Genomic DNA, 57547 nt, shown 5'->3' with positions numbered 1-57547 from the left:
GAGGTGACCTTTTGGCCCTGGTCCAGGGACTACACCACCCGAGTGCACTATTCTCTCTCCCCTACCCTCCTAAATGAAGAAAGCCTGGTGTCACGCCAACTGGTGGGCGCAGTTTTCCTTTAAGGTGGCCTTTGACTTCGCACGGGTTCCAGAAGGTTCTCCAGGGATTCGAGCGCTGGCCGGTACCTCCCACCTTCCCAAACCGGAGATTGGACTAATGTAGTTGCCCCCCGGCTCGAGTCTGAGTCCCACAGACGAACCAATAAAATCAAAGGGCGAGCGTAGTAGCTGCCCTCTGTCCGTTTCACCAATGGCACAACGAGAAGGCGAAGAGGTGTGGTTGATTGATCCCGGAGGACACCAATCAGATCCACACCAATCACTGCCCGGAATGTGTGCGCGTGTGGCCGGGTGACAGGGGCGGAGAATGGAAGGCTATCACAGAGTCGCTCGTTGAAGGCTGCCCAATCGCAGCAGAGGCTGAGCTGAGTGACGGGCAGACGGCGCAATGGGTGGCGCGGAGGCGGAGCCGTAGGGGCGGGCTTTCGGTCCCGCTGTCGGCGGCCGGCGGGCAAGCGATTCCTGTCCCGGGTGGAGGCGGCAGAGCCGGAGCCGGGGGAGGGGGCAGCGTCTGTCTGACCGACCGCGGCGGTGCCCGCAGCTCCTCACCGGTGAGGGCGCCGAGCCAGGACTCCCGGGAGCGGGGCGTCGCGGAGCCAGGGGTCCCGGGAGCGGGGTGTCGCGAAGCTAGGGGCCCTGGTGTCGGGGGTTGGGACACTGAAGGCCCATCGGCTCTTCTGCCGTGGGGGTGCGGGAACTGGGGGTCTGCAAGGTGCTCGGTGTCCGCGACCCGGACTTGGCTCTCACACGGGGCAGCCAGCGTCTGAGCCGGGGGAAGGCCGGGTCGGGTGGGATTGGGTTCCGTGGGGCGGAGGCGTTTCTGAGCAGGCAGCCCGCCAGCGCCGGTGACATCACCGACCACCCTCCCCCGCCCGAGCCCCCTTCCCTCTCTCGCCCTCCCCTCGTCTCCACCGCGCCTTTTGTCCCGGCCGACCGAGCTCTGCTCTGCCCCGCCCCTCCCCGCCCCTCTGCGAGGGAGGGGACCCCGTCAGTGACTTCATTGAGTAGGTTTTTGGGGATTGGGGTCGGGTCCTCCGCAGAGGGAGGCGAGAGGAGCTCACTGCCTCTCCGGCCCTCACAAGCAATCACACCTGTCACAGGTACACACACTGCCATTCACAAGCGCCCGCTCGCACTCCCAGCCTCACTCTCACACGGCCATACAGCCACTCACAATCACCCAGACACTGCTGCACCTGCGAGCAGGTGGCCGCTGGACCCTCTCCTTTCACTCTCCACGCCTGGGGATCAGGGCCGGCTCCTGCTGCACCAGACAGGCCTTGCTGGGCAAGCTCCTCTGAGAGTCGAGCAGGTGGCTTCCAGAGCGGCCGCGCTCAAGCGAGCTCGGTGGAGCGATCAGAGGCGAGGGGCTTGGCTGGGCATGTTTAAGCGCACAGCGCTGTCCTGCCCACCCCCAGCAGCACCCCCACTACAGGCCCGAGGAGCTTTCCGGAGCTTCCCACACTTCTGGGGAGAAGACTTCTTAGCCAGCTTGATGTTTAAAATTCAGCTGGAGCCCTTAAAACTTCGAGCGTGGACGCTGAATGGGTTTGTAAAGTTTCGGTAAGTCCCTCCAGAGAAGGGCACTCATCCCCATATCAAGTCAAATACTCCACATCGGCTACCCCTCCATTGCCTACCTGCTGCCTCCACCTCTTCCTCATGTCACCCCATTACATGCAAGAACCCCCTTCCACCTCACCCTTACATTGAATGAACTGCCCCCCTTATCATTCATCTCTTATCTCAAACCCTTCAGGCATTATTTTCCACAAACCTCTCCTCCAATATTTTAACTCTCCACATCTCTCCCTTTCAACCCATCAGTAACCCATTTTCCACCTCAGCTGTTTTCATTTGTCTTCCCCAGTCCCCTCCATCACTACCTCATTTTCTATATCAACCATCCCCCCTCCCTATACCTCAACAGGCCCCCTCCCCATGTTTCATTCTTGCCTCTCCATTAACATCCTCCTCATTTTTCTCCATCAAAGGCAGTACCATGCCATGGGGCTCCTTTGTCATTTCAACACATGGCTTGTGGGTAGCGGGTGGGAAGGAGGGAGGAAAGGACAAGGGGGAAAAGGAAGCAGGTCCTGAAAGAGCTTGCCCTGTGTCTGTGGAGGCAAGAGAATTATGGGTCTGGAGCAGCCAGCAGGTGGGTACCAGGGAGGAAGCTAGCCAGGTGAAGAGGTAACACAGGGACAGCAAAAGGAGGGGGTGGGCCGGTGAACCGTTCCACTGGCCCTCTGCCTAGAGGCTGCCATAGTTCTCTGGGACACCCTCTTGGTGTGCTAGGGTTCCTTTCCAGACTCAGGGGAGAGAAAGTGTGGGCTGAGGCAGAGATGGCAGACCACCCCCAGTCCCTCTCAAACAGCTTTTATTGCCGCTTCCGAAAATGGCTGCACTCCCCCAGATGCTCTTTCTCTGCCTCCCCCATCCCCAGTCTCCCCCACAGGCGTGACATGCTGGTGGGGGGATATGGGGGTGTACCTGCCTTTACGGAGCCTTCTCTTCGTCAAAGTGAGGTGACTCCCAGAACCATGAGTCAATCCAGCCACCTGCAGCAGGCCTTGTGGGGGCAGGCACTAGGGCCATTGTCCCTGCCTACCTGGGGCCTTGGAGGCCTCCCCCTTACCCACTCACAGCCCTCACTCCTGCTAGGACACGCTGTACACCTCCCTGCTGTGAAGCAGTCAGAGGCAGAAAAGCAGGCCTCAGCTGTGGCTGCCAGCCCAGGACATTGCTAGAAAGACTCTGGTTCTCCCAGCTTTGGCAGGGGTTGGCCAAGTATCAGAAGGGCTTCTGGCCGCTCCCCCAAATAGCTCAAGCTACAGGAAAGTCCCCTTCTCTTCATATCCACCACAGACACATCAATGAAGGGAGATTAGCATGGAAGAATTAGAGCCCTGTGTTTCTGCCTCACATAACGAATGCTCTTGCACCCAGCTTAGAAGGGACTATCAGAGGAGTATGGGTCTGACAGTGGGCCAGATTCTAAACCACAGAGGCAGGTGAGAGGGAGGGACTTGTAGGGAAGGTATTGAGTAAATGGTCCAGTTGCCTCCTGACAGCTAGGGTTAAAAAAGGTCTTATCCCAAGATGCTTTTGTTCACTAACACTAGTGCTTAGGCAGCGCAGACAAGTCTTCACACACAGCTTAGTGTGTAGACACTGGGAAATGAGTAAAAGGAACTGTTGTCCTTGTTGGGGGAAGGACAGTGTCACTCCCTGCTAATGAGAGAGTTGGAAACAGCAGTTTCCAAAGGCTGTGAGTCACCCTCTGATCTGAGTCACACGTGAGGCTTAGCATAGTCTCGGAGGCGGGGGCAGGGAGGCCAGGGGTCTCCAATGACAGAGAGGACTTCAGACACCTATACCCTGACTCAGCCTGGTTGGCCAGGACAGCTGGCTGAAGACCCAGGCCTGTCCCCAATTCTGGGCCACAGCCCCAGCTGCCCTCAGCCCAGGCACTATGCCTGAGGTGTGGCGTAGGGAAACCATGATGCTCAGGTGACCTCACCCAGAACAGTGATCTTCACCAGCATCTGTACGTGGGTCTGTCAGTCCATGGTGCCACCTCACTCAGTAGCGCCTCTCTCAGAGGTCTTCAGTCTTGCCCAAGGACCTGGGCATCAGCCTAGCCCCAAGAAGTAGGCCACAACCTTCAGCTTCAGGCTGGGAAAACCTAGGAGCTGAGGAAGGAATCATGGAATTCTAGAATGTCAGAGTTGGAAGAGATCATCCAGTCCAAACCTTTCATTTTACAGATGGGAGGACAGATGCCCACAGAATAGGCATGACCTGCTGAAGGTCACACAGTGAGTCATTTAGGGATTTTAGGATCATCAGGAGCAGGGCTGGAGCAGAAGAGGATAGGGGCATCAAGAGTCGGTCCTGGGTTTCTTTCAGAAACAAGGAGACCAGTGCTGGTCCAGTGGCTGTGATGGGAAAAGATTATTACAAGATTCTTGGGATCCCATCGGGGGCCAATGAGGATGAGATCAAGAAAGCCTATCGGAAGATGGCCTTGAAGTACCACCCAGACAAGAACAAAGAACCCAGTGCTGAGGAGAAGTTTAAGGAGATCGCAGAGGCCTATGATGTGCTGAGCGACCCTAAGAAACGGAGCCTATATGACCAGTATGGGGAGGAAGGTAAGAGGGCAGCACTCCAGCCCAATCCTGGGCCCCTGTGCTTGGCAGGGTCCCAGGTGAACCAATTCTCCTAGCAGGGAACTGGAGGCTGAGGAGGGGTGAGGGAGGCAAGTGTTCCCAGCACTGACACCCAGAGGAGAGAGATCACCCACTACCCGGCCTCAGCTTACCATAGTTCTCCCTGTCTCTCTCTGCCCCTCTCCCTCCTCAAGTCCAGGCCTTAGAGAGGTCTGAAGCTACAGCCAGAGGCCTTTCCCCTCCCTTCTTTCCTTCCCAACCTTATTAGTCCTGCCTGAAGTCCCTGCCATTTATTGGCTGATGGGGAAGGGTGGGGAGAAGGAGTGTGTGACTCTTGGAGGACAGTGCATTTACATTCATCAGCATAAAAGTCTGGCTCTTAGCAACCTGGGAATTAACCACTGGAGCTCTGAGCAGAAACATTTGTCCCTTCCCTGTATCTCCCCACCCACTTCAGGCCAGCAGAACAGGGGTGGAGCTTTGCCTCTCAGAGGAAGTGGCAGGGACCCAAGGATGGAGCGGGAACTGCTGCTGGCATCTTACCCCCTCCCTGGAGTAGCTGGTGGCCACGCACAAGGCAGGCGGCAGGAAAGGCCCAAATAAAGCCTGTGAGAGGGTGGCCCCTCCCAGCACATCCCACGGGCATGATGTAGCTGCTAATTCTGGGCCGGCCCCTCAGGGCCGCCTGCCACCCGCCAGCCACAGGCACCTGTCAGGCTATATTAAGAGACATTGTCACAGCTGAGGACTCTCCTTCCTGGGAGGAACTATCCCTCCTCCCCAGTGGCATCCACCTTTCTTTCACATTCTCTTCCTCTTTGCCCTCCCCACCTTATCCTCAAAACTAAATGGGCTAATGACATGTACTGTACCTGATTTAAAGCAGGTGCTCAGAAGAATGTTCTTTTCTTCCCCACCTCCTCACTCTGTGTTCCATGCCCCTCTGCCCCTATCCTCTGTGCACCCCAGTCCTCCCAACCCCTTCTTCTTATTCTCCATGCTGCTAGTTCCTGTTCACCTTCTAGACTTGCCAACTCCCAGACCACCAGGCACCTGCTGGAATCCCCAGTATTCTCCCAACAAAGAAACTGTTCTCTCTGGAATGGAGGGATGGGAGTGGTAGGGGTGGGGAAGAGGGAAGCAGTGCAAACAACACGCCACCCTGTGACCTGCCTCCGAACTGCACCATTCCTCCACTCTGTTTAGGAAGAAGGTGGCAGCTGGGAGAGCTACCTGGAAACTTCACCCCTCCTGCATGACCATGCCTAAGTAAAGGGCAATGCTCAGTCCCTCGGCCCAGGCATCAGGTTCTGATGCGGATCCCCATCCCAGGAGGGTCCCTGAGGATGCAGCATGGCCTTCAGAGGACCTCCAAGGCCTGGGAAGGGAGAAGCAGACTTGGAAATGTTGATTATATTTCTGTCCACCCTGCCCACCACCCCACCCCCACCCCCATCCCCCGCCAACAGGCAGCCAGAACAGTTGCGCAGACTTGGTGTGCAACTCTGGCTGGGGACAAGTTGTTCCCAGCTTGAAAAGGAGTGGTAGTGGTAGAGGAGGAATCCCTACAGAGAGAATTATCCCCTCCTATCATCATCAGTCCAACCTCCCTCCCTCTCTCACTAAGCTCTGCCAAGCTTCCTGAACTTGCTTGATAGACAGCCCCTCAACAGAAGGAAAGAACAGACCCTAAGTCTTGGAGGAGAGGTGAAAAGGTAGCTGCCACAGGTCCCTGAACTGCCCGCCACTTGGCCTCTCTAATGAAACCCAAATCTGCCCTTCTGGTCCCAGGAAATAAGAGGCTAATTTAGGCTCAGGCTTTCTACGGCCAATTGAAATACTAGAAAAAAGGCCAGAGAGAAGTGTCCCTTCCCGTAGCCTGGGCCCCACCCCTGAGTCTATATATTCTGGATCAGTTCTCAGTGTTAATCCCATCTGCTCACCCCCCACTACCCTCATCCCACCACCACCCCCATGAAAGTTGTCTTCAGGAATCTGAGCCCCTTAGACAGGACCTGACTGCAGAGAGAGCAGCTGGGGTTACCACCTGCAATGTGCCAGCCCATTCATGCATTTAGGTTGCTCAGCATTAGGTATGGGGCGTAGAGGGCTTGGTGTTGTATAACTCCAGGGCGCGCCATTCCCATTGTAGTCTATGTCTTACAATGTGTGAATGACACTCCCTGGAGCTGTGCAACACTGTGAGCACAGTGTGGGAACAAACTACTTGAAAATCTTTTCCGCAAAAATAGCTCTTCATCTCCAAGTTAGTGAGCTTTGCTGCTTTTGGGGGGCCCTCCTGATTTCTCTTTTGGGCAGGAGTCAGGGAAAGAGGAAACACTGCTTGAAGCAGAGTGAAATTAGGCTTCCTCCTGGACTGTATCCCCACCTCATTTGGGACAGGTCACTTACTAGCCCCCAGTGTAGTCAAATCCTGTATGACTGCCTCTTACCCTGTGTGTCTTTGGAGATAAGCAAAGATTTGGGAGCCAGGTATGACTTGCAGTGTGACATAAGGCCAGCCGCTTAAGGCTTTGTGAAACATTTTCAGGCCATGAGTATCTAGAAAAGATTACAGGACTGGAAGTCACGTCCTCTGAGTCATCTAGACCTGGCTTTTCCACCTATTGGGCAACCCAGCCTCTTTGAACTTCAACTTGTGTATTATTACTAAATGTATAATTTACAGTGGAAATTAATCTTGCTGGAAGCTTTTCTTACTCTGTTAGCGTGGCCCTCTCTGCGGGAGCTCAAGTTTGCTTCCTTGTCTAGGCCCATGAGCTGGGAGCTAGAGGGCAGGGGGAAGAGACTGGGTGGGGCTGGGACGAGCCACACTACCCCTAACTTCTCCTCCCCTCTAGGCCTGAAGACCGGCGGTGGGACATCAGGTGGCTCCAGTGGCTCCTTTCACTACACCTTTCATGGGGACCCCCACGCCACCTTTGCCTCCTTCTTTGGTGGCTCCAACCCCTTCGATATCTTCTTTGCCAGCAGCCGCTCCACTCGGCCCTTCAGTGGCTTTGACCCAGACGACATGGACGTGGATGAAGATGAGGACCCATTTGGCGCCTTTGGTCGCTTTGGCTTCAATGGGCTGAGCAGGGGTCCGAGGCGAGCCCCAGAGCCGCTGTACCCTCGGCGCAAGGTGCAGGACCCACCCGTGGTGCACGAGCTGCGGGTGTCGCTGGAGGAGATCTACCACGGCTCCACCAAGCGCATGAAGATCACCCGGCGGCGCCTCAACCCCGACGGGCGGACCGTGCGCACCGAGGACAAGATCCTGCACATCGTCATCAAGCGCGGCTGGAAGGAAGGCACCAAGATCACCTTCCCCAAAGAGGGCGACGCCACGCCTGACAACATCCCCGCCGACATCGTCTTCGTGCTCAAGGACAAGCCCCACGCGCACTTCCGCCGAGATGGCACCAACGTGCTCTACAGCGCCCTGATCAGCCTCAAGGAGGTGGGCCCAGTCAGGCTGTGTGCTCGTGCTGGGAGGGGGACAGGGACGTTCCCTTCCCTGCCACCAGCTGGCGCATTCTTCCCGGCTTCAATCGTCCTCCTCCCTTCCCGCTCACTCTATCCCACCTTCTCACTCTCTGCCTCGTTTTCCCCAGGCGCTGTGTGGCTGCACCGTGAACATTCCCACCATTGACGGCCGAGTGATCCCTTTGCCCTGCAATGATGTCATCAAGCCAGGCACCGTGAAGAGACTCCGTGGGGAGGGCCTTCCCTTCCCCAAGGTGCCCACCCAGCGGGGAGACCTCATTGTCGAGTTCAAAGTTCGCTTCCCAGACAGATTAACCCCACAGACACGACAGATCCTTAGGCAGCACCTACCCTGTTCCTAGGCTCTGCCCCAGCCAGTCCAGAGTCTACCACAGCAATACCCACCACACTCGCCCCACCCAATGTGCACCCAGCTTGATGTCCACTGGACACTGGCAACTTTTTCTAAAATGCAAAAAAGCCACTGGTTTTCAGGAAAACTTTCCTGTCCCTGACCCCTTTCAGAGCTGGGCTGCCTTGGGGAAGTGGGAGGGTGGTGGGGAGAGCTAGCCCAGGCCAGGGGTCAAATTCCATGTCACTAATTTTGAATCCAGTTCCCACTCCAGTGGCTGGAGAGTGACCTGAGTGCTACTTGAAGATATAGAGATTCCTTGTCCACGCCTGTAAATAGCATGTCCTCCTTGCCCTCTCAGCTTTACTAATACCTTTCTTCTCCTTTCCCTTTGGCTTCCTCCTGTTGGGGGAGGAAGAGGATAGAAAGTACACTGCTTTCCCACCCCACCCCGAGGTCCACAGTGTCCAAGGTTATCGCACACATATTCATGCACATGAAGCACTCATCTAACGCTGTCTGTGCAGCTCTCTGGGAGATGAGAGGAGAGGAGATAGGGAAGGTCCACAACCTGTGAACAGGACCATTGAGCACAAGACACTTTTCATTTGGGGCAGTGAGGTGAACTAACCCTCAGCAGCCCCCTGACAGCTGCCCTGCCTATACCCTGCAGAGCTGGAGGTTCTGCCCTCCCTGCTGCTCTCAGGAGCCTTCAGGGATGGAGTGAGGGGAGGAGGACCTGAAGTATTAAGGTTAAGAGGTGTGCGGGGGAGCATCTCCCAGCCTTCATCAGGAAGGGAAAGGGCTTTGGGGTCAGGTGGCAGCTATTCCGCACCAAGAGATTCAGGGTCACAGGTTTCTCCCCACACTTCTGAACTCAGGGCCTAGCCACCCCCAAACTTGCAAATCCCACTTTTGTGATATGTGAAGCTACTTATTTCTTACCCTTTTTGGAGGCTGCGTGGGGAATTTCCAGCCCGTTTATGCCTGTGTGACCCCACCCCACTCCCACAGTTGTATAAAGGTCAAATAGGGAAGGAGCTGGGGAAGACTGCTTCAGCGAGGTCCTGGGGTAGGGTCTTTAGGTTTTCTCACTTTGACAAAGCCCCTGAATGTTTTTATAGTAGGTTTTTTGTATTTTTTTTGTAATGGCAGTATTATGAAAAAAATAAAGTATTTTAAAAATACAGCATCTGAGCAGGAGCAACGAACTTGGGACGGGGGTGGGTGAGCAGTGCCACTGTTGACCTCCCTTCATGGCCCTGGTCACCTTTGAGAAGCCCCAGCAGGCCTTCAGTATAAGCTAGAGCTGACACCTTCCTTCCTCTAAGCTCAGATTCCTGGGATTCTCTAACCTTATGCCACAAACACAGCACAGAGATAGCACTCAGCTATTAGAAGAAACATCTGTTTGGGAAGGAAAAATATCTCTGGTTAGGGGAAACAGAGGCCATCTTCTTCAGAAGATGTGCTAGCATGAGAACCGATAGTTTTTCTCTTCCTGTCTAAATTTTCTGTATGAGTCAGAGAAGTTTTTCTCCTTGGAGGGGATGGAGGAGGACTTTTCAGCTAACTAGAAGGGACACATTTCCAAAGACAGAGCCTGGAAAGTAGAGAGGGTACCTGCCATCCTTGGCCCATGCTGGTGGGGCCTTGCTAGGACACAGGCTTCCTGGGAAGCACTGAACACAGTTGCTGATCCTTGAATCTCACGATTTGCTGGGGATGTGTCCTGGTCTCTGACCCACCTGTCCCTGCTGAGACAACTCTGGCCCTCAGGGCCTGTGTGATGGCTACACGATGGGGTGCTTGTCCCTTTCCTTAGCTCTTAGAACTACAGGGAGCCCTGTAGTTGCAGAAATGCCCATCTGTGGACTCTGCCTGGGCCTGGAGTTTCTTCTGGGGCTGACTTTCTTCTGAGCATGAAGTCAACATCTTCTCCAGGATCAGACCCATGACAGTCATGCCCTCTTAAGCCCAATGTCTCCTGTGCCATGAAGACAGCATTGCCTTCAGGTAGGCCTGGGCTCCAAACAGAGGCTGACACTGATTAGGCTCTTACAGAGACCTTCTTGCCCTTGCCTTTTTGCCCAGGACAAACACACTAAGAAAAAGCCATCCCTGAAACATGGTGGTTGAGAGAAAAAGATGAACTGAGGAAGGGGCCATGATTGGACCTCTGTCACCTTAATGGTTTTATGGGTTCAAGGACCTTGAGAGGGAGGTAAGCTGTATCTCTGCCACACTCAAAACATACCACTGGGGCTTCTAATGCCTGTTTAATGCCTGAATCAAGGGAAAAAAGCTTCCAATAGGTATTTGGGCAGTTCCTAATTCACTGAGGATGCTGAATTTCCAGTTTCCAAGCAGCTGCTGGGCTTCCCAGGAGGGGACAATGAATAGTTGTCAGCAAACTATGAGCAATACACATCTATAGGGACCCTAGTCTAATAGATCTACCCAACTTCCTGCCCAAGTAAATCTTTAGGGTGTTTTCCAGTTGCTTCCTGTCTAGGTTCTCTCTTGAACATATTGATAAGTCACTTCCTAACCTGTCCCCCAAGTGACTCAAGTCATTTTTGTCTCTTCTGAAGAATCAGTTCCCAAAGCCTTCACTGGATAGCTTTCTAAACTCCTTGATAGGTTACCTTTGGGGCCCTCAGATCCTTCACTAGGTCATTCCCCAGCTGGGACTTTTCTGGGTCCTTCACATGGAAGCTTCTTGAGTGCCCGATCAAATCTTCCTTAGATTCTTTCTGCTTTGACCCGTAAATACCTAGAGGGCTGTGAGAATCTATGATTGTTCCTTAGTTGAGATGTGTCTGTTAGCTTCCTTGAGGCTGCATCAGTGCCAGAGACTCTTGGATCCTGCAGGCCAGGACCCACCGGTGTTACATGAGGCTCTTTCAAAGGTGGTGCTCTAGTTGGTTCCAAATATAATTGCTTACAGGAAATTTTTTAGGAATAATGGAAAATGGCATATAGGCCTAGGAGACCAGGCTGTACTGAAAAAGGCTGGGAGCTGGAAGACTAAATGCTTCCTAAGATCTTTGGATCACAGAGAGTAAAACCCAGAAATTCTCAATCTGCTTCTGCAACAGAGGTTGAATTTCATTTGGGGTAAGAGACTGTACCTCGTTATGGATCCTAGGAAAGGATACTCCAGAAGCCTTAATCTGGGTGGAAGAGAAGGTAATAGGAGTAGGAATGAGGATCGAAGGTGGGCCCAAGGTAGGAGCTAAGAATGAAACAGAGTTTGGGGCTGGGGAAGCAGTAGGGAATATTTAGTCTGCATTTAAACTGGGGGGTGGGGTGGGCATTAGACATTAGACTGAATAAAACAAAGGGAGACTATAGTGCAGAATAATCACCAGAAAACAGGACAGTAGCCACTAGTGAATCACTGTGCAAAGAGGAGAGACCCTAGAAGAGTTTATTACATTCCTGCTGCAAATGATCTTCCCAGGTTTGGGGATTTGGGAGCTGCTGAGCACTGTGCAGCTGCTCTGATTTATCTTTGGTGTCTTACAGTGGTTGGGAACCTGTGGTGTCCTTCATGTCAGCAAGTGACTCTAAAATAGTCCCAGAAGAATATATGTATATATCCCTTCAGTGAGGATTGGGAGACTCATTGAGTCCAATCATTTAATGAAACTTCGGTTTAGTTACTGGCTGGCCACTAAGCTAAGAGGCAGACACTTCAGTGGCCAGACACAATAAAGAATTTAGACTTTACAGAATTAGTTCATCAAATTCACTACACAAACAACAACAATGACAACAAATAGCAACAACAACAAACTGTGAAAAGAGGGGAGAATTTGATTTCCATACATCCCATATTATATAATTTAAAATGTCCAGTTTTCAATAAAAAGTATAAGACATGCAAAGAAACAAAAAAATATGACCCATACACATACATGATGGGTGGGGAGGGGAGCAATCAACAAAAAGTGACCCTGAGGAAGTCCAGACATTGAACTAACTAGACAAAGACTATAAATCACCTACTTAAAACGTATTCAAAGAACTGAAGACAACTATGTCTATAGATTTAAAGGAAAGTGTGAAAACAATGGTTTACCAATTAGATTTTATCAATAAAGAGATAAAAATTATTTAAAAAAAAATAACCAAGGGCCGGCCCATGGCTCACTCGGGAGAGTGCGGTGCTGATAACACCAAGGCCACGGGTTCGGATCCCATATAGGGATGGCCGGTTAGCTCACTGGGTAAGCATGGTGCTGACAACAGCAAGTCAAGGGTTAAGATCCCCTTACCAGTCATCTTTTAAAAAAAATAAAATAAAATAAAAAAATAACCAAGTAAAAACTCTGTAGTTGAAAAGCATAATGACTGAAATTTAAAAAAAAAAAAAAAAAAAAAAAAAAATCAATAAGGGCCGAGCCCGTGGCGCACTTGGTAGAGTGCTGCGCTGGCAGCGCGGCGACGCTCCCGCCGCAGGTTCGGATCCTATATAGGACTGACCGGTGCACTCACTGGCTGAGTGCCGGTCACGAAAAAACGAAAAAAAAAAAAAAAAATCAATAAGAGCTCAAGAGCATATTTGAGAAGGCAGAACAAAAATCAGTGAACTTGAAGATGAGTCAATTGAGATTATCCAATATGAAGAAAAGAAATAAAAAAGAATGAAGAAAAATGAACAGAGTCTATGAGGCCTGTGGGACACCATCAAACATAACAATATATAAATCATGGAAGTTCCAGAAAGAGAGGAGAGAGAGAAGGGACAGAACTATTTGAAGAAATAATGGCTGAAAACTTCCCAAGCTGGATGAAAGCCATCAGCCTACACACCCAAGAAGCTCAATGAACTCCAAGTAGATTAAGCAGAAAGAGATCCACACCTAGACAGATCATGATTAAACAGTCAAAAAACAAAGACAAAGAGAGAATCTTGAAAGAGGAAGAGAAAAATGACTTATCACATAGAAGGGATCCTCAATATGATTAGCAGTTGATTTGTCATCTAAAGCCATGGAAATCAGAAGGCATACTCAAAGTGCTAGGGGGAAAATTCTATACCCAGCAAAACCATTGTACTAGTCCATTTTGTGTTGCTATAACAGAATTACCTGAGACTGGGTAATTTATAAAGAACAGAGGTTTATTTGGCTTACGATCTGGGACAGCTGCATCTGGCATGGGCCTCAGGCTGCTTCTACTCATGGCAGAAAGTGGCAGGCAGCCAGAAGGTATAACCAGATCACATGGCAAGAGGAAGCAAGAGAGAGAGAGGAGGTGCCAGGGTCTTTTAAACAGCAAGCTCTCGCGGGAACTAATAGAGTGAGAACTCACTCATTAATCCCCCCTCCCCCAGGGAGAGCATTAATCCATTCATGAGGGATCCACCCCCCATGACTCAATCACTTTCCAACACTGACACATTGGGGGTCAGATTTCCACTTGAGTTTTGGTGGGGACAACACATCCAAACTTCATCAACTATCTATCAAAAAATGAAGGAGCGGGGCAAGGAAAAGAAAAAAAAAAATGAAGGAGCAACCTGAGCCATAAGGGGAAGCCACAGGCCTCAGCCACGCCCCCCTGCTGTCTGCAACCAGGCCAATGAAGGAGCCACCCGTGGGCCAGCCCTGTCCCCATTTCCTCTCCCTTTCCCCTTCTTCCTCTGCCTCCCCATCTGCAACAACATCTTAGAATGTAATAATAACAATAATAATAAAATAATTAATTAAAAGAAGAAAAATTATTTAATAATAAAATTTTGAGGAAAAAGAAATGAAGGAGCAATCAAGACATTCCCAGATAAACAAAAACTGAGAGAATCCATTCCTAATAAATCTGCCCTACAAAAAATACTAAAAGGAGTTTTTCAGGCTGAAATAAAAGAAACTAAATAGTAACTCAAATCCACGTGAAGAAATAGAGCACTAGTAAAGGTAATTATAGAGGTAAATATAAGACAGCATAGATGTATTTTTGTTTGTAACTCTTTTTTCTCTTATGTTGACTTAAAAGTCACCTGCATAAAACAATATTAATAAATCTGTGTTAATGGGAACACAACATGAAGACGTAATTTGCATGTCCAAAAGAGCACAAAGGAAAGAGAAGGAAATGGGGTGAATTTTTTAGTATACTTATTGAAATTCAACAAAAATAGTTGAAGATTTCAATACCCTGCTTTCTACAATGGAACAACTAGGCAAAAGATGAATGAAATAGACTAGAAATCAACTAGATCTAACAGACACGTATAGAGCACCCACCTAATAGTAATGGAATACACATTCTTTTCAAGTACACATGGAACATTCTCCAGCTAAACCAAATATTAAGTTCTAAAAGAAATCAGTAAACTTAAAAGGACTGAATCATACAAAGTACGTTCTCTGACCACAATGAAATGAAATTAGAAATCAATATGAGAAGGGAGTTTGGGAAATTCAAAATCACATGGAAATTACACAAAACACTCCTAAATGACCAACAGGTCAAAGAGAAAATCACAGAGAGAATTAGAAAATACTTATAGATGAATGAAAATGAAAACACAACATACCAAAACTTATGAGATGTAATGAAAGCAGTGCTCAGAGGGAAACATATAGCTGTAAATGCCTACATTAAAAAATAATAATAAAGAAATCCATAACCTAACTTTACACCTTAAGAAACTAGAAAAAGAAGAGCAAAGTAAACCCAAAGCAAGCAGAAGAAAGAAAACAATGACAAAGACTAGATAAGAAATAAATAAAACAGAGAATAGACAAACAATAGAGAAAAATCAATAAAACCAAAAGTCGGTTGTTTGAAAAGATGAACAAAATTAACAAATTTTTAGCTATATTGACTAAGAAAAAAAAATAGAGAATCTACCATTGTGTTCAGATAAAAAAAAGAAAAAAATTGAGGAGACATGTCAAATTAATAAAATCAGAAATGGAAGTGGCAACAATACTACCAACTTTAAAGCAATAAAAAGGATTATAAGATAATAGATGAATAAGTGTATGTCAATAAATTAAATAAAGGAAAGGGAAAAATTCCTTAAAACATACTGTGATGGTTAATTTTGTGTTGATTGGGCCACTGGATGGCCAGATATTTGGACCAACATTATTCTGAGTGTTTCTGTGAGGGTGTTTTTGGATGAAATTAACATTTAAATCAGTAGACTGAGTAAAGCAGATTGCCCTCCCTAATGTGGGTGGGCTTCATCCAGTCAACTGAAGGCCTGAATAAAACAAAAAGGCTAACCTTCCCCCAAGTAAGAGAAAATTCTCCCTGATTAATGGCATTCAAACTAAGACCTTGGCTTTTTTCCTGCCCTCAGACTCAAACTAGAACATCACCTCTTTCTGGGTCTCAAGCCTGCCAGCCTTTAGAATGGAACTATACCATCAATTCTGCTTTTCAGACCTTTGGACTCATACTGGAACTAAATCATTGGCTGTCCTGATTTGCTAGCTTGCCAATTCACCCTGTAGATCATGGAACTTGACAGCCTCCATAATTACGTGAGCCAATTCTTTATTATCTATCTATCTATCCATCCTATTGGTTGTGTTTCTCTGGAGAACCCTGACTAATACACACACAAATAACCTAAACTGACTCAAAAAGAAATAGAAAATCTCAACAGACCTATATAACAAGTAAAGAAGTTAAATCAGTAATCAAAACCCTTCCAACAAGGCTGGCTGGTTAGCTCAGTTGGTTAGAGCACAGTGTTCCAACACCAAGATCAGAAGTTTGGATCCCCATACCAGCCAGTTGCAAAAAAACAAAAAACAAAATCTTCCAACAAAGAAAAGTCCTGAACCTGAGGCTTCGCCAGTGAATTCTACCAAATATTTAAAAAAGAATTAACACCAATCCTTCTCAAACTCTTCCAAAAAACTGAAGAGAAGGAAAACTTTCTAACTCATTCTATGTCATCCCTACCATGATACCAGAAAAAGATATCATTAGAAAAGAGAATTACAGACCAATATCCCTTATAAATATAGATGCAAAAATCCTCAACAAAATATTGTCAAATCAAACTCAACAGCACATTAAAAGGATTATCCACCATAACTAAGTGAGATTCATACCAAGAATGGAGGGGTGGTTCAAGATAAGAAAATCAATCCAGGTAATATATCACATTAATAGAATAAAGGGAAAACCACAGGATTATTTCAGTTGACAAAAAGCATCTAACAAAATCCAATCTTTTATGATAAAAACTCAAAAAACTAAGAATAGAGGGAACATTCCTCAATATGACAAAAGGTATTTATGGAAAACCCACAGCTAGCAGCATACTCAATAGTGAAAGTTTCCCCCCTAAGATAAGGAACAAGACAAGGGTGCCCGCTGTCACCACTGCTATAACATTGTAATGGAAGTTCTAGCTAGAGCTATTAAAAAAGAAAAAGAAGACATCTAAATTGGAAAGGAAGAGGTGAAACTATCTCTATTCACAGATGACATGATCCTATAGAAAATCCCAAATAATCCACAAGAAAGATACCACAGATAATAACTGAATTCAACAAAGTTTTGGGGTACAAGATCAACACAAAAATATCAGTTGTGAAATTATTAGCTTTGATCTTGTAGTTTAAAATTGCAGGGAACTGGGGTAATCTTTTACTGAGCTGGATCTTAGAGAAAATGAATATTTAAACTTTAAAGTTTGCACATTTCATCATTGTCCTCCTAACATGAGTGCTTGTAACAAAATAAACAACAAAAATAAAATGAAAAACCAAAAACTACCTTTATCCATATGTGAAATTTTAGATGAGGCATACAGATTTCTTTAATGCTTCCCTCCCCTCCCCAAATGTCATCAAACTGCCTGTTATCTGGTGTCACCTCGTGTGTCAGAAGTTAATACTAAAAGGAAAGAAAGCACTTAAGTTTCACAGAAGCCGTTATGTTTGTAGTAATGGGTCATTGCCTACTAATGAACTCCATCACTGTACACAGAATGAAGAATAATGCATGTTAATTTCCTTGTATTAAAGATGCCGTGATTTGTAAAAAGTCTGTATTTTGCGGAATGTCTGGATTAAGAAGCATTACCAATAGGAATGGATCGATAGTTGAATAATGTTTTTTTTTTATACATAGTTATATAAAATACAGCCAGGAAAACTTAAATTACTTTTCTTTAAAAATATCTCACAATTTATGTTTTTTTTTCAAAGACTGATTTTAGATCAAGTCAAATTCCCATGTATCACTTAGTTATTTTTTGAGGTTAGAGAAATAATTTGTAAATATTTATTTAGACATTTGATATTTATTAAAGCAATTACTCACAATTGAAGTGAAAGACTCAGGAGAAAAGCCTTTTAAAAAGTTTTCTCCAGGTTTGTCAGGGTCACTCTAAAGATAAAAAGGTAACTAAGTCTTCTGTGAAATATCATCCATCCAATCTTGATGCTGTTGCAGATGGTGGTGACACAAGTTAATTGAGAAACTACTGCCAAATGGTGCACAATATCTTGTAACCCTGCCCCGGAGCCCCATTTCCTACCACGTACTAAGTCACGTGGTAACTTGGCGTCACTGCCCCTTGTTGCTGTGTGGTCGTCGGCCTCGCCAGGGTGCCTGGTGCTGATGGAGGTGTCATGGCCAGGATCGCTTCACCTTCTTTAATTGTTTTTCGAGTTTTAAAACTTCGATCCACCCCTATGAGAGCAAGTTGTTGTGGAAATATTTTGGTGTAAAATCATTCCAGAGTATGTAACATTAACTGATAGCTGCATGAGAGTGAGATTCGTGTTACTCTGGCTTTCTCGTCTCTGTTGACACGGTTGCACATTTCAAGTTACTACAGTGTGAAAACTGTGTGTTTAAAAAAAAAAACAAAATTAAAAAAAGAGATTGTGGCCTGGTTTTGTAAAAGTTTTAGGTAAAATTAAAATTGATTGTTTTAGGAATCATTATTGAAAACTTTCTGCAAATCATAAAGCTGTATCCAGGTGTTGAGCTTAGCCACTATGCACATTGTAATTACTCATTGTGGCTGTCCAGTTCTATGACGCATTCTGGCATTTTGTAAGCTGCTCTGACTAGCAATATATAGATTCATTTAATGTGTTAACATTGGTTAATAAATGTATTTTTAAAAAAAATATTAAAAAAATATATATATATATCAGTTGTGTTTTTCTATACACTACAAATGAACAATCCAAAAAGGAAATTAAGAAACAAGCGAGTCTATAGAGACAGAAAGTAGATTAGTGATTGCAGGGGCTGGGGAAGAGACAAATGGGGACTGTGTTAATGAGCACACCTCTTGTCGAGATGCTGAAAATGTTTTGGAATTAGATGGTGGTGATGATTGCACAACCTTGTGGGTATACTAAAAAACTACTGAATTGTACACTTTAAAGGGTTGAATTCTATGGTGAAATTATATATAGGGGGAATTATATCTTAATTTTTAAATAAATATTTTTTAAATGAATAAAATTCTATGGGTAAAAGGTTTCTATCCTGAGAGATGATGGGGTCAAGGTCCAGACACAAAGTGAGGTCTGGCTAGAGAACAAGATCGGAGTGTTCTCTGAAGGAAGAGGGGGAAAGGCAAATGTTAGGGGTGGAAGACAGTTGAATAAGAAAGGACACTATCAAGAAAGTAGGATTCGGTGGCCAAAAGACACCTGGTGGGGAGGGAAATAAAGAGACTGATTAACAAAGAGAAGCCCAGTCTTGAAAGTGAAAATGGGGGAGTTGGGAGTGGAGGTATCTAGTAGCAGAGACCCTGGTGGCAAAGTTGGAAAAGTCAGGGGTGAAGTCAAAGAAGGTTAATTGAAGAGAAAGGAAGACGGAGCAGGAAGAGAGCTCTGAAGATGGGAGAGATAAAGCTGTAGGAGGACAAGTAAAATAAGTCAGTGATAATATGGGGGCACGTGGTGAAGTGACCTCTAGTGGCAGAGAGGCAGCCAGTGATGGGAATAAAAATACTGATGTGGGAGTAGAGACCACTGGGAAGTTGGGGTACAATCAAAACAAGGGAGAGTGAAGAAGGCTGAGATGGGGTATGGTGTGGCAAGATGGGCCTCTGTAGGATCCTCAGGCTAACAGGTGGACAAATAAGGCAGTGTTGAGAGGGGTCAAACAGAGAGGTTTTCTAGAGGGTCTGGTGAGAGGGTAGAGGCCAAAGATATGGAGAGGACTCAGGCAGAGGAGCTGTGGAAGCCAAAGGGGACACGGAGGGAGCAGTGTCTCCCCCAGCCGCCCCAAACAGCAGGAGGTCAGCTTCTACAGTTGCTCTATTGTGATCCTCCCAGCTCAGATCTAGCTGCAAGCTGCCCTCGTCAAGAAGTTGGCCTAAATGGCTGCAAAAGACAGGAGGTACAAGCTGTAGCCAGGAGCAGAATGAGGATCGGAGGGTCCAGCAGGCCTGGCGGGAGTCACATTCCCCCACATCGTTGACTTCATGACACTTCCTTTATTCTTCATGCCAGAGCTTTCTTTCATATTCCCTTCCCTACGGGCTTCCCATCCCATGTCAACCCTGGCAGCATTAAGGCCCTGGGATTACATAGGCCATGCTAGGAAGAAGGGTACAGAAAAGGAGAAGAGATTAACCAATACCTGTTTTTCCAAAGCAAGCAGGTCCAGTGTCACATGAGCTCCTTTCTGATAAGCTCTCCAAGCTGGGAAACCAGGAGACTCAGTCACATGTGGTGAAGGCAGGAGTAAAGGGATCATAGAGGAGGCTGAGTAAAACAGACCATAGGAGGAGGCTCTTGGAAGACTAGACTCTGAGTGGGCCGGCCCGTGGCTCACTCGGGAGAGTGCGGTGCTGATAACACCAAGGCCCCGGGTTCGGATCCCATATACGGATGGCCAGTTCGCTCACTGGCTGAGTGTGGTGCTGACTACACCAAGTCAAGGGTTAAGATCCCCTTACCGGTCATCTTTTAAAAAAAAAAAAAAAAAAAAAAAGACTAGACTGTGAGAGCCCCGAGCTATGTACACAATGTCAAGTGGTCAATGACAACAATCAACAGGGTCAAGTATTTAACAACATATTATACTTAAAAGTGCTTTCTTACACATTATCCCCTATGATCTTCATAACCACGTTGTGAGGGATACAGGCCAAGTGTAACTCAAGGAGGAATCTGAGTCTCAGGGAAGTTAAACAATTTGTCCAAAATCAGGACTCAAAAGGTTCACCTCCAGATATTCCTTCCACTGCATCTCACGTGGCCGCCTAGTGGGCAAGACCCACTGGTCCTTCCCAGGGATGGGCAGAGCAGGGAATCTGACAAGCTTCTAGGTTCTGATTCCTATGAGCTTCCCCACTGAGAGCTTTGTTTTCTGAGAGGGACGGGCTCTAACAGCTGATATCCTGAGAGACTGTGAACAAGGGCCCTCCTGGCAAGTACAGATTAAGGTTAACCCTTGCGAGTTCTGGACTAAATAGACAGAACTGCTCCTCTTTGCTACTCTTCTTCCCTCTGCATTGATACTGAAAAGACAAGAAACGAATGACGGACTGGAACCCAATTCGCATTCTCCTCTCTCTAGGCAAGTTGCATACATTTATTATATATGAATAATATGATTTCTACATTGAATTAATGAATTTCTGTGTTCTTTCCTTGAAATTCATTTTTAAAATGGATTAAAATAGTTTCTATGTTTTCTTACTTGAAAAACCCAAATAAAGTTTTTCTGTATGTGATCCTCAATTGATTTTTAGTCAGTAGTCCTTTACTGAAAAGGGCAAAGAATCTCAGACCAACAAGTACATGTAAACTCTGTCTAACAGGATTTTATCTCGTGGGTACAGAGCTTAGACTCTATCATTTCAGCATTGCTCTCCAGATCAGCTCAAGCATAAAGGAAATACTTGACCCAGAGACACCTGAGAAGGGAAGGTGACTGATGAATGGCTCTTGGAGGACTCTGCTCTCCTGCAAGTACTCTGAACAATCTTAAGGATCCACCTAAGATACTATTTAGGGTCTACCTAAGACTCTCTCATTCATGAAGTCATTGTACTGTGGCACACCTCCCTACAGGGCTGTGCTAAAATTATGCCCAACCTAGAAATATAAAGTTTTGCTGGTTATCAGCACCACTAAGTATTAGTATTTAGACTTAACAAAGTAGAGGTGTTGAATCTAAGAACTGCACATAAAGCCAGGCATCCAAAAGGGCTATATCTTATATTGAAGAGGTAAACAGAAAAATCTGCATGCTAGCTACAAGAACTAACAAGAAAACCAGTCTGTCTCTAGTGACAGTAAGAATGGGGAGGAGAGACAGATTTGAGAAATAGACAAAATTGGGAAAACTAGGTAGAAAAGATTAATAATATTATTAATAATTTTCCCTAATCATTTATAATCATAGCCCTAGTCTCATGCCATTCTGGCATTTGAATTTATACCACATTCAGTCTGAGGGACCCCAATCCAAGAAATAAATAGGAATAGTTCTAGGTTGGTATTGTCCCCTAGCACATAGGAGAAACCATGGCAAATCATCTCAGACCAGGCCCTCCAGGATTTCCAAAGCTAAAGTTTAATCAAACATGAGCTCCTAATAAAATATATCGAACATATGAGGAAACAGACCTCCATGAGAAAGAATCAAGAGACTACAAATTGAAAAATAAGACATACACGGACTGCTGATGTTGAAATTATAAGAAATAGTATATGAAGTAAATACGTTTAAAGTGCTTTAAAATGTTTTAACTGAAAAGACAGAGATAAGCACTATGTAAAGCAGAAAGAAGGGTCATTTAGGTCAACCCAGACCTTCAGGGTAGGTTCCTGTATGTGAAAAGGACATGAGTTTTGCAGGGCCAGGGGCGGAATGAAGTGGATTGAATTGTGTCCCCCAAAGTTTAATGTGTTGGAGGCTTGGTCTCCACTGTGACAATGTAAAGAGGGTGGAAAGTCTTATTAAGGTAATTGAAAAGTGGGGCCTAGAAGAGGTGATTAGATTCTGAGGACAATGCTATAATAAATGGATTAATAATGGTGGTCATGGGCGTGTTCTAAGGACTTTAAAAGGACAGTATGTGAGAGTCTCTCTTTCTCTCTCTGCACCACCATTTCCTGCCATGTGAGACCCTTGCATTGCTGTAAAGCCACCACCAAAGAAGACCGTCACCAGATGTGTTCTCTGGACTTTGGACCCCAGCCTCAGAAACCGTAAACAGTATATTTCATTTTCTTACAAAGTACCCATTCCAAGTATTTTGTTATAAGCAACAGAAACAGACTAATACAGTTTCCAAGGAGATGATGCCTTAGTTGGGCTAGAAGGACAATTAAAAATTAGCCAGTGGAAAAAAGTGGTGAGAATATTCCAGACTAAGAAATCAAAATCATGAGCAAAGACATGAAAACACTGAACAGCATGGAGAAACTTCAAGCACCCTCTATCATCAGAATAATAAATGCAGAGCAGGAAAGGGCAAGATAAGCTGAAGAAGTAGAGGGAGATAGCAGGTGGAGGGCTCTGTATACCATGTAGGAAGTATGGCCTCACTGAAGTATGTTAAGTGGGAGGGAGTATCATGGTCAGTTTTGATTTAGGTAGATTGCTTTGGTAGTAGTGAGGGGAAAGGATTTAAGATGGACAAAGCTAGAGAAATGGAGATCAGCTAGGATGCTACTGAGGTCCTGGACTACCAGAGTGACAGTAAGGATGGGAAGAAGAGACAGATCTGAGAAAGAGCAGATAAAATTAGCAAAAGCTGGTGACTACTTATAGGAAGGATGAAGGGGAAGCAGTGTAGAATGGCTCCTATGTTTCTTGCCTGGGTGACTAAGTGATATTCATTTGGGGAATATAACAGGAAGAGTAGGTTGGGACAGAAGAAGATAATGCCGTAAATGATGAAGATGTTAGGCCTGAGGTACATGGAAATCAAGCTCAGGGATGTTTAGTCAGCAACTGGATTTATGAGATTGTAGCTCATAGGAGAAGTCAATACTGAAATAATTAACCACACAAGTGGCTAACTCACCTAAGAAGAGAGAGAAGCACAGTGACCCAAGCTGGAACTCAGGGTTAGGAAATAATCTGAAATTCAAGACAAGTCTTGCCCTCCAAGTTTGTTATGCTTTCTATTCCTACAATTTATGATATCAAAACCACTTCCTGGAATTGTAAAAGAGCTGCCATTATAAATGATTGTCCCCTTTCTAAGAAAAAAAATGACTGCTCATATTTAATACTTGTGCAGGGCTGGCGCTGGTGGCGCCGAGGCCACGGGTTCGGATCCTACATGAGGATGGCCGGTGCGCTCACTGGCTGAGTGAGCATGATGCAGACAACACCAAGCCAAGGGTTACAATCCCCTTACCGGTCAAAAAAAAAAAACCACTTGTGCATTGGACTCTCTTTTGAGTGAATAAAAAGGAAAGGGTTTGGTGCAATTCCTGATGCGGTGTGTGTTGTTTTTCATGCCACCATTTGTGAATTGTAATTGTGGTTTCCCATTCCATTGTCATAACTGGGCAGAAAAAAAAATCAATTAAAAAAGAAATAGTTAAGAAAAAAAAAAAAAAAGTTTATAAGCAAATACAATTATGTACAGACGTTAAGCAAGTCTTATGGTATCAAAAAAATTGGAAACCATCTAAAAGTAAAAACAAAAAACTAAGAGTATTTAAATTAATATGGTATAACTATTTCAGAAAATATTATAGCCATTAAAAATGATGTTTAGGAAAAGTTTACAGTGTGTAGAAAAGGTTTATGATAAAGTCTTAACTGCTTTCATACCTTTAAAAAAGACCCTACATATTATTTCAACAATGTAAAAATATGAATAACAAAGTCTAAAAAGAAAAATGAATTAAATTTCTATGGAAATTGTTTCAAGACTGGAAGTTGATGGAATTCTTCCTTCTACCTTTTCATATCTTCCCAGTATATAGTATAATCATAATGGGAAAAACTAAAAGAAGTAACAGTATTTCCTACCAACTGTAGTGGGACATAGCTAGAGTTCCTGCCAAACATAGGACCTGACAAATAGAAGCTTCTCAAAAATTGCAGTAATGTACTAATACCTGAGATTTGAAGGCAGTTACCTAGATGTTCCTCCCTTCTAGAATCTTGCGGCCTGTCCTGTCTGCTAGAAGCCTCATCACAGCTCAGCCTCCAGAGGCAGGACACATGGATCTGCCTCTGCCCTCGGGACTCGGTCTCATCTCTGGCCACTGACGCTCTGCCCCATGGGCCTTTTGGGAGCTCCCACCCTCCATTTCCACTGGCCTGCCACCGAAACCATGGCCCCACATCTCCCTTCGACACTCTGAAGCGACTCCCCCAGGACTGTGGGCATCAATCATCCCTCCTGTGGTCACCCCCCACAGAGAGTTTGAGAAACTGACATCTCACAGAGGAGAGGCTTTGTGAGATCTCGTTGTCCTTTTGAGCATTCCTGTCATTTCCAGGACACTGGCCTCTCAGGGGCACTGGACAAGACCGTTCCAAGCCGATGTGGCAGCGGGAGCTAGGCAGCTGGCCGGGCCCTTGACTCTGCATCCCTATGGAGGGGGAGGGATGGAAGAAGGGAATGAAGATGGAGAGGGGAGAACGGGCGAGTCCTGCCGAGAAGGTGGCCGAGGCTGCGGCTTCGCAGAGAGGCTCTGAGGCCGGTACCAGGCCCAGCTACTCAGTAGGCCCCGCCGGCCTGCAGCGGCAAGGCCCTTGGGTGCCGCACTCGATCTCGGCTGTGAGCTTAAGTGCCCAGATCTTGTCTCAAGGAAAAAAAGGATTCATCATCCAGAAGAGATGTCGGGCGAGGCAGCCACTGGAAGCCTGAGGAGAGCGCCCAGGCCGCACCCCTGAGGATTCCCCCCTCCCCCACAGAAATCCCGTCTGTCGCTCATTCATTCACCCAGGGAGTTCTGAACACCAGTTGCTGAGGTTAGAGCAGTGAACTGAGTGACAAGGTCTCTGCCCTCATGAAAGGCACATAATTAAGACACTAATTACAACCTAGTGTGTTAAGTGATGTGGGAGACGGGGAGAGGGGAGATAAGGTCTCCCATCTCAGCTTGGGAGAGTCAAGGAAGGTCTCCCTGCCACTTTTCACAGTAGCAGGAAAGATCAGACCCAACAGTTCTTTTATTTTTGTTTTTGCTTTTTGGCTGCTGCTGGCCGATACAGGGACCAACCCTGGACATTGGTATTATTAGCGCTATGTTCTAACCAACTAAGCTAACCAGCCAGCCCCCTGCAACAGTTTTCGGTGATGAAAAGTTCCCATCTGATGGCTTCTGGTTCCTCTGAGAAGTGGTTGTCTTGCATATCCACTGGGGGCCAGGGAAAAGAAGTTGAGGAAAGTGAAGAAGGTTTACATTTATTTTGAGTAGGATAGATTTTACTAAGTAGGATGAGTTATTTTATCCAACAGGGCTGAACCACTTCCTAGAGGGCATATCCGGCACAGGCAGAGAGCTGAGATTTTGCCAGGTAGAAATGATGAAAGGAGAATGGATTGGGAAGTGTATGAGATATTGACTAAGTGATGGACCATGAAGTCTACCATGTAGAGGGAAGAACAAAAGTAAGTGCTTGCTCATGGACAGGGAAAAAGTGGAAGGACTGATGAAGTGGAGGACCTGACAAGGTTGAAGAATTGGCATCTTCGGGCAAACCTGGAGGTTGAAGTCACAGGGTAGGAAGCCAGACTGTATTATTTCAGAAGGCAGAGCAGTTCCTGATGCTGAGGCTTAGGATATGGCCATAGCTGGATCGGAACAGAAGTAAAGTACTCTGAGATGAAAAGGTCTAGGAATTCAGAGTCTAAGTCATCAAATGGTCTATCCATATGGATGTTTGGGTCTCCCGTAGATTTCCCCCTCTTCAAGATCACTGCCCTGGGCCCCCTCCAGAACCTTCCCCAGCCTTCAGAGAATCTGCATTCATATTTTAACTTCAGATCCTAAAAGGGCAGTGACATGGCTCTGGGCCAGAAAACAGAAGGGGGAAGTGAGAGAGAGTCATAGTGGACACCTGTCATATTTTATTTTATTTTGATACCAGCATTCATACACCTTTCTGGAAATGGTATCTCTATGTTCTCTAGAGGAACTACCACTCCCACTTCTTCAATATCAGTCCATGCACAGGTGGAGCAGTCTTTCTTCCACATCCTTACTCCGAGGGCGTGTATGTGGCTTGGGCCTGTCAGAAGGATTCCTGTGCATAGTTCAGTGAGTAATTCAGGAATGGGTATGTGGCCAACCAGAGCCTGTAAGGCACAAGACTTTTGCAGGGACTGTTGTCAGAGCAACCGGTTTTCAGCTTCATTTAAACCTACCATGCAAAATCTGAAAATGAAAGCAGCATAGAAGACAGTGTGCTAAGAAAGGGAAACTGAAACTTGATGACACTGAATTGAGACCCTGCGTCAACCCTACTACCTAAAGCCAGCTGTATCAGTCCATTTCTGTTGCTTATAACAAAATACCTGGAACCAGGTAATTTGTAAGAAAATGAAATTTATTGCTTACAGTTTCAGAGGCTGGGAAGTCCAAAGTCCAGGGAACACATCTGGTGAAATGACTACAGCAATGCACGGTGTCACATGGTAAGACTGGCAGAGCAGAGAGAGAGCTAATTCCACACTCCCTCAGAACCACACACATGATCATCATTAAACCATCAACTTATTAATTCATTTACTAGAGCATGGTCCTCACAATCTGATCACTTCTTCAAGGCCCCACCTTTCTATCACCATAATAGGATTTCCCACTCTTAACACTTTCATAGTGTAGGTTAAGTTTCTAGTATAGGGACTTCGGGGGACACAATTCAATCCAAGGCACAGTCCTTCTAGACTGTGCAGTTATGAGTCAATACTTTCCCATTTTGTTTATGCCTGTTGAATTTTATTTTGTCACACCCAAATGAGTCCTTCCGAGAGGAGATATACATACACATACCTCTATCACACACACACACACACACACACACACACACACACACACACACACACACACACACACACACACACACACACACACACACACACACACACACACGTGTCTATCGTGAGACCGGCTGCTTTAGAATAATGGGGAAGAGGGGAAGACCAATGAATTCCATGAGCATGAGCCCATTGCCACACTTCTTTAGCTGTGAAGTGAGTTCCTTGGTCAGATGTGTGGAATGCCATGACAGTGAATAAAGCATTCCATGAGTCCACAGATGGTAGTTTTGGCAGAAGCATTTTGTGCTGGGAGGGCAAATCCATATCCAGAGTAAGTATCTATTCCAGTATGGACAAAACGCTGCCCCTTCCATGATGGAAGCTAAGGTGGCTGGCTGATCACCCCGAGGAATGGTGCTATATCGGGGGCTCAGTGTTGGTCTCTGATGCTGGCAGATTGGGCACTCAGCAGTCACTGTAGCCAGATCGGCCTTGGTGAGTGGAAGTCCATGTTGCTGAGCCCATGCATAACCTTCATCCCTGCCACCATGGCCACTTTGCTCATGAGCCCACTGGGTGATGACAGGGGTGGCTGGAGAAAGAGGCTGACTAGTATCCACAGAATGGGTCATACTGTCCACCTGATTATTAAAGTCCTCCTCTGCTGAGGTCACCTTTTGATGGGCATTCACATGGGAAGCGAATATCTTCACACCCTTTGCCCAGTCTGAGAGGTCCATTCACATACCTCTTCCCCAAATTTCTTTTTCACCAATTTTCAATCATGTTCCTTCCATGTCCCTGACCATCCGGCCAAACCATTGGCTACGGCCCATGAATCAGTATTTAATCGCACATCTGGCCATTTCTCCTTCCAGGCAAAGTGCACAACCAAGTGCACTGCCCAAAGTTCTGCCCATTGAGAACATTTGCTGCCTCCTAGAGGACTTCTGTACAGATCCTGCCACTCATGGAACCCATCGCTGCATCTCTTTTCTGAAGTCCTTGGGTCCACTGCTATTCTTGGGCAACTCCTCTTCTTTCAACTCAGCACCTCCTCCATCTTCTCCTTCTCAAGAACACCCAGCTAAATGAAATTCCCCTCCCACACAAAAGCCTGGATAAAATTGTAGAACAGATGTTTTGCAGCTTTGGTTTAGGAAAAGAAAAAGCAAAATCCATTAACAACTCCATGGGACAAGAAACCCAGAATTATAGAAAGAAAGGAGAGTTAGTTACCTTTTTATCCTACTGTGCGTCTTCTCTGGCAAGGAGTAGGAGACAGAAATTAATAACCTGGTCAATTATCTTGCCATATATGAAAATTAACAAGCAAAGAATAAGTATTCAGTATTGCCTTCTCTGTTTCCCACCAGGTCTCAACTTACCTTCTTCATCCAGAGGTTGCAAACTCAAATACCAGGCAGGTAATACAAATGAGTACAAATGGACAAGTGCAATAAAACAAAATTACAGACATAATGATAAACAGCAACTAGCCTTTAGTCTTGGCATTAACTATAAGAACATGGTGAGAACTGCAGTGAACTGGAGAGCACATGGCACATGTCCATTCCAAAGGGAACAAATGCTACTTAGCTCTGAATGGTCTTTCCTTTGTGGGAATGCAAGTCCAGTGCTGCCAGATTTTAAGTTGGAAATATTGATTAGTATGTACAATCTACTGATTTACAATATTGGCTACTCATTCAAGTTTTTAAAAAAACACTGCTGGCCACACTGCTCAAATGTTACATATCAGTAGTTCATCTTTATTCTCTTCTATGGTTTCAGCTGCTGCATATATGCTGCCAGATGTCTAATCTACATCTCACCCATAGACTGCTCTCCCAAGCTTCAGATCCATGTGTCAAAGAACCTCAAATTGAAACATCTAAAATGGAAGCCATCACCCCCCCACCACCACCTTAAATTGGTTCCCAGGTCTGTGTTCCCAATCTCAGTAAAATGGCACCAACATACATCCAGTTTTCCAAGTCAGAAACCCTGGAGTCATTGTCAACTTACTTTCTCCCCCACTGCATCCCATTGGTAACTAAGCCTAATCAATTACATCTTTGGAATTATACTTGAATCCATTTTTCTCAGTTCCCACCATCACTGCCGTGGTTCAGGCCTCATTTTTTGTTTTGCTGTATCTAAAGCAAGAGTCCCCTAACACTTGCAATTTAGTCTCTGTGCTCTGTAAGACACAAATTTGACCCTGTCATTTCCCTGTTTGAAACTTTTCAGGGTGCGATCCCTGTACCAGCCAGCCACCAAAAAAGCAAAGCAAAACAGAACAGAAAAACACTTTTCAATGGTTTCCCACCACCTTCATGATAGATTTCCAACCTCTTAGCGTGGTATTCAGGGCCCTTTGTGATCTTGTCTTTCCAGGTTCATTTTCTATGACTTCCCTAAGCCCTACCCTTTGCTACAACCACACTGAAATACCTTCAAATTTCTGTACTAAACATGCTTTCTTTGCCCTAGCACCTTATCGAGGCTGTTCCTACTGCTTGGACTGTCCTCCTCTCACTCCCTACACTACACCCTCATTTTCTTGGTTCACCAAAGCAAGCATTAATCATCTCTTCTTGGAAGCACCTCGCAACAAGCAACTGAAAAAGTTGCTTAAAAAGACAGATATCTCTTCTCTGCCCCCATAATACCTTATGCATCTCTCTATTTTCATTGTCTGTTACTTGACCATTTCCCCCACTGAAATGGGACCTACTTTAGTGCAGAGATTCTGTCACTTCTATTGCCTCAAGACTGAGCGATATAACTGATTCATAATAGGCATTCAATAAATGTATGTCAAATAAATGAATCTAGTCCAATTCATGGTACGAATGGAGAAACCTTTCTTGGTTTCTCAAGACCACATGACCAATCAGTAACAGAGCTAGAGAACCCATCTCCTCAATTTCAGCTCAGCACTCTTTCTACCAGAATAAGTTGGCCTTTGATGGGGGCATAGGGGGAGCTGTTAAATTGTAATTGGAAAGGCAGAAATTGAAGTTTGGCCTGAAAGGAAGAGTTGACATGGAAGAGTGGGAGTTTTTGGAGAAAGAGGAGCAAATGAAGAGAAATAGTCAAGCACATTTGGTCTATTTGTCATCCTTAACATGTTGCTTCTCAAAAAGATCTCAGGCAACCTAAAGTTAAATAAGACAGTTCACAGCTGACATGAGCATAAAAAAGACGATAGATCCCTATCTATTAAAGATGGAATGAGGCTTATAATCAGGAACGTTAAATAAATTTTTACTATGGTATACACTATGTACCAGGTATTTATTATTCTAAGCATATAATTTATTCATTTAATGTTCAGAACAACCCTAAGTGGTATTAACATTATCCCCCATTTTATAGATGATAAAACTGAGGCACTGAAACATTAAGTAGTTTGACTAAGGGTTCACAGATAGGAAATAGCAGAGCTAAGATTCGAATAAGGCGGTTTGGTGCTAGAAACATGTCCTTAATCACAATGCCTAAAGCATAATTCTGACTGGCAATCAAGACAAAAGGGGATCATCCAGATTTCACTGTACAAAGTATGAGTTGTCTAATGGAAGCAATTTTTGGCTTTAAATTCAAGAAGGCTGTTAGGCCTGAGCCCATGTGGGGGATGGGAGTTCTTTGTTCTGTGATGCAGTGATGACCTCAGGATAAACTGCCACTAGGCTGAGGAGAATGGAATGGCTGCTGAAGGATCTACTCGGGGTTGAGGGGGAGATAGGTCTTCTTTGGGGCCAGCTGACCCGTGTCTTAGCCTGCAGGCACTGTGGTAATAGCTGCCTCCAGAGTCCAGGGAATCTAGTGACACTATTCTTGTTCATGGTTTGGCAGATCCAGAGATGGTGGCAGCTTTGGAAGTGGCGACAGCTCCAGTCCTGGTGTTCTGGGGGCATGATACAAGGCAAGGTGGGTTACCTCTGACCATGGATGTACAGCTGGGTGAATGACTGTTGATACCACCTGTGAGGTCAGATGAGGGGTCACCAGTATGGATGTGGGCCCAGGTGAGTGACTATAAGTCCCAGATGTGAGGCTGGGTTAGTCACCAGTGACACTGGATTTGAAGCCGAGTGAGTGAAGTAGAGTTACAGGAGGAAATGCTGATCTCTAAATGATGACTGGGTAATGACCATTAACACTGGATGAGGAGCCCACATGAGTGACTGTTCACTCTGGATGTGGAGCAGAGGTTGAGGGCTTCATGACAGACCTGTGTCTCTGAAAAGGCTTCAAACCCAATAGTATCATTCTCTATTCCCCAGGGCCTACCACTTCTGTACCATGTGGCCTTCCTTGGTCGCCTACTGAAGCAGAAATCAGAGGAGGAGGAAGAAGATGAAGAAGAGGGGGAAGAGGAGGAGGAAGAAGAGGAGGTATCTCTGGATCCACTGAAGCCATGTTCTCCTTCCAAAGATACTCCTATTGGAGAGCAAGCCACTTCAGCCCCACCACAGCCATCCTGTGGGTCCAAGGCCACAGAAACATCACAGCAAATACTCACAGAGCCCCCAAGGCCTTCCAGACCCTTTCCCATCTTCCAGATCCTGACTAACCTACCTTTGAGACATAAGATAGCATCAGGGAGCCACCTGCAGCAGAGAAGAAGCCAGCTCTTCTGGGGCCTCCCCTCTCTGCACAGCGAGTCCTTGGAAGCCATCTTCCTGAGCTCAGGTGGCCCCTCTCCCATGAAGTTATGTGTTTGTCCTTCTGTCTTCTTCAACAAGCTTGCCTTCCTGCCTAGGTCCAATCTGCTGCTTTCCCAGTATTGCTCCACAACCCAGTTTCCTACCCATAGAGCCCATACCATGGAAGACCTGGAACGGATGGCCCCCAATCCTAAGCTATTTCCACCTCCATCTTCCCCTCCTGTCCCATCACCACCCCTCCATCTGGACCACAAGGGAGTCCTATCTGACAATGAGCCACACACACAGTGGCTTACACAGCAAAAAGAGGTCCCTTGGGTCTCAGAGGATCAAGCCCTATACCCACAGCTGGAACTCCAAAGAACCAAGCCCTCCAAGCTCTTCTCATCTGAGTCCTGGTGGGGGATGCCATGGGACCCCAGCCTCCAACAACACGATCCAGATTTACCCTCTGCCTCTGCAGAGGGATCTCTGCTGTATCCCTCTAGTCCTCGGGGAGTCCTGACTAGGTCTGAGGCCCAATGGAGGACTGTGGAGCAAAACGAGAACCCCAAAGTTTCTGAGCCAGCAATGCCATTTCCCAGCCGAACCCCAGCCTCCCTGCCAGAACTTCAGGGAGTCAGCCCTACAGGAGGCCTGTATGTATCTAAGACCCTCTGGGAAATCATGGGGCAGAAAGAGAACTCTCAGATCTCTGAGCCCCGAGTCTTGGTCCCTTGCCAATCCCTAGTCCCCATGACAGAGCCCCATGGAACTAGACCCCTGGGAGTTCCACCAGGATATGAGACTCAGTGGAGAACTACAAAACATAAAGAGGGCCCCCAACCATCTGAGCCCCCAATGCCAGCCCCCTGCCCACCCCCAGCTTCTCTGTTAGAACCCAAAAAAGTCAGACCCGAAAAACTTTCTGTACCTAAAGACTTTTGGGGAGCCATGGGATACAGAGAGAACCCTCAGGCCTCTGAGTCTCCAATGCCAACCCCCTGTTCTCCCCTAGACTCCCTGCCAAAACTCCAGGGAAAGAGTCCCCTAGAAGATCCACCTGGATATGAACCCCAGTGGGGATGCAGGGAAAACTCAGCCTTGGATCTCAACCCAAGGCTCTACGGTACCAGCCCTGCATGTGTCCCATCAGGATCTGAAACTCCACGGAATACCATGCAAGGTAGAGAAAATCTTTGGGTGCCTGCAGACACAGTTTCATCTCCGAGCCTTCCCTCAGCTTGTCTACTGGAGTCTCTAGCAACGTGCCCCCAGAGAGTCCTGACTGAGTCCAAAGCTTTGTGGGAGACCATGAGGCAGAGAGAGGACCTCCAGGTGTCTGACTCCCCAGACCCTGCCCACAGAGCACCTCTAGCCCCCCTTATAGAGCCACACAGAATCAATCCTGTGGAAGGCCTCACTACATCAAAAGCTACATGGAAGGACATTGAGCATTCCAGGAATTCCTGGGCTTCTGAGCCCCCATCTCTGGCCCTCAGCCCATCCCCAGCTCTTGTATTGGAGCCCCTCAGAATTAGTCCCATGGGGGTCCTGTTTGATTCTGAGGCTAAATGTGGGGGCATAAAAAGGAAAAAAAACTCCTCTGAGCTCCCAGCTTGCAGTTTACCCCAAGACCTGCATAGAGCCAGTCCCCTGGGAGTACTGTCTGACCCTGAACCTGCTGGGGCAGATATGGAGCAGAAAGAGAACTGTTGTTTTCCTTTGTCCCTGGTTTGGGGCCCCAGCCCACCCCCAAACTCTGTTTTGAAGTCCCACATAAGTGAGCATACCGGAGACCAATGCAACTGCAAACCTGAGGAAGAAGCAGAGCAGAGAGAGAAGTGCTGGGCCACTGAGCTCCCAGCCCCCAGCTCACTCCCTGCTCCTCTACCACAGCCACACATTGACCTTGAATTTGTGCAGAGAAAGGCACAAAGAGAGGTCCCCCAGGGCCCCAGCCCTTCAGCAGTGGATCCCCTAAAGCCAGTATCCTGGCCTCCCACCCTAGCTGAAGCTTTGAATATTGAGCCCACACAGCCTGGTCTACCCAAAGAAGAGATGTTCCCAGGGGCTGAGGCAGAGGTTCCACATTCCCAGGGAAAGGGTTTCCCAGAGGTACTCACCCACCCTGGGATCCACGCCTGGCACTGGAGTAGAGAACTGGAACTCAGGCTGAAGAAACTGCAGCGGAGGCCTGCTTCTAGATCCCCTTGCCAAAGTCAACCATTTTGCAGCTCCTCTACCCTGAGCTCTACAACTCCAGACTCCTGGAGATTCTCTTCCTGCCACCAAAAGCTGACAAATCCCCCTAACTTGTGCCCCCACTCTTCAAGCTGTCATCTGCAAAAACTTCCAAACACAGTAACTCAGCCTGTCCAGGCTCTCCAATGTTATCACCCCCACTCCTCTTCTCAGCCTCAGCCACAAGGGTCTCACAAGGCAGAACACGGGTCTCGGAAGGAGACAAGAAAGGGGAAGATGGTGGCCCAGGTCCCATCCCAGGGTCCATATGTTCACATGGAGGCTGGGAAGAACTGTCCAGACCTGGGAGAGCCTTCAAACCCTGAGGTTTTGGCCTCAGGCAAAAGACAGGACAAGGCTTCAGCCAAAAAGAAAGAGAGCCCCAGAAAACCCAAAGCAGGAGACCATGGAGGAGAAAATACAAAATCGAGGTCATCCACAGTCACAGTGAAGAGCCACCCTGCCCAGGCCCAAAAACTAGCAGAGGACCCTGTAAGCAGACTTTCCCAAAAGTCTCACCACAGGGGACAGTGTTCTCAACACACTATTCTTCCCCGGCAGCTTCTCCCCAAGGCTTCAGATCCAAAGGATCAGCAACAGGCAAAACTAGGAGCTGGTGACATCCTGAATGCTCACCACTGTACACACTGTCCTCGAGCCTACATGGAAAAGTACCTTTCTTCTCTCACACCCCAGGCTCCACTCACCGCAGGTCTCCAAAGGGTGTTAGCCAACTTTCTGTGTACCCGTGGACTCCTGCCCACTAAATTTAGTCAGTAGAGGAAAGGCTGGTAGTACTAGCACCCAGTAGCCCAAGACCTGAAGCCAAACCAGCTGAGGGTGGGGAGATGGGGAGACAAAAAGAGAAATCCTAATAAACAAGCTGAACTAGATAAATCCTACTCATGTGTTCTTTGTAGTGTAGGGTACTGGGAATGTCAGTTCCCAATTAACTTCTGCTATAGCCATATCCCTTCAGGATCAGGTCCCAGAAGTAGAGAGCTCAGGATTCTACAGACTTAACTTTCTTTTCTAGACTTTCACAGATTACATCTGGAGCCTACACAGCCCTGCTCTCCAGGGTAAGGCTGCAGGGCCAGGGGAGAACAGCCCAATACTGCCCTTGAGTGGGAAAGACTTCTTAGCAAATGAACAGAAAAATGCATCCATTCACATGAGCACTAGTCTGGGTCTAGTGTTCTTGGTCCTGGGTATGGGCCCTTTCTTTACCCACATGACCCACAAGTTCTCCATGTATCTGATTTCTTCTCAATCCTCTGCTTTCTTCTACTGATGCTATAACCAATTATCACAAAACACCACAAATTTATTTTGCAGTAAGTCTGACACATGTCTCATGGGGCTAAGATCAAGAGGTTGGCAGGGCCATGTTCTCTATAGGTTCTGAATGGGATTCACTTCTTGCCTTTCCCAGCTTCTGGTGGCTGCCTGCATTCCTTAGCTATTGGCCTCCTTCCACTATCACCAAAGCTAGCAAAGTCAAGGAGACTCCTCACACATAGCATCACTGACCTCTTTCACCTCCCTCTCCCATGTTTAAGGATTTCTGTGATTACACACTGGGCCCACCTGGACAATCCAGGACATTCTTCCTAGAGTCAGTTGATTAGCAATCTCAATTACATCTACAACCTTAAATCCCCTTTGCCAGGTAAAATAATATAGGCATAGGTTTCAGGAATTAAGACGTGGACATGATGGGGGCCATTATCCTGTCCATAAGAGATATTAACACAACCTGTCGTGTATGTTGCGCATATTTTCTCCCAAACTGTACCTTATTGTCTAGTTTTATGACTTCTACTGTACAAAAACTAAATGAATCTTTATGCAGTTAAATCTACCAACATTTTACTTTATGACTTTTTTTTTTTTTTTTAACAAAAGATGACCGTAAGGGGATCTTAACCCTTTTTTTTTTTTTTTTGTCGTTTTTTCATGACCGGCACTCAGCCAGTGAGTGCACTGGTCATTCCTATATAGGATCCGAACCCACGGCGGGAGCGTCGCCGCGCTCCCAGCGCAGCACTCTACCGAGTGCGCCACGGGCTCTTGACTTGGGTTTGTCAGCACCATGCTCACCCAGTGACCTAACTGGCCATCCCTGTATGGGATCCGAACCCATGGCCTTGGTGTTGTCAGCACCACACTCTCCCGAGTGAGCCATGGGCCGGCCCCTACTTTATGACTTCTAAAACACTTTCTTCTGGCACTTTTAAGTTTAGTATATTTATGTTTAGATTGTTAATCTAAGTTCTGAGTATGGTATTAGGTGAAAATCTACCCCCAACCCCCCCATCAAAAATGATGTCCAATTTACCAATATCATATATAAAAAATAGAATGTCTTGAACCCATTCCATTAAATATGCCATATTGCAAAAAACATGTTCACTTTTAAGCATCTCTAGGTCTCAGATTCACATACCCAACAACCTACTAGAATATTCAAATTGTTCAAAAACTACTTACTTTCCCTTTTATCTCTGACTTCTAACGTGCCCATTCCTATTGAAAGGTTATAACATCCACCTAAATACATAAACTAGAAGCCTGTCATCATTGACTCCTCCCTCCTCCCTGATCTAATACATCAGTGAACCCTGTCAATTTTACCTATAAAATGTATTTCAAATCTATCTTCTAGCCAAGAGTTGGAACCAGCCCAAATGTCCATCATCAGATGAGTGGATACGGAAAATGTGGTACATCTACACAATGGAATACTACTCAGCTATAAAAACAAATGAAATACTGCCATTTGCAACATGGATGGACCTTGAGAGGATTATATTAAGTGAAACAAGTCAGGCACAGAAAGAGAAATACCACATGTTCTCACTTATTGGTGGGAGCTAAAAATTAATATATAAATTCACACACACACACACACACACACACACACACACACACACACACACACACACACACAAACGGGGGGGAAGAAGATATGACAACCACAACTACTTGAAGTTGATACGACAAGCAAACAGAAAGGACATTGTTGGGGGGGAGGGGGGAGGGAGAAGGGAGGGAGGTTTTGGTGATGGGGAGCAATAATCAGCCACAATGTATATCAACAAAATAAAACTTAATAAAAAAAAAAATTTTTTTAAAAAAAAGGGCCGGCCCGTGGCTCACTCGGGAGAGTGCGGTGCTGATAACACCAAGGCCCCGGGTTCGGATCCCATATACGGACGGCCGGTTCGCTCAGCGTGGTGCTGACAACACCAAGTCAAGGGTTAAGATCCCCTTACCGGTCATCTTTAAAACAAACAAACAAACAAACAAACAAACAAACAAAACAAATCTATCTTCACCTCTCCATCTCCACTATCAATGTCTTAGGCCAGTCATCATTTCTTAACAAATTGGTTGCGCCCTATTTCTTCTAATCCATTCTCCACATGGCTATACCTCTCTAGAGGTCAACTGACACAATCTCTTTGGCAAGTAAGTGTCATAAAAGGTTGAATAAAAGAACATAAAAGATGCAACCTACGGTCCCATATTAGATATTGGTTTGGTGAAAATAGCTGTGAATGACATTATTTGGGTCACTTGGGAAACTTTGAATGTGGTATGGGTATTAAATTGGTTCCTGACCTCTGCAAAATTTGCTGAAAGGAAAAGTGGAGTTTATTGACTTAAAAAAAAAAGTTATACAGCAGTATGATTTCCATTTGTATTTAAAAACACCACAGGTAAACACACATTTGTACACATACATAGAAAAAGATCCAGAAACTGCCCTGGGGCCCCACTGGGGTCCTGAGGCATGGAACTGGGGGAAGCGGAACCCAGCTGCAACTAAGCAAGCTGCTGCCACTGCTCCGGGGCCCCACCAGGGTCCTAAAGCATGGAGCTGGGTGAAGCTGAACCCAGCCACAACCAGGTAAAGAGCACACCAAAAACACTATTTCCACACAGATAGCCCACTGTAGCCACGATAATTGCCATGGCTGCCACAAAAGTGGCTAGTCTCTATAGCAGCAGTCACAGCCACCGTGCCAATGACAAGCCAGACTCTCAACTCCAGAGTAATAGAAGCAGCACATGATTTATGATAATAGGGGAGGACTTGATTACACCTGTCTCAGTACTGGACAGATCTAGGCAACAAAACAACAGAGGAACAGTTGAACAAATCTATGGTTATTCGAGGGGGGAGGGAGGGAAGGAGGAATGGGGGAGGGGAGAGATTGGATAAGAATAAGTATGATTTGTAACAATGAACGTGTTTTTTTTGTTGTTTTTAAAAGATGACTGGTAAGGGGATCTTAACCCTTGACTTGGTGTTGTCAGCACCACGCTCTCCAAAGTGAGCTAACCGGCCATCCCTATCATCCCTATATAGGGATCTGAACCCGTGGCCCTGGTGTTATCAGCACCACACTTTCCCAAGTGAGCCACGGGCCGGCCCCATAACAATGAATATGCTAACAATAAATAAAATTTTTTAAAAAGATCCAGAAAGATACACACCAAAGTGGTTAAAGATAATGATGCCTGGATATTGGAAATATTAACTTTTAATATTTTGCTTATACTGTACTGTACACTTGGAGAAAAGGGGGGGAAAGTGAATTAACACTGAAATCTAACTATGTTACTTCCCTGACTGAATCCTCCAGAGGACCCACACTTTAGGATAAAGTTCAGTCCTGGCGTTTCAGGTTCTCTACAACATGGTTCCTGACCTCTCCAAATTCATTCCAGTCCTCCCTTGCTAGTCTAACCTTATGCTTCTTAAGCATGCCCTTGACCTATACTCAATCTGCTCCCTCCCAACTTCTTATCAAAAGTCTCCCACATTCCTTTAAGGCCCAGCTCACACAACCTCTGGAGCCTTTTCAGATTCTCCTATCTTGGTAGAGTTTCCCCTTCCTGGCAGCCCCACTAATGATGTGTGCGCCTGTTTCCTGACAGCATGGCTTTAAAGAAAATGATGTTCTGTGAGGTCAAGCCCAAATTCCCAGTCCAGTACTCTTTCCACTTTACAATATTCCCTCTAGCCTAAATATTTGGTTGAAAAGCCCAGCTAGTCAGAGGGACGTGCTGTTCCTTTGCCTCCTCTCACTAATGTCACAGCTCTGTTTCATAGCCCAAACCTGTCTATAGGGTCTGAGTCCAAAACTCAGACCTGCTGGCCAAGGGTGGAACTGAAGGTACTTTCCCTCCCCCCTCCACTATGGTCTCAAAGACTGCAATTCTGAATTTCCACTTGACATGGGAACATTTAATGAGTCTATTCTCTGGATAGCTTTATGAGAAATCTATATCCTATGTTCTTAAGTCTTTTAAAGCTCTCAGTAGGTTGTAGGGCTTGGCAAGGGTAACAAATCACTTATCATTTGCCACAGTTCAATTGAATTAATGACTGGCAGACCTGTGTTCTTCATGGGCATTGTGTGTCCAGTGGACTCACAGGGCAATTTGTAGGATCAATATCTTTAATCTAAATATATCCTAAGATGTTAGGTTTATAGTTCCTCCTTTGCTTTTGTCTCTATGGCATACTGTTGGTCCTTTATTTGATGCCATATTTTTGGGCGGAAACATCCTCCGATCAATTGCAATTATCCTATGGAAAGAAGTGATAAACTACAGTTAAGATCACATTCCAATTTCTTTCTGGGAACACTGGGCAGGGGGGGCAAAAGACTGCCTATATAATTTGCCTCTTGGTGTAAGTATGCAGACTTCTGCAGGTGTAAGTTGACAATAAAATAGTCCTTCAGACTACTTTCTACAGTTTAAAAATCACTTTCAATCATTTTATCAGATTGAGAAGCTTGAAGGCCCAAAAGATTTAAGCATCTTGTTCACAGCTACACTGCTATAAGCACAAGTGCCAGAACTAGAACCAGGCTTCCTGACTAAGATTAGCCTCTGTCTACAAATCTTCTCTGGTGTTTTTCCTAAAGAATCTATAGAAGTCCAACTGTCTTCCCTACAGACAGACTTTGTATGACAAGTAAAAGCAAATCAATCATTCAGACACAAATTTCTAGCACCTATCAACCGGTATCTCTACATATCTTGGAAGGAAAATGACATTTGCCTTAAGTCATATTCCCATAGCTTGATGGAGAGGTACCAAAAGTCTTTCGCCAAATAACCTTGTCTTTGGCCGTCACTAAGGCTAGGCTGACAAAACTAAGAGTGGGAAGAAGATTGAAGGCTAAGCCATCAGGAACATCTAAATAGTGGGAAGACCAAAAAAGGACCAGACAGAATCTGATAGAAAAAGCATCATGAAAAACCAGGGACTATCAATTCAAATCCCAAAAGTGCAAACATATCTATTTCACAGCACATGAGTTCCAGAGATGCTCCAGTTTAATCAACCAACTGTTAGTATCTTGTATCCTTGTGGATTGTTTATGTAGACTAGAACAGAGCCTGGTCTTTCTCACCTAGGATAAGTCCCCGCATGACCAATATAAATTTGACTCAGTGGATTATTGTCTCTGCACCACGCTTTCTTTGGGTAAGGCATCATGGTACTAACCCCAGAAGCACTAAGTGATTACTCTGAATCTGTTGAATGAAGAGGATACTCTGTACCTCTTCATACAAAACTATACAAACAATCATCTGAACAATCCGTGAGCAGGGGAGAATGTTTACTTAAGAAAAAAATAATCCAATACTAGAATTTTATATTAGCAAAAAGCTCTTTTTTTATAATACAAGTTACATAAAGTAAAGCTGGACATAATTGTGATCTTCAACCAGGGGGTGAATCTTTGGGATTTTTAGATACAGAAAAGGGGGTATAGAGAATATTCACCTGCAGACAGAAATTATATCACTTTGCAACCCCAAGATTTTTAAAGGGCACCCCAATACAGCCCTTGGTCAGGATAAGGGAGCTCTGCAGACCTAGCCTTACCATCCACATCAAACATAGGTGGAGGGATGCCACATTCTCCACATCTGAAGCTCCATCAGCCTGTTTCCCCTTCACCATAGTCCTATCTAGTGATACTGCAGACACAGGACAAAGCAGTAGATATCATACCAGTGTTAACCAGGAGGTGAAGAGGGTGCAATCTTACCTCCAGGATTTCACATTTGGAAGAGTACCTTGGCAGTAATGGGGTGATGGGTAGCCCAAGGCCCTTCCCAGGAAAAGAAGCAGGCACAGGGGCCAGGACTCACGCTCCATTTCGACCCAACGTTTATTGTCCTTTTACAACATGTCATTTTTTTGGTTTAGAAACTGCTTGTGATTAGTTTTCCAACATTAACTCAAAAGCGTGTAAAATAAAATCAATCTACTCTCTATATAATAAACACCCAGCAACTGTGGCCCCTCACCCACGTACCCAGGTTGGATATGGGGAAGGGAGGGCTCGGGCAACATTGAGTGAAGTGCAGATGCTTTACTGTGGGGGGTGACAGTAGTGCCTTGGTTCATACCCCACACATGTCCCCTGCACTGCCCCAAACTATAACAGAAATGGCATAGGCCCAAGGCCCAAGGCCCAATTCCCTGTTGGTAACTCACTCTGCCTCCCAAATGAAAATCACTTTTATTTTATCGCTTTTGTTTTGTATTTTTTGCAACAGAAACCCCCTGTCCAGAGTCTGACTGTAGCTGAACTGTTCACACTGAGGAATGAAGCAGGCTGTGGGAGCATCCCTAGTCCCTCCTGGGCAAGTTCCCCCACCCCCAGGGAACAAGGTCCAGCCAGGCCAGCTCACTGCACTCAATGCCATCATCACTTAGCCATACAGGTCATCATCGTTGTCTTCCGTGTACACACTGCCACCTGTGCCACCTCCACTGCCTTGACTGGGGCCAGCTCCACCCTGGTTCCCTGAAGGGAATCTGTGCAAAAACAAGAGCAAAAAAGAGGGTTAGCACAAGTCCTATGAAGACTTTCACAACTACAGGGCTGGCTGGTTAGCTCACTTGGTTAGAGAGTAGTATTGATAACACCAAGGTCAAGGGCTCAGATCCCTATACTGGACAGTCACCAAAAAAAAAAAAAAAAAAAAAAAAAATTTTTCACAACTGCCCCTCTAGCCTCCTTAGGACTCCCACCACCTTGTTTGTATAGATCCCCCCACTTAAGCAACTTAAGCACTGCCCACTACCATCAACCAAATTACCTGAAGCTGCCAAAGCCCCGACTCTGTTGAAGGGTCTGGGCAAACATCTCATACTTCCGAATGTCATTGTCACTAACAGAACGGCGGGCAAAGCGCATAGCTTCCTCAAAGTGATCTCGGCGGATCTCAGGCACTGGATCATCTTCTTCTACCTCCTATAGGGTTAGTAAATACACCAACAGGGATAGCTAAGGACCAGCTTGGATTCCATCCCTGGCCTCCCCTCTTCCCATTACTACAGTAGCTTATTGGTCTCCCTCCAATCCAACCTGAACTAAGTTACCAGGTCATACTCCCTAAAATTGAGTCAATATTCTGCTTAAAAGCTTAACGCATTCTGGAAAAAGGAAAACTGTAGGGACAGAAATCACATCAGGGGGCTTAAGGAGAAGATGCCTGAAGTGGGAACTTTGAAATAACAGGAATTTCTATATCTCAATTGTGATAGTTACAGACTTATATACATTTGTCAAAAAGCATGGAAATGGGGCCGAGCCCGTGGCGCACTCAGGAGAGTGCGGCGCTGGGAGCGCAGCGACGCTCCCGCCGCGGGTTCGGATCCTATATAGGAATGGCCGGTGCACTAACTGGCTGAGTGCCAGTCACGAAAAAGACAAAAAAAAAAAGCATGGAAATGGCACCTAAAAAGGGTGAATTTTACTGTATGTATATTACACCTCGATAAACACAAAATTTATTTTTTTTATTTTATTTTTTGTGTGTGTGACCGGCCGCACCGCGCTCAGCCAGCGAGCGAACCAGCCATCCCTATATAGGATCCGAACCCGCAGCGGGAGCACTGCCGCGCTCCCAGCGCCGCACTCTCCCAAGTGCGCCACAGGGTTGGCCCTAAACACAAAATTTAAAAAGAAAATATCAATGGCTAGTGGCCTCACTTCCAGTAACATATACACTCTTAAATCCACTGAGGTTTTCCCAATTCCTGCAGTCCTACTATTTGGGCTAATTATTTGGGCTGCTTATTCCCTTTATCCAAACTCTACTCTCTATTCAGAGCCCAGCTCAAACCCTCTCTCTTCAATTGAGAGGCCACCCCAGTTGCTGTGACTTATGAAACTGCTTCCTAGGATTAGTACCATCAGTAGTTTTTAAGTTTTTATGGGAGGGAGGAAGGATATCACAGACCCCTTCCAAAAAGTAAAGAAAGCCATTCATTAATCCATTAAGTCCCAAGCATGGTACCAGGACACAGTGGGAAACAAGCAAGATGACAAAGTCCTTACCTTCATGGAGCTTAGACACACACACAAACTTTGCATTTCCTTTTGGGAGGTCTGTGGACTCCCTCTCCCGTGACCAGGGATAGGTCAATGGATCCTACATTCAAAGCACTGCTCTATTTGTTTGCTGTACAATCAGACTTTTATTTCCCTCATGATGACTGAGCATATAGCCTACCCATCTCTTCTAAGCCTTATTCCACACTGAATGGATTCACCTCAGTATTCTTTCTTTGATGCCTTGCTAAATATCTTCTCAGTCAGATGATCTTTCCAACCTCTACTCTCAACTCTAGGGCATAGTGGAGACTGTTCTCTGGCTCCCCATGCTTGGCACATCTGGAGAAAGGACACATACTCACCATGGCTGATGGGTTTGTCTGCCTCTCCCGTTCTCGCCTAATCTCACTCTCAATGGATTCACGGATGGCCAGCTTACAAGCACGTTGGCAAATCTCTGTCAGGTCAGCTCCAGAGAAACCATTAGTCATCTTAGCCAGGAATTCCAAATCCACATCCTAAAAGAAACAAGAGAGCTATCTTAGTATTCAGACTTTCCTCCCCTGGGATGCACTGACCTCACCCAAGCACTCCCAGCTCCAGTCTGCCTCATTTTATTATCAAGATACCTCCAAATCTTCCACCTTTCCTTTAGACCACCCCTAACTCCAGAAATCCCCAATGGAACCTTGTCCAGGAACCAAAGAGCATTCTACACCAGCCTGAGGACTCATAAAAGTCCTCATGGCCTATGACCTTGCACCCACCTTGGCAACTGGGGACTTGCGTAGGTTGGCCTTAAGGATGGCAACACGGGACTTCTCATCAGGAAGCGGGATGTAAATGAGCTGATCAAGGCGACCAGGTCGTAGGATGGCAGGATCAATGATGTCAGGCCGGTTGGTAGCGCCAATGATGAACACATTCTTTTTTGTGGACATGCCATCCATTTCTGTCAGGATCTGGTTGATGACTCGGTCAGCAGCCCCACCACCATCTCCAATGTTACCACCACGAGCCTTGGCAATTGAATCCAGCTCATCAAAGAATAGCACACAGGGGGCAGCTTGACGGGCCTGTGGAAGGGACAGATTGACTCAAGCACTAACGCTATTTGTTCTCAGACCTCAGCTGGAAAGGAAATTGAAGTGACCCTCACTGCCCCAGTTCAGCTGCAAGCAATAAGATGGTTTTAACTCTCCTAAAGAAACAGCCTCTACCCAAACCTTGCCCCCAAGCAAGTGAATTGATAGCCCAGCCTCTAATAGCTCACCTTGTCAAAGATTTCCCTGACATTGGCTTCAGACTCCCCAAACCACATGGTAAGCAGCTCAGGACCCTTGATGGAGATGAAGTTGGCCTGGCACTCATTAGCAATGGCTTTGGCCAGCAAGGTTTTCCCACAGCCAGGAGGTCCATAGAACAGAACTCCCTTGGAAGGTGTCATGCCAAACTTGAGGAATTTGTCTGGGTGCTCCACAGGATACTAGGAGGAAAAGGAAAGAGGATTCAAGGCTAGATCCATAATGTGAAACAAACCTGACCAAAGAGAAGCATCTCCTCAACCATTTCATGGTATACCCCATAGCGCAAGATCCAGGTTTTCCAGAAGCAGGCTCCTTAGTGCCTCAAACCTGAGAACAGCAGGTTCCTGAGTTGTGCTTTCACAACTCTTGCGATGAGTATGCTGACACCCTCAGACCACCCAGGTCAACTTCAGTATACCAAGGCAATAACTCACTCTGGACCAAGTTACCCTACCTGGACCAGCTCCTGAAGCTCACGTTTGACATCCTCCAGGCCGCCGATGTCTTCCCAGGTCACCTGTGGCACCTCCACCACAGTTTCCCGCAGTGCTGATGGGTTGCTCTGGCTCAAAGCCCACTAAATAAGAGAAGAAAAACAGGCATAAGACTTACCAGGAGAAGGGTCAAAGTATACGTTTGTACACCTGAGATGAGAGTATGGTCCTTACCCGGAAGTCATCCATAGTAACTGCCAGAGAGTTCATGACCTCAGCATCAATGGTCTCGTCCTCTAGGTCAATCAGATCCATCTTCTTGCGGATGGCCTGCAGAGCAGCCTCCGAGCACAGGGCTGCTAAGTCAGCACCTACATGCCCATGAGTCTCATTGGCTACCTACAGAGAGAAGATATACTTACTATCCTGTCTCTAAGACCCAGCTGCCTTGGAAGGCTTGGAGACAACAGAATCCTGGCCCCTTCCCCTGACTTCTACCTCTGGGTCCTCCCATTTCCTGGAGCACATATTAGCAGTCCCTTCATTGGCTGGGCTTCAAGTACTCAAGCCTGGACTTGGGGCCTGGAAATAAAGCTGCCTCAACAATTCTGGCTTATTCTAATGCAGTGTCAACTGAGAAACATGCCAACTCCAGTTTCCTGAATTCAATCTCAGATTACTTTCTTTCCCCTGCCCAGGAATCAAAACCAATCTCCTCATATCATAAGCTTATGTCCCTTGCCAGTTCCCTGCAACTGCCTTGAAACAGAGATATCCTAACTCCTTTTCAGCCCTCATCACCACTCCACCTGTTCCAGGTCCACATCATCTGCCAGCTTCATGTTCTTGGTATGGATCTGAAGAATTTCCAAGCGTCCTGTAGCATCAGGGATTCCAATATCTACCTCCCTGTCAAAGCGACCTGTGGGACAGTGCATGAACATAGAGAGGGCTCATTTCTGGTCCAGAAGGAAGGGACAGACCTAAGGTGACCAACCATCTCAGTTAGCCCAGGACTGTCCTGATGTTACGCTGAAAGTCCCATATCCTGGGAAACCTTTCAGTCTCAGGCAAACCAAGATGACTGGTCACTCTAGACAGGGCTCAGGAGAAGGGAAAGGACCCCTGGGCCCTATCACTGCAAAGAGCTTCAAGAAATCCTCAGGATTAGGTGATGTAGATGAAAGACAGAGATGGGATCAAGGAGATTAAGCCCAATAAAGCTATAGTCCCCCTACGAGCAAGAACAGGGTTGAAAGAAATATGGGGTCCTCACCAAATCGCCGCAGGGCTGGGTCAATGCTGTTGGGTCTGTTGGTTGCTGCCATGACAATCACATGTGCTCTCTGCTTTAGGCCATCCATGAGGGTCAACAACTGTGATACAATACGCCGCTCCACCTCCCCATGAGTCTGTCGGGACAGGATGTCTGGTCAGAAGTGAAGTCAGGACCTTTCAACCCCCCACCGTCCCCTCAGGTAAACTCCTACTTTCTCTCTTTTGGGAGCGATGGCATCCAGCTCATCAATGAAGATGATAGCAGGAGCATTCTTCTCAGCCTCCTCAAAGGCTTTACGAAGGTTGCTCTCAGACTCACCAGCCAACTTGCTCATGATCTCAGGGCCTGAAAGGATAAAAAATGGAGACAATGATAAAACTACATCCTTTCTCAAGCCTTCCCCACCCCCCTAAAAAAATCAGTTATCTTGTTTGCTCTGCCCAGAAACAGGTCCTGAGTGAGAAAGTGGTAACCTCTGCCTACCTTCTCACAGTCTCTACCAGCCATTATCCCAGGATAGCCACCAGGCCAGGCTGGAGAGTAGCCAAGAGACTCTACAGTTTTCTCACAGTAGAGCTGAAAGTGTGAAGATGATAGCAGATGCTCTGGGACCTCTGGCCACAGCAGGACAGGCAGCACACCAGTTGGACCTCTACCAGCTAAATATCCCAGTGATCTCACACCAGCACACCAGTTAGACCTCTACCAGCTAAAAATCATTCTCAGAGAGCCAGTGATCCCAGCCCATCTTCCCAAACCCTCACAAATAAACAAACAGTTTGATTTGATTTCTCGTTCTAGCTTTCTCATTCTAGCTTGCTCCCCCTAAGTGTCTTTAGCCTGTCTACAATCTTTCTCAAGGGAGAACAGGGCAGGGAAATCCAATGTAAAATATCTTCTCCTTGTTGCTCATCTGCCTATAATGCACCCCAGCAGAAGAAAGACACTACTGTGTGCACAAGCATACAGATGCAAATGGATGTGTCCACGAGCTCTCCCACTCTTGATAAACCCAGCTCAGAATTGGGTCTAGCCAGACGCAAGATGAACCAAGTCTCTTACCATTTATCAAGAAAAAGAAGGCTCCAGTCTCATTTGCCACAGCTCGAGCAATCAGGGTCTTCCCTGTCCCAGGAGGACCATAAAGCAGGATTCCGCGAGGAGGCTAAGGACCAATGCAGAGTGTCATTAGGTTCAGACTCTTGCTTTCTCCCAATCCCATTCTTTTTTTTTTTTTTTTTTTTTTTTTTTTAAAGATGACCAGTAAGGGGATCTTAACACTTGACTTGGTGTTCTCAGCACCATGCTCACCCAGTGAGCTAACCGGCCATCCCTACATGGGATCCGAACCCGTGGCCTTGGTGTTATCAGCACCACACTCTCCCGAGTGAGCCATGGGCCGGCCCCAAATCCCACCCATTCTAAGATGGCTTGACTAGGGTTCTAGAGAGGATGAGAATCAGGGTTCAACCCTGACACCATTAAGAATGAGCCCTCAGCAGAAAATGCTAGGAAAACAGTTTAGTTCAGGCCATACTCACTCTTATTACCAGCAGGGAAATTAATGCTAGAAAGCTGGCAACATTTATGATGACAACTTCCTGAAATTAAGGGCAAAGAAATCACCCTAAGAAACTCATCTGAGTGAGTTTGAAGATCCTAGGACTAAGGAAATGAACGAGGCTATTATACAAAGGACTCAAGTTTACAAAAAGCCAAGGTCTAGCTAAGCCATTTCAGAAAGCAGAGTCTACACACATACACACACACACACACAAACCGGGGGGGGGGGGAAGAAGATATAACAACCACAATTATTTGAAGTTGATACAACAAGCAAACAGAAAGGACATTGTTGGGGGGGAGAGGGGGAGGGAGAAGGGAGGGAGGTTTTGGTGATGGGGAGCAATAATCAGCTACAATGTATATTGACAAAATAAAATTTAAAAATAAAAAAATAAAAAAATAAAAAAAATAAAAAAAAAAAAGAAAGCAGAGTCTATTCTCTTCATTGCCAGAGGCTCACTCACTCCCATAATCACAACTCTCCAGGATTTATCGTGTTAGAATGCTTTTCCTTATAGTCAAACACAAGTTTTCTTCTTTGAAGTTGTCTTTTCTGTGGCCTCATACATAGAACATTAAAACTGCACACACAGAAGATGGAATTATTGGGCCGGCCCATGGCTCACTTGGGAGAGTGCAGTGCTGATAACACCAAGGCCACAGGTTCGGATCCCTATACAGGGATGGCCGGTTAGTTCACTTGGGAGAGCGTGGTGCTGACAACACCAAGTCAAGGGTTTAGATCCCCTTACTGGTCATCTTTTGAAAAGAAAAAGAAAAAAAAAATTAGATGGAATTATTTGTATGATGTGTACTAGGGAAAGGAATGATTTCATCTTCAGTGTGTCCTGTGATACAGAAAAGGTCAAGAAACTATACTCCAGACCAAACTACTATAATTTCAGAATCCTTTCCACTCTGTGAATTTCCTTAGCTTCTTTTTTGCGGGGGCCGTTGGCTGGTATGGGGATCCAAACCTGTGACCTTGGTGCTACTAGCACCACGCTCTCCCAGGTGAGCTAACCAGCCAGCCCCAAATTTCCATAACTTCTACTTCTATTAGGCAGCCCTGTTCTAGACAAGTTGGCAAACTACACTGAGATTTGTTTTTATAAGGTCTGTGAGATAAGGACAGTTAATTTTTTTTTTTATTTCCTGGACAGCTGGCCAATACAGGGATCAAACCCTGGAAGTTGGTCTTTTCAACACCATGCTCTAACCAACTAAACTAACCAGCCAGCCTGGCTTTTAAATTTTTAAAGGGTTAAAAAAAGAAAAAAAAGATATGCAACAGAAAACTTAATTAGCCTATGTTCTAGACCATCAGTAGCACTAATGAATGTACAGCCTTTGTAAACTCAAAGAATATATTATTGTCCCTCTTATCCAAGGCAATGATGAAAGCCATGTATGAAAACAGTCCCAGGAGTCATTAATCACCACCTTAGATTTGATCCTACAGAGCCCAGGATGCTCACCTTCACACCAATTGCCTTAAAGAGGGCAGGATGTCTCAGCGGCAGCTCCACCATCTCCTTTATCTGAGCTAGCTGCTTCCTGCAGCCACCAATGTCATCATAGCCTACTTCGTTCAAGGATTCTTCCTCATCCTGAAAATAGAGGAAAGAAGGCAGGCAGGAATACAGTGTCAGAATAAGCTGAGTTTTTCCAAATCATGCCACTATCTCGTATGAAAAAATCTGCTGTATGAGTGTGAGAAGATTCTCTTCTAAAGGGATCCTGCCTCAAAGAACAGCTATAAAAATCCCACGGCAAACATTTCTAGCACAGCCTTCCCCTTTCACTGTTCTTCATCTTACTGGCAAGGGGTCCCTAAAACCTTAAGCCTGAAACCTTGAGAATGTGCAGAGTCTAGATGCCATCATCAACTCTACATTAAAATTTATTCCAGTCACTTACACCTTTTGGGCTCAATCTAAGATTTTTTAAATTCCTGGTATTAGGTACTTCCAAGAAACAGCTAGGCCCAGAAATTAATAACTAAGAGGTTTTCCACCTCTGGAAAGAAGCTTAGTTCCAAACAGCACCCAGTCTTGACAGCTACCGTATGACTGCCACACTGAGTAATCATGAAATCAGGTACTAGGTACTAGGATCAGGGAAAAAACTCACCTCTCGTTTGATAGGCTCCCCTTCACAATGGATCACTGTGTCTGGAGCAACAATACAATAAGGGCTGGGATCTGTCTCCACCACTTTGAACTCCACAGCACGCATCCCACCCCGGACAAGGAAAATGTCTCCTATGAAAGAACAAGCAGTACAAGAGCAGTCAGAGGTGCCACAATAATTGTAAGATCAAGTGAAAATTCTTCATCAGACCCTGGGGTATAAAATGCCAAGCTCACTGCATATTGTCCTATTCCCATTCCCCTGCACCATGTCTTAGTAAGCACCAGGCAAGAGAATAAAGCTAATCTGTGAAGAGTCCCTCTGCCTCTCAAGAGGACAGTGAACAAAACCTGATATGCCAGAAGCCCATAAAGTTTTGACTACTGGGGTATAGGTAGCCCAAGTTTTCACAACCACCACTAATGGTAGAACTGTGCACTGTAGACTGTGACAGAGCCAAAATAGACCACCTTCTCCTTCACAGATACACAAGAAGATAGCTTACTCTCCTGGAACAGAGAGGGAGCGAGGGAAGACACACGAACATGTATACAGTACGCATCTGTGTGTGCATATATGAAAACATGAAAATATGTAAACCTTGGAACAAAGATGTTCCAAGGTTTACTCCCTACAAACAACCATCCTTAAGCTCACTCTCACCTTTCCGGATGGGTCGATAAGCTTCCAGGAAGTATGGCTTAAGGTATACCTCGAAGAGATTGCCAGTGATGCCTTCCACCGTGTCATCAATGGGTAGCACGTGGATACGTTTGCCATACTTCACATCAGGGCATGGCTGGATGCTGAGGATGACAAGCAGACTCACATTACCAACCAAACTGCAGCCCCAAGCATTGGGCGTCTGAAAGGGCCTGGCACAGACAGCTGATGGTGAGTGAAAGAGAAAAGGAAGGGATGGCTTTAGGTGAAGAGAGGAAGGAAAGCAAGGTGGGAGTGAGGGCAAAGGAAATGCCAAGCAGAACTAAGACAGATAACACTCAGGGTGGGGTAGTAGGAAGAGCCACTAGAAGAGGCTATTAGGGCAGCCCATTCCAAATCAGTGAGCCAAAATCAAGAGCCACACATTTAGAAACTCCACAAAGAAGACATGTAGAGTCTTCAATGACAGATATCCAAGCATGACCCCTTCTAGCTAGTATTTGTGACCCAGTATCTCAGCTGGGTGGTCAGGTCAGAAAACCTTGAGAAAGTGACTAACCAACCCCAGAAAGAAAGCTACACAAAACTTAGACTCTGTGAAAAAGAATCAGAAGCCTACAATGATCCTGGCCAGGTGATGGGTGGTTGGGTAGCAGTGGCAAGAGATAACTCCAAAATGGGAAGCCTCTTGCCTAAACTTATGTAGGAACAAGCAAAATCACTCACACTGGAGCTATCCTGTGTCTGGCTCCAACTATGCTTCTCTCCTAGGTTAACCCAGGTCCTTAAAATACCTGCTAGGAGCCCATCTTTCATGCCCACATCCCACCTCATTCTGGCCCCAAAACAGCCATTAATTGAACACAGTAGTGAGAGTAGTGAGGTTATTCAGCAGATACACACCCTCAAATGGCACCCTAAACCAGTGTGCCACGTATGATAAGTTACACCTCAGGAAGGAATAAATAAAAGCATTAAGAAAGTCACAGAAATGCCAACTTGTCCCATGGGCCATGCAGAGGTGGATTTTGAAGTCCCAGGAAGGCAGAACTGAAACCTAAAAACAACCCTGAAGCAGAAGTCTTCCCATGGCCAGAAGGCTTCCTGTATCTGCAGCTGCCAAGGACTTCATCCTGCCTATAATGCAGTCTGTCACTGGCCTCCCATCCCTGAGGGGCCAAGAACTCCACACACACCTGATAACATCCCCTAGGCGAACGCGAAGGTTATTCCGAACAACTCTATTCATTCGAATCTTCTCATCAGAACATGTGTCATCAGAAAGCACAATGCACACAGCTTCCCGCCTCTTCTTTCCTTTCAGCAACACTGTGTCACCTCGGAACAACTGCAGTTCATCCATCTTGGGCTGAGGAAAGAAGGTTAAGGCTTTTGGGTCATTGGGCAAAAGGGGGTAAGCAGCAGTCCTGGAGGCTGGGATTCCCAGTAAACCCTACTCTATCCGTGATCACTGCAAGAAAAATGAGAAAAGAAACCTGGAAAAATCCCACAAGTAAGTGCAAAAAGTAAAGACTGAACTATGGACCCAACTTACCTGGACGAGATCGGGCGCGTTCAGGGTGGTATGGCCGTAGACTGGACCCAACTTACCTGGGACAAGGACACCACACTATTGTCCTCATTGATGGCTTCATCAACAATTAACCGATTGGGACGGTTCTTCTGTTTGAGAATGGCTGTTGATAAGTCATCACCTTTTGAACTAAAAAGAGGAGATAAAGTTAGTCCCAATACATACTCCAGCTCCGGGGCCCCACCAGTCTCTAAAACACACTTAGAAAAGAAATGGTGGGGCCGGCCTGTGGCTCACTCGGGAGAGTGCGGTGCTGATAACACCAGGGCCACGGGTTCGGATCCTATATAGGGATGGCCGGTTAGCTCACTGGGTGAGCGTGGTGCTGACAACACCAAGTCAAGGGTTAAGATCCCCTTACCGGTCATCTTTTTTTTAAAAAAAAAAAAAAAGAAAAGAAAAGAAATGGTGGATAGATGGAAGATGTCCCTATACCAAAGAGCTCAGATGAAGAAAATTCAGCCAAAGTCACGAGGAACAATATCCAGCATATATTACAATCCTCATTCTAGCAGCTCTTGGTATTCTGAGCAATGGTTCTGCAGCTATAAGGCCCCAAGTGATCCTGCCCCAGGTTGAGGTAACTATGGCCTAAGAAGAAGACATAATAGAAATGGAGGCTGAATAGCAATTAGAGAAGTTAAAGTAGTCTTAGACTATAAAGAATAGTGGTTAATGGGGTTGGCCAGTTAGCTCAGTTGGTTAGAGTGTGTGCTGATAAGACCAAGGTCCAAGATTCAATTCCTGTACTGGCCAGCCCCCTGCCCTCCACGCCCTTCCCCCCCCCCCCAAAAAAAAAGAATAGTGGTAAAGAGCAGGGGCTCTGTGGTCAGACCTGTTGGGTCTGAATCCCAACCCTGTCACTGCTTAACTGTGATCTTGGGCAAGTCAGTTGACCTCTCTGGACTTTGATGTCCTCGTACCTGTCTCAGGGGTTTATTGTCTTAGCAAAATAATGAATATAAAATGCTCAACACAATGCCTTGCACATGGCATTAATGGTCACCATGATTAGCACTGCAGAACAAAGCACAAATAGCACTTTCCTTGCTAATCTTCCAGGGAAATAAAGTGAGCCCAACAACTTCCCTGTTCCCCCAACAGCTCAGGGAGCCCCAAGTCCCACTAAGCAAAACTGGGGACAATGAAGCAGAATCATTAGCACTACCCTCCTTATAGGCTAAATCTGTTGAATGCCAAGCACAAAGAAAAAACAGTAACAGACACATTTGGAAAAAAAAGTAACCGACCTGGAACCCTCAGAAAGAAGCTCAAGATCAAAGGACCTTCACAGTAATTTCTTTTCTTCTTCTTTTTTTTTCAAAGATGATTGGTAAGGGGATCTTAACCCTTGACTTGGTGTCGTCAGCACCATGCTCTCTGAAGTGACTAACTGGCCATCCCTATATAGGGATCCAAACCCGTGGCCCTGGTATTATCAGCACCACGCTCTACCAAGTGAGCCACGGGCTGGCCCATGCCTCACAGTAATTTCTGCAAAGGAACACAACTCTATGGAGGTGGTTCAAAAAGTGAAAACCAAGAAATGCTGAAATCCCTCTCACCCAAATCAAGGCTGCCTGAGTCTAAACTCAGTTTCTATCATTTCCTAAAAGCTATAATCATTCTCCGGACTGTGACACCAATTTCTTACCTAGCTCATCTCCAGCCTTCACTTACTAGACTCAATGGGCTCTCTCTTTGAAGCGCTACCTTCTCTTAAGAAAGTCTCAGGAAAACATGAGCATTAACCCAGATAGGGAGGCCAGACAATGGAGGAAGCAAAGAAAAAAAAAAAAAAAAAAAAAAAAAGAAAGAAAGAAAATTATGTCTTTACTCAACAAATTAATTAATGAGTGTCTATTAGGCACCAGGCGCTGTTCTAGGTGCTGGAGATACAGCGGTCAACACAACAAGACAAAATAATATTCCCATTAGAAATATCTTCACTGGGCCAGCCAGTGGCTCACTCGGGAGAGTGTGGTGCTGATAACACCAAGGCCACGGGTTCGGATCCTATATAGGGATGGCCGGTTCGCTCACTGGCTGAGCGTGGTGCTGACAACACCAAGCCAAGGGTTGAGATCCCCTTACCGGTCATCTTTAAAAAAAAAAAGAAATATCTTCACAATTTACAAGAAAAAGAGAAAATATGCCTCTGCTCTAGAATACCAGCTAGGGAGCTACGGTGTTTTTTACATTTTTTGGTCCTGATACACCCAAAAAAATACACACACTATTCCTCTAACAAAGTGGTAAGCTTTCTGCTGACCCTCACACATAAGTTACATCTTTAACCACTGCCTTTAAACTAGTTTCCAAAGGTAGTTTCCTCAGCTCAAACTTGCCTCTCCCATCCCAAAGTTTGCCACTCTGGGTACAATGCTGCAGAGTAGGCAGACTTCTAATGCTTATCAACAACCTGGAGCTCAAGTATGGTCAATGTGACAACTGAAGGCAACGTAAACCCATCAGTTCTCCCAAACCTAACCATCAAAACACCGTTCCAGAGGCTGCCCATCTTCCTACATGATCTGTAGGACTGGGGCTGGAGAAAAATAAAATGCCAGATGTCTCTAGTCATCATAGTTTGTATTTTAATCTCAAAGCTACATTCTAGGAAAACCTCCAGTCTAACCCTGGTTCTGGAGATGAGTGGTATGTTCCTCCCTTAAGGTAAAATTCCTAATTTCCCATCTATCTACCCAGATCAGATGTGGTAATCTCTAAAAGAGTGAATTCAGCCTGACCATGGGCCAATAGCAGTTGTGGATAGCTCTTTTGGACATCCCCCACTGTCTTCTGCATAAGTCAGGTCCTTTCCAGAACCCCAACAGGCCATAGGGAACTTAGAAGGGGTTCAGGTAAGAGTCATCAAGATGACTTAGAGATTAGAAACTGCCTGTGATGCCAGATTCCAAGGATCTTAGATTTATATTTTTGAAAACAAAAGACTGGCTGGCTATAACCTGAGAATTTTTTTTTTTTTTTTTAAAGATGACCGGTAAGGGGATCTTAACCCTTGATTTGGTGTTGTCAGCACCATGCTCTCCCAAGTGAGCTAACCGGCCATCCCTACATAGGGATCCGAACCCATGGCCTTGTTGTTATCAGCACCACACTCTCCCGAGTGAGCCACGGGCCGGCCCTTAACCTGAGAATATTTTAAGTAGTAATAAATGATCCTTTTAAATAAGCGACTGAGTAATACTTCATTCCAATTCAGAAACTTGAGAAAAAGGACACGTCAAAAAAATAATCCCTTCAAGGCAGGAAGGTGATTTGCATACTAGAGTCTCCACAGGCTGGCTGTGTCGTTTTTTTCAGCACCTAAATCTCTCCATCCTAAACTGAATGGGCTGAGGTGGCCAGGTTTTAGTTGATGTTTCCCTGAGGAATGGAGGTAGGAAGAGAAAGTCCCAGAGCCGAGAGACTTCCTCAACATAGCTGCTTGGGGAAAGGGGTGTGTGTATGTGTATGTGTGTGTTTGAAGACTTAAGGAAACTCTAACCTGCATACCACTAAAGCTGAAGGCCCATACAATACGAACTCAGATTCGAACTTTAGCAAGAACCTAAAATAGTAGAAAAAATTCCTTTCTCCCCACCCCCAGGTCATAACATCAAGGGAAACTGGCTAAAATTTTCTCGTATGAAAAACAGGCATAAAATAGAAGGCCAGAAGCCCTCTCCCTAACATCCCCTCACTACTCAGGTCGCAGACGATGCCACCCTCCGGGCACGGCGACCCGCTTCCAAAAAGGCAGCCGTGAGCTTCCCTGAACTCGCTGCGCCTTCCCCCGCCCCGGCCTCCGCCTGGGTCCCAGGGCTCCTGAGGTCTTCACGTGGCCCAAAGTCCACGCCCACCGGGCCCGGTTTGGGGCCTTGGGCTCGCGGGGCCTGCTCTCTCCCGGGACCCAAGGCCTTCAGCGTGTGGTGAGCCGGACTGCAGACGGGCGGGCGCCCCACGGCGCCGGGGCTCTGCGCCGGCAGTATGGGCCCAAAAGACCTCGCCAGGCCCGGACGGCCGTTCCGAGGGAGCCAATCAGGTGGGCCGGGGCCTGCATGACACAGCACGATCTGGCCCAGGCTCCGACCCGGGCCCAACGCAAGCCCCGCCTAGGGGGCGCACGGGGGCGCAGCCGGGCCCAGCCGGGCCCGCGTCCCCTCTTCGGCCCCTTCCACTCCTTCCAGGTCTCCTCCTCTCAGACGAGTCCACTGCCAGGCCCCGCCGGGCCTACACAGCGCGGCGGATCTCGCGGTGCGCGCCCCCGCAGAGGGGGGCGGGCGCGCGTACACACTCACTCAGCTCCGGAGGCCATGACGCACGCCTCTCCCGGCCGGCGGCTGTGGCGGCCCGCGGCTAACGGCTACAAGGGGTGGTAGGCGACCGACTGGGCCGGGGCTCGGCTTCCCAAACGGGGGTCGAGCAGTGGCGACAAACCCGCAGGCGGCCTCCCTCTCGCTTCCTCCCAGCGGCACCGGGCGGGCGGGCGGGAGATGCCGGCTCCTGATCCTTGAGGGGACAGCGGGATGGACGACTGAAACGGCGGCTGCAGGCGCTTCGCTGAGACTGAGCCGAGAAGAGCCGAATCATCGGAAGGAAAGCTGCTCTCACCTCAGCCAATCAGCGCCTGCCCTGGGGACTCCCTCCCGCCTCTCAGCGCCTCTCCCCAGCAACCCGCGAAAGAGAGCCAATCAGAAAATTCGTTTATGGCCTGGCTCCCGCCTCAGGGATGCAACACACCTAGTAACGCCACGTCAATTGGCCGAAACTCTACCCTTCCTCGACGATTGGCATTCTCGACCAATCAACGAAAGGAATAGGGCCAGATCGACTAGTGAGAGCCTTTAATCCCTTGGAGGTGGACTCTCCCACTTGGCTCCAGTTCATTGGCTCCTGAGTTTATCTTCCTGGAAGAACTTGGCACAATAGATTGAACCCTTGTATTAGTCTAGTCCTGTTGTAATAATAACCTATACACCCATCTTCTCCCAAGACCTAGGGATCCTCTAAGCCTCCACCACCACCCTAACCCTTCTCCTTGCTCCTTCAATAACGCTGGCTTCAGCCAACCCATGTCTTAATCCACTCTACCCTCTTGTCATTGCACCTCTGGTAACCCTAATCCCACTGGCTTTGCAGTTTCTCAGCATTTGGGGGGTGCATGCTGTCCTTACCATAGGGTAGTAATATTAATGATTAGAGGAGGGAGGGTACTGTGG

The 57547-nt window shown here is 46.4% G+C and overlaps 3 protein-coding genes across 3 annotated transcripts; 2 read left to right on the top strand and 1 right to left on the bottom strand.

The window, feature by feature from the left end:
* The first annotated feature begins 3631 nt into the window (after nt 1–3631).
* DNAJB5 (DnaJ heat shock protein family (Hsp40) member B5) lies at nt 3632–9325 on the top strand. The gene is made up of 3 exons (XM_063082626.1): nt 3632–4277; nt 7157–7758; nt 7913–9325. Exons 1-3 carry the CDS (start codon nt 4067–4069, stop codon nt 8144–8146), a joined length of 1047 nt encoding a protein of 348 aa, XP_062938696.1. The 5' UTR covers nt 3632–4066; the 3' UTR covers nt 8147–9325.
* Nucleotides 9326–31083: 21758 nt separating this feature from the next.
* On the top strand, nt 31084–34740 carry SPATA31G1 (SPATA31 subfamily G member 1). The gene is made up of 3 exons (XM_063081688.1): nt 31084–31095; nt 31354–32026; nt 32483–34740. Exons 1-3 carry the CDS (start codon nt 31084–31086, stop codon nt 34738–34740), a joined length of 2943 nt encoding a protein of 980 aa, XP_062937758.1.
* Nucleotides 34741–41150: 6410 nt separating this feature from the next.
* VCP (valosin containing protein) lies at nt 41151–56932 on the bottom strand. The gene is made up of 17 exons (XM_063081780.1): nt 56627–56932; nt 52340–52451; nt 51925–52097; nt 50729–50871; nt 50066–50196; nt 49411–49542; nt 47429–47531; nt 46578–46711; nt 46364–46499; nt 45897–46009; nt 45322–45486; nt 45108–45230; nt 44620–44832; nt 44114–44422; nt 43709–43864; nt 42106–42260; nt 41151–41821 (listed from the first exon to the last, which is right to left on the bottom strand). The coding sequence occupies exons 1-17, from the start codon at nt 56641–56643 to the stop codon at nt 41716–41718; spliced, it is 2421 nt and encodes an 806-aa protein (XP_062937850.1). The 5' UTR covers nt 56644–56932; the 3' UTR covers nt 41151–41715.
* Nucleotides 56933–57547: the final 615 nt, after the last annotated feature.

Source organism: Cynocephalus volans, chromosome 17 (assembly GCF_027409185.1).
Source record: "Cynocephalus volans isolate mCynVol1 chromosome 17, mCynVol1.pri, whole genome shotgun sequence".
In the NCBI taxonomy this organism is placed as follows: domain Eukaryota; kingdom Metazoa; phylum Chordata; class Mammalia; order Dermoptera; family Cynocephalidae; genus Cynocephalus; species Cynocephalus volans.
This window is presented reverse-complemented; position numbering and strand designations above follow the sequence as displayed.

Coding starts and splice junctions, on each gene's coding strand:
- DNAJB5 (XM_063082626.1), top strand. CDS start 4,067: ATGGGAAAAGATTATTACAAGATTCTTGGGATCCCATCGGGGGCCAAT. Junction 4,278..7,156: donor TGACCAGTATGGGGAGGAAG/GTAAGAGGGCAG, acceptor CCTCCCCTCTAG/GCCTGAAGACCGGCGGTGGG. Junction 7,759..7,912: donor CCCTGATCAGCCTCAAGGAG/GTGGGCCCAGTC, acceptor CGTTTTCCCCAG/GCGCTGTGTGGCTGCACCGT.
- SPATA31G1 (XM_063081688.1), top strand. Junction 32,027..32,482: donor CAATGAGCCACACACACAGT/GGCTTACACAGC, acceptor CCATGACAGAGC/CCCATGGAACTAGACCCCTG.
- VCP (XM_063081780.1), bottom strand. Junction 45,231..45,321: donor TTACTATGGATGACTTCCGG/GTAAGGACCATA, acceptor TCTCTTATTTAG/TGGGCTTTGAGCCAGAGCAA. Junction 44,423..44,619: donor TCAGGGAAATCTTTGACAAG/GTGAGCTATTAG, acceptor TCCCTTCCACAG/GCCCGTCAAGCTGCCCCCTG.